Here is a 72089-nt window from a genome sequence, read left to right on the forward strand (position 1 = left end):
TACCCGCAATGATTATGTAATCTGGTCCTGGTGCCCATGCCAAATGGCACTTGGAAGAGCTGCATAGATTTGTCCGACCTCAACAAGGCTTGCCCAAAAGATTGTTTTTCTTTGCCGAAGATAGATCAGATGGTCAATGCCACCTTCAAGTACGAGCTCTTGTCCTTTATGGTAGTGTACTTAGGGTAAATATATCTTGAAATTTGTGGTGAAACAAGTTTGATTAAATTTATAAATTTTATTAATTCAATTTCAGTTTAGGGTATCAAATATGTACGCGTTTAAACTACAAGGTACCAAATATGTACAATTTCAAAATACAGGGTACCAAATGAGCAGTATTGTAAACATAGGATAAAAAATGTTACTTTGCAAAAACATAGGTTACCAAATGGTTAGTTACCTTTTTTTAAAAAAAAAAAATGGTCCAAACAAGAAAATGTTCAAAATGGTGTGAACTCTTATACAAAACATACATTATATGAATGAATTAACTTTTGAATATATACATGGCCAAAGGTTAATTTTTAAAAAATCAAAAATCAAAATGGGTAATTGGCCAAAATATAGTGTTCAAATAATCAATCTATCTATTCATATTTTTAACCACGACGTCCACAAGTTTATTTTTAAAATTAAAGGGTCCAAGCGAGTAGTCGTCTAAAATACAAGGTTCAAAATGGTGTGCACCCTTATAGGAAATAGAAATTTTATAAATATATATAATTTACTTTTTATAAGGAATTGTTAACCTATTGAATAAATACATGGTCCAAAGGATAATTTTTTAATATAATGGGTCAAAACGAGTAATCGGCCATAATAAAGTGTTCAAATAATTGATCTATCTATTCCTATTTTTAATCTTTTGACGAAACACGAGGTCTAAAAGTTAATTTTGAAAAATAAAGGGTCCAAGCAGGTAATTGGCCAAAATAATTCTTACACAAAACATAAGTGTAAATACCAAAATTCCACTTGAACGAGGCCTCCGCCTTGTGACCCTTAAAATATAGGTTTGGGATGGAGACAGCCTTGCCCACACACCAAGGGGCCTCGCAGACACCATCTCACCGACACACCCTGCGTCTTGTGTGGAGGGGCCTCGCGGACACCGTCTTGCCCACATGCCCCTGCATCTTGCACCAACGGACCTCATGGACACTGTCTTGCCCACACACCCCTGTGCCTCGTGCCCCAACTCTGTCTCGCATGTAGGAGCCTCGCGCCACAACCTCATTTTGCGCACAGGGGCCTCGCGCCACAACCTCATCCTGCACGCAGGGGCCTCACGCCGCGACTTTATGTTGCGCGCAGGAGCCTCATGCCATGGCCTCGTCTCGTGCATAGGGGCCCCGCCCCATGACTTTGTCTCACGCTGTAGTGGTCTCACCCGCACACAGTCGTCTAACGTCAAGGGTCTTATGAGGCTCTTTCCTTCTATTCTCCATGGGGTCAAAACTTCCATGAGGACCCAAATACATCACCGCCTCCGACTTAGGAACGTCGCAACCATTTTTGTTGCAGGGTCTGCGTCAAGGAAGACATCTACCGGCGCCGCCTTCGACTCAGGAATGTCGGGGATACTGAAGCTCTTTAAAAAATCAACTCAGCTATCATTATGTGTATAAGTTCCATAATAGCAAACTCAATATAAAACGAAATACTTAAAGTACTTACTTGGAGAGGAGCAGAAATGTTCGTAGACAGAAAGGGGACCTTTCTTAAAGAAAAAGTCCTGCTTCCTTGAACTCGGGTTAGAAATGGAACCCTCTATCAAGGAGACCTGAGAGTTGGCTTTTTGTAAAAGTAGAAGCCCTTAGATTATGGAGTGGGCATGAGATTGTACATGAAATGCACCTCTTGGGCTATGGGAGCACGACCGTTAAGCTTCACAAATGCCATATATAGGTAGCTTAAGGTCAACCAGCTGTTGGGTGCCAGTTGAGGCAGAGTAAGGTCAAAGTGATTCAGGACCATGATGAAGAACGGGTGTAAGGGAATGATCGTCCCTGCCTTCAAAATATGTTCGCTCATAGCGACATAGCCCTAGGGGGATTATCAGACCGAAATTTATTGGAGGGTACATACACATTGTACTCCTTACTAATGTGGTATTTCTCAGACAACTCTAGCAGCCTGTTTTTTGATAAGTGGGAAATGATGGTGGACGCAAATTAAGGACTGAATTCTAGCTTCTCTGGAACAAAATATCGTCTCATTCTCTTTGACATGTCTACAAAAACAAAGGAAAAAGGTGAGGTTAAAACAAAGCACTTTAGCCTCCATTTTCTTCTTCTTACACGGGTGGATTAAGGACAAGGGTTGAGGGGAACCAAGGGTGACCACGAGGCTACTATAGGGAGAACACGGGGCTGAGGGTTTAGGAGGGAGGTTTCCCTCCACGAACTCTAGCTCCATTTGTAGGTCAAGAAGGTTGACTCTAAGGGTTGCAATTTGATCATTAAAATCAAAGGAATCTATCTCACTCTCCACCACCCAGATTTAATGCATAAACTCGGTCATGCGTTCAAGGTGACATATACAGGCCCTCCTCAAGGTGTCATAGTTTTGGAAAAGGTTGTTTTCGGGGGACCCTGAGTCTCAGGACAAGTCTACAAAATCGACCCCCCAGAGGAATGCTAGACAACCCCTCACATGCCATAAAGCCACATCTCGTTTGTGATATGGGTGCAAGTGTATGTGGAAAGTGTAGTACAAAACACAAAGGAATAAGCTCAAAACCTCTAGACACAAGTGCTCGAAACAACCAACTACGGGGTGCAAGGGAGGGTATATGTGCAAACGGGTGCATATACATAAATTATCTCATGAGGAGCTCCGGCCGGGACAACCCTTCCCAAGTAATGCTAATTTAGACCCATTAAGCACAAGAAAGGGTGAAGCGTACCTTGAGTGGGTAAAGTCGCGCACCGTCGCAACTGCAGAAATACAAGGGGTCGAAAGTACACGCCTACAAAAAGAAGGAGAGAGATGTTTTAGTTTCCTAGCACATATACAAATATTTATATATAAAAAAAGAAAAAAAGAAAGACAAAGAGCCTTTTTGAGGGATAGACAAATATTTATATATAATATGTGATTAACATGCATATGTTTGTATTCTTTTGGGATATGCCTATCCATATCTATTTCTGTATTGAGGATTGTAATCTTTGATCAGGGCTTGACTTATTAGTGAAGGACGGAAGTAGCGTGTTGCGCGCTGGTGAAAAGGCTTAGGCCTAAACCAGCAACGTACTTTTATGTTTGTCGCCTCTAAGGTTGATGGTAAACCAAGGGGTTGGGATAGCTCTATAGTTAGTGATTTAGAGCTAAGGGCGAGGGCCCTAGGTTACTCTATGATCATGTAGCTAGGGCATAGGCCTCAGGGTTGGCTCTAAAGCCAACTGTTTAGGGCAGCGGCCCCAAGTTCGTCCAATGACCACTTGTTTGTAACTGGATGATGGTAACTGTAGGTTGATATTGCTAGCCATGTTAAATGGGTATGTGGAGGTTTATATTCTCTATTTATGCAAATGTTGAGTTTTCTTCCTAAGCCTTGGCTCGCGGGTGCTTTGTGGTGTAGGTAAGGGGAAGGGAAAGCTTGACCAGCCATGAGTTGGAGAGCTTCTATGGTGGTGTGTACATATGTGGCTACTTGACCACCATGGCCGAGAGTATCTCAGAGGAACTGGGGTTGTAGGCCTGTTTTGCCGCTTAGGCCAGATGAACATTAACTTTTGATGTATATATACCGATTTAAAAGTTTTGTTGTAATATTTTGGGATCCCATGTTTGTATGAAACATTTTAAATAAAAGTCAATGGTTCTTTTGACCAAAAATTTTAACCCTAACCCTTGACATTAACCTTTGTTACACATTTTAAACTAAATGAATTGTTTAGCAAGTCTGACACAATTTAAAGTACACAGTGTAACAGTCCTAGATTAGGAGGACGATACAACTTGGTATCAGAGCTACCAAGGTTTAAGGGTTCCTGATGATTGGCTTGGCATGTACACTTTCCACTAAAGACAAGCTCGACTCAGTGTTCGGTAACTATTATATGTTTATATGTTTAAATGCTTAAACATGATATGAATGCCTTATCTGCGTGCCTGTATAGGAAGCATGAGATAATCTGATAGGGCCTGGCCCTTGACTGCTTCATGAATGATAAAGAACATGCTTATGAGCATTGTTATCGCTTGTGGATGCGAGGGAACTGCTTATTAGCATTATTACTTGTATATAGGCCATGAAATTCTTATTAGCACTGTTAACATTGGATGGGAATGAGAGAACATGCTTATTAGCAATGTTAGACTTGTGAAAATACTTGGATATGTCTATGTGCATTGTTAATTGCTGATGGATATCAGGAAGTGCTCATTAGCACTATGAATGAATATATTGAGTGATGACATGCTTATTAGCATTGCACTTGTTTGTATTCAGTTGATCTAGAATCCTCGAAGGTCAAAGAGATAGGCTGGCCAAGAGTTACAAGCGAGTGAAGAGAATGACCAGAGCCAGGCCCCACCGCCAGCTCCAGAAAATTGGCAATAGGTGCTTGCAGACTTGTGAGCCCGATTAGAGACGCAGGAAGTGGAGATTCGCCTCTTGAGACAACAACATTTTCCAGCAGGGAACCTATAGCCCGCGGTACCAGCAGTGATACAGCCAGAGGTACCAGTTGTTATAAAGGCCCATGTAGGGGGAGATAGGTCGTAACTCCTGTACGAGTAATTCAGGAGGTAGCACCCTCCAGTCTTTCAGTGCGGCTCAAATCCACTGAAAGTTGAGCAGTGGATGACCATGATAACCACTATCCTGGATTTTATGAGGGTAGGTGGTAACGTGAGAGTGGCATGCACCACTTATATGTTTCGAGAGGATGCCCAAATATGGTGGAAGGTGGTATCCCAAACTAGAGCAATTACCGCCATGGAATGGGAAGAGTGCAAAAATCTGTTCAATGAGAAATACTACAATGATACAATTAAAGCTGCGAAGGCTGAAGAGTTTAGCAAATTACTTCAGTGTAACATGACAGTGACTGATTACTCCCTGAAGTTCAACAGGTTGGCAATGTTTGTCGGGGATCTGGTGCCCACTGATACGACCAGAGGAGAGAGATTTCTTCAGGGGCTATAGCCTATGATAGCTTAGGATGTTCGTATTACAACTGTGCCAGGAGTGACTACCTATGCACAGGTTGTGGAGAAGGCGTTTACAGCTGAGAGCGCAGAGAACAAGATCTGGCATGACAATGCAGCTAGAAGAGATTCTACGAGGCTGGGACCTCCATTCTTAGGTTTTGGTAGGGGCGGAGGGCCTAGTGATCAGAAGAGGAAGACTCCGAATACAATTTCAGCTTCAAGTCCAGATAGGAGGCCACGAGGCATTCAGATGGACCGCCAGAGTGGCGGTGAGACCTGGAGGGCATTTGCAGAGTGTGCTAGCTGCAAGAGGTGCCATATTGTGGAATGTCGAGCGAAGGCCTGTGTTTGTTTGTTGTAGTACGAGGCATTTGAAGAAATATTGTCCAAGAGCCAGGAAAGAGGAGACGAAGAAGGTGGATAGCCTAACACTAGCTCAGGTGTTCACCTTGACCCACGCAGAGGCCGAGGCTAGTCCCTCGGTAGTTACAAGACAACTTTCTAGTGCTGGAACCTTCTATACTGTTCTTATTGATTCGGGTGCTACACACTCTTTTGTTGCTAGTAGGATTATAGATGGGTTGTGTAGACCATGTGACTTTTATCCTGTGGGGTTTGGTACGATGTTGCCTGCTGGGGAGTTAGTGGTTTCCAGGAGATGGGTTAGATAACTACCAGTTACAGTGGATGGCAGGGAGTTATCAGTTGACTTGGTAGAGCTAGAGATGACTAATTTTGATATAATTCTGGGAATGGATTGTCTAGAGAAGTATGGGGCAATGATAGACTACAAGAAAAAGATGGTAACCTTTGAGTCAGAGGGTGAGGACCCATTTGTATTCATTGGCACTGTGCATGGACTCCGTGTACCTATTATATCTGTACTTAGAGCTAGAGATCTATTGCAGGGGGGATGCATAGGGTTCTTAGCTAGCATGGTGGATACCACTCAAGTCGTGCCAGTGGTACCAGTTTAGATCGATTAATCTGTGAGTTTCTGGACGTGTTTCTAGAAGATCTGCCAAGGTTACCTCCACACAAGGAGATTGAGTTTGTAATTGAATTGACACTACGGACAGAGTCAGTGTCTAGGGTACCTTACATGATGGCTCCAACTGAGCTGAGGGAACTAAAGGTTCAACTATAGAAGTTACTGGACTTGGGTTTTATCAGACCCAATTTTTTTCCATGGGGTGCACTGTCCTCTTTCTGAAGAAAAAGGACAGTTCTCTGAGGTTGTGTATCGATTACGGAGAACTAAACAAGTTGACTATCAAGAAAAAATATCCTCTACCAAGGATTGATGATTAGTTTGACAGTTGCAGGGCTGAATGGTATTCTCTAAGATCAATCTTCGATCTAGTTATCACCAGCTGATGATCATAGAGGAGGATATACCGAAGACAACTTTTCGCACCAAGTACGAGCATTATGAGTTTTTAGTGATGTCATTTGGGTTGACTAATGCCCCGACAACATTTATGGATTTGATGAATAGAGTGTTTAAAGACTACCTAGACCAGTTTGCGATCGTCTTTATTGACGATATATGAAAATACTCTCGGACAGAGATAGAGCACGAGCAGCACCTCAGATTGGTACTATAGAGGTTGAGAGAACACAGGTTGTATGTGAAGTTCAAGAAATGTGAGTTTTGGTTGCTGCAGGTGACTTTCTTAGGTCACATAGTCAGTAAGGACGGAATTAAGGTAGATTCGGTGAAGATAGAAGCGGTCAGAGATTGGCCAAGATCGAGGAATGCTTCAGAGATTAGGATTTTCTTGGGATTGGTGGGGTATCAAAGACGCTTTGTGGAAGGGTTCACCATGTTTGCATCATCACTGACAGAGATAACCTGTAAGAATCAGAAGTTTGTATAGTGAGACAAGTGCGAAGAAAACTTTCAGAAGCTTAAGAAGAGTTTGATCCCCGCTCTGGTTTTGAGCCTTCCTACAGATCGAGATAAGTTTGTAGTTTACTATGACGCTTTGAGGTAGGGTCTGGCTTGTGTACCTACCCAGACAGAGAAGGTGATTGCCTATGCATCACGTCAGTTGAAGGAATATGAGTAGAGATACCCCACATATGAATTAGAACCTACAACGGTAGTTTTTGGACTGAAGGTGTAACGACTCGAAATTTGGTAATCGGGCTTAGGGCCTCGATTAGTGTGCTAATATGCAGATTTATGTGAATGTATGATAATGATGCGTGTTTAGTTGAGTTAAATGTGCATGTGGGCGCCGTTTGGATGTTAGGGGTATTAATGTTATATATATGTGATATGTCTGTGCAGCACGATCCGAGACAGTCCTGGTGAACGGTTAGCCAGAAGGTCACAACAGGGTTGAGATTCCGACTCGGGGCGAGCCGAGGGGTAGTTCGAGTTTTAGATGTATTATGGGGTTATTGGGATATGGAGATAGATATTTGGAGATATATTTGAGGATAGAATGTCTAGGAGGGAATATTGGGAAAATTTACCATTTTGCCCTCGGGGACGTTTTGGTACCTCGAGCCTTGAGGTAACCCTATAGACTTAAGTTAAGTAAAACAAAAAGGAGGAATTATTTAGAAACTTTTGGGACCGACATATACCTTTCTTTTCAGTTAAGGATAGCTTATCATCACTCTCTCACTCCATTCTTCCTCTAAGGCATATCAAAGGGAAATTCTGGTGGAAATAGCCAAGGATTGAGGATTTTGAGCTGTTAGAATTAAGGAGTTAAGCTAGGCACTTAGGGAAATAAGTTCAGAAGCATAGCACAGCAAAGGTAAGCTCTAATTATGGGGATTATGCTTGTTATGCATGTGGGTAGAACTTGTTCTGTTTCTGGGTGTCTTAGTTGAGTTTTGGAGCAGGTTTTAATGGGGTTTTGATGTTGATATTGAGCTGGAATGTATGTGTTAATTATCTGGGTTTGTTAGATAAGCTTTGTGTGATTTAGCTTGAGGAAAATGCAGAGAAGGTCATGGAAATTCTGGGTTTTTAGGTGAGGGCTGCGACTCTAGGAGGGGCGTGCTGCGACCCGTGTGCGCGCATAGCCAAGGGAGGCCAAGGAGTTCATGCGCGCCGCGATGCTTGGTGTGCGCGCCGCAGCCCATGTGGGTGTCAGTGGGAAGCTAGCCTCTGTTTCGAGGCTAGCCACGACGCTTGAGAGTGGGGCCGCGGCTCTTCGTGCCAGTTTGTGTTTTTAACGGTGTTTAAGCTTGGGAACTCAATGGTTAAGGCTCGGGATGGATTTTATCACCCGGATTGATAGAATTCAAGGTCCCGGAGGTTAGGGTTATGGCTCGAAGTTATTTAATGAATTAGAACTTGATGGTTATGGATATTATTAATGTGTTGTGACTAGGGTTCCTACGAGGCTCAAATTAGAGGACTGTGCTCGGGACATCGGTGCTCGGAGAGCTCGGGACTCAGGTAAGAAAACACTTGTTCCCATAGAGCTTGTATGTAGGGCTGAGCCCAATGTGTTTTAATAGAACTGGTATGCAGGGCTTAGCCCAATGTGTTTGAACTGCGGGGCGTAGCCCTTTAACTGAATTTGCTAGAATTCTGTATTTGCTTGCTATGCTATGAATGCTATTATGTGAATGTTCAGCAAGTGCCAGGAACGGTGTGGGCCGAGAACGGCTAGGGCCGGGAATGGCGTTAGGCACGTTGAGTGCAAGTCCGAGTACGGTAAGGGGTCGGGAGCAGCGTTAAGCACATGGGGTACGAGTTACCAGGGTGAGTCCCTAAAAGATACCTGGGATATCCTCACGGCGTGGTCAACGAACCCAGGGCTTGGTAAATGCCTGGGACGGTTACGTCGTATGTGTTTAGCCCATTGGTGGCCTGTTTATATGCTTGATATATGTGTTGCATATGTTATCTGTTTGTGGGTTTTCTTGCTGGGCTTCGGCTCACAGATGCTCTGTGGTGCAGGTACCCTACAAGAAATCTGATCTTTACCTACCTATATTTTACCTACCAATATATATTGGTAGGGAAAGTAATGTTTTGCCTACCAATATTTATTGGTAGATAATATTAGTAGGTAAATGCTACTCCATTATATTATATTTCTGAACAGAGCTTTACCTACCAATAATATCAGTAGGTAATGATCTTTACCTACGTATATTATGGAGGGAAATTTTTTAACCATTCCCGCTCAATTTTCCCCCCGTTTTTATTTTCATTATATTATTTTATTATTATAAATGCTTATTTTGAAGCTTATGTGGAGTAAATAAGCTGACATTTACCTATCAATTTCTTACCTACATATATATATTGGTAGGTAAAAATATCTTTTGCCCACTAATATTTATTGGTAGCGAATATTGATAAGTAATTATTTGTCATTAGTATATTAATTCAGAAATGTTATTTCCTACCAATATTACCTACTAATATGGAGACTTTGCCTACATTTATTTTTGAGGGAAAAATTTTATAATTCCCGCTCAATTTTTCCTCCCATTTTTGTTTACTTTTTATTTTATATTTTTATAAATGCTTATGTGTAAGCTGATGTGTTATAATATTGATGATGTGTTAAATTTGTTGTAATATGTGTCTGCCATCTGGCCTATTAGATATTAGTTTTATTCAATTAAATAAATAAGAAAATTTTAAAATAAAAAAGAATCTGAAACATCATTTCTCTCTCCCTCTTTTCCTCTATCTTCCCCGAAGCCTCATTCTCTCTCTCACTGTGTTGCCTCTGCTAGGCCCGAATGGCCATCGTCCCATCGCCGAAGCCGTACATGCGCCAGCCCAATCGAACCGTCGACCCCCGCGAGCTCACCACCATACGCGCTGCCCAGGGTTGTCAACCAATGGTCCGAAGCCGTCCGCCTCTTGCATTTTTCGGTGAGATTCCAACTACCCAAGCCTCTTGTTTGACGATCTGTGATTAGTTAGGTAGTAATACATGTTTTCTAATGTTATTTTGGCATATGGGTTTTTAATGTTTTATCTTAAATGGTTCTCTTTCTCACTTTGTTTTCTCTCACAAAGAGAGGATCCTATGCTATTAGTCCGGTCAATTTACGGCAAGGCTACGACGGTGACGGGGGAGAGGCGTGGGTCTGGGCTCGTGGTCTTCCTCGTCTCAGATGCGGGCTCAATGGTGGGGATGGGGATCGACATGATGAGAAGAAAAGGTTTTGACTTTTTGTAGACCAATTTACACTATTTTCTCACGTTACAAAAGGTTTTTTATAATTTTGTTATGGAGATCTTATTATATAATAGTTCTCTGTGTTTTCATTTGGACATTAACTGATACTAGGTGAGTTAGTATTCTCCTGGGGTAAGGTCTCATGACTGGATTTGTTTTCTATAACTTTCTTAGTATGAAATAGAACTTAGTTGCACTATACTAGCAACATTATAAAGTAAACTTTAGTCCAAATCTCAAAGTATCTGTGCTTTATTATATTTAGTTATACACTTGTATGTTTACTTTACATTCAGGAAAAACTGGAGTAAACTGAATTGTGTTAGAACCTAGATAATAAAATCTTAAATGTATTAATGCTGAGAATGATAGAGAAAAATTATTACAATGTGAGAAAGTTGAATGGGATTCCGAGAAAGATTAAATTTAATGATATGACATGGTTTTAACTTTCTTGGTATTTAAAATTTTTATTGGGGATATTTAAAAGGATAGTTCTTGTTAGCTGTGCATTATCTTCTGCTCAATTGTTTTTGCAAATGTTTGTGAGTGTATATTGAGTTAAATATATAAAGGTTATGATTTTGTGTGGGAATATTTGTTATGCTTCTGAGTGAAGATTTCTTCATTTACAATTGATGGACAAGTGACTGGGTTTGGTCATCCAGACTGGGCGAGGACACATGACGCAGCTTCTGGAACATGCCCTGTGGTTTCTACTCTTGTTGAAGGAGGAGCCACTTGCATTGGTAAAACTGTGGTAGATGAATTAGCCTACGGGTATGTATTTTATGCTTAATATGAGGAAGCATTTGAACCTTTTTTTTTTGCCCTCTTATTGACTGAATGCAACATTTCTTATTGTTGTTCCAGCATTGATTTAAACTATTAACATACCTGTTTGTGCACAATTGAGGAAAGAAATATGATTTTTGGTTCAAAGAGATCATGTATAATCTAGTTTGTGCTTCTTTACATTTATATATTTATTTACTGATTCTCATATTCAAGCCAAAAGCTGAACAATGCTTTCTTATATTGGCAGTATAAGTGGGGAGAATAAGCATTATGGTGCCCCCACAAATCCCGCTCTGCCTGACAGAGTACCCAGTGGATCTTCTAGTGGAGCTTCTGTTGCTGTAGCTGCTAAACTTATTGATTTCTCTTTGGGTGAATTTTTTTTATCCTTCTTCTTTTACATAATCTTACTGCAGCTAATTAATTTATATGCAAGAATATACTAAACATAATTGTAAACAGAAAATATAGTTAAATAAAGAAGACTTGTAATATAAAATGACAGAAATGTATATATGGTAATGGTACTAATTTAAATTGACACAAAATTTTAGAAATTTAGTGTTTATTATTTATTTAGTGTTAGTTAATGTGTTTTTAATACAATGTAACAATAGTAGACATTCTTGGATTTTTTTAGTAACTTGTATTTGTTGGATTGTCTAACAAGCATATTCTAAGTAATTCGTAAGAATATTTTGAATGTCTTGGAATGAGTGAAGGAGTATGGCTTGTGAGAAACTGATTGTAACAATAGTAGACAGACCCTGCTTTCTCTTTTTTAAAGTTTCTCTTAATTAGTCTTAATAAAACATGGTTTAGTTTTTATTTTTTGTTTTTGTATTATAGGGAGAAGAAAGGAAAACTATTTTATTAATAATGGATCTTACAATTGAAGGAGAACAGCTAAGGCAATATGGCTAAAGCATAAATGGTTTAATTTTTATTCTAGAACACGGTTGCTTGCCAATATTTGGTTCTTTGGTCTGCTTTGTTAATGTTGACTACTCGCCCCTGTTGTTACTTTATTCCATTTTTTCTGTTTATATCCACTTGGCAATCCTACTATTGATTATTTTTTAACATTGTTGTTTAATGAATGGAAGGTATACATTTTGCTTTTGTCTTTATATTATATTCAATTTCAAGCTTGATGTTTATACTGTTTTATGAAATGAAATCATAATAAATATTTATTTCTTTTTATTTGTTTTTTAAGTTTGATCTTATCTGAACAATGATCAATTAAATTTTGCTTTGCACACCCTTATACAGACACGAGTTTAGAAATAATCACGAGGAGTGGATCAACTTGGCGAAGCCTGTTTTGGATCCTGCTATCTCATCAATTTTTCAGGAAATGCCTGATACAACTGGTATTGATGTTGAAAATTGTAAAGCAATTAGGAGCGAGATGCATTTAGCTCTCAACGCTTTATTGAAGGTAATAGTTCTTTATTGAAGAATTTTGAAATTTATTTATTTTCATTCAACTTGCAGTAAAGAAACATTTGTCTTTTTTCTATATTGAACTTGTAATTCATGAGATACTTTTATTCTTATATAAAGGTCATCGAATAACCTTAGTATATTGCTTCTAGTTTGGTGGTTTCTGCCACATTGTGTCTTTCCATATGATCATGTCAGAACAGGGCTTGCCACCTTTTACATGAATTAACAGGGCAACTGCTAATGCTTCCAATGCTTATTCTTAATTGCTCTGGCCTGGTCATATTTACTATGAGATCTTTCTGTTTGGTTACATTCGCTTTTAATAAGACGGGTCCATAGTATGGCAGAAACCTGTATGAACGCAGTCAGTTTCCTTTAGTATTTTCTTTTATCATCTTTGAATTGAACCATCTATATAATCTAATGATAGTGTATATGAAAATTACTTGTGTATACTTCGAAGTCCTTGATTATTTAAGGAGGAATTATTTTTCCCATTCTTTAAGAATGACTCGTTACTATTGTTTCTGTAGTGTTAATAGTCAGAGTCTAATAGTTTATGATGTCTGTATACCAGTTTTTTTTGTTAAAAAGTGATGTGGGATTGTCAAGAGTGGATTGAGATTTTTTATTTAGCACGTGGTTCTGTTTTCGTCAGTACTTTCTTAATTTTTCTATATTTTTGTACATATTAGAATCATGCTAACTTTGGTACTTGACATCTGTTTAGGACGAAGGAATTCTTGTGATACCAACTATTGCTGATCCTCGTCCAAAAGTAGGCGGGAAGGAGATCCTATCTGAGCAGTTCCAGAGCCGTGCATTTAGTCTACTAAGCATTGCTAGCACATCAGGCTGTAGATGACCTCTTTGTTGAAATTTCTATCTTTCTTTGACTATGATACCCAATCAGTTTATGTGTTTATTTCATTTTGGTAGGGGTAACCTTAAATGATAACTTTATGACTTATTTTAGTATTGAACATTATAAAGAATTTTAGCATTAAACATTTTATTATTGAATGGTTTTTTTCTAGTTTATTTCTAATATAGAACATTTACAAATAACTGTTATTATCTTTTACCTACACATAACCATTAAATTTTAACAAAATATAAATTGTGTAACAAACCAATAAAATAATGCTATGTGGGATAATAAAATGATACCACGTAGGATGCCACATATGATGCCACGCAGAATGCCACGTAGGATTCCATGTAGGATGCCACATATGATGCCATGCAGGATGCCACATATGATGCCATGTCATCAAACACGTAAAACTACAAAAACTATGTCAGCATACACGTAGGATGCCATGTCATCAACACACGTCATCTGATGACTCATCAATTGATTTATAACTTAGTGGGGTCCACTGATTCTTTTACCTACCAGTGTTAATAAGTCTAGGTAAAGACTCTTTCCCCACTAACTTTTACCTAACAATCTCTACCAATTCAATATTGGTAGGTAAACCATATTACCCACCATTAGGCTAGTTTTACCTACACTTACAATTGGTAGGTAACGACCCCATTTTCTTGTAGTGGTATGGGTAAAGAGAAGGCCAACCAACCATGAGTGTAGCAGGCGTGAGGCGGCGTGTACATGTTGGGCCAGCCTGGCTGCCACAGTCAGATGAATTTTGGGAGATGGTTGTAAATAAACTTAGATTTTGTCGTTTACTCGACCTGGTTCAATTTATATGTTGTAAATATTTCTAAACTATATTTTGGGATCCCATGTGTCAAAATTTTATGATTTTCTATGGAAATTATTGTTTCTAAAGTTTTTCCTCTATTTATGGCTTAATTACATAATTTGACCTAAAACCTCGATTAGCGAGTTGAAAGCACGTGTTTTTTAAACTCACTTAGTAACGACTCTAAGGAAGTAGGGCGTTACAGAAGGTATAGCGACACTACTTGTATGGTGTGAGGTGTGAGTTATACACTAACCATAAGAGTTTAAAGTACTTCTTCGCCCAGAAGGATCTGAACATGAGGTTCGGGAAGGAGGGCAAGCTGAGCCCTAGGTTTGTGCGACCGTTTGAGATCCTGGAGAGGATCGGGCAAGTGGCCTACAGGTTGGCCTTACCCCCTGCACTGTCTAGTGTGCATAATGTATTCAATATTTCAATGTTGAGGAAGTATGAGGATCTAGAATTGAAGGCAGACTTGTCCTATGAAGAAGAAACCAATTCAGATTCTAGACAGGAAGAACAGGATCTTGAGGAACAAGACTATACCTTTAGTTAAGGTATTGTCGAGGTACATCAAGGTCAAGGAGGCAACCTGGGAGATGGAAGAAGATATGAAGACTCAGTATTCCGAGTTGTTCAGGTAAAATTTTGAGGACGAAATTTCTGTAAGGAAGGGATAGTTATTCGTGCCAAAATTACCTAATAAGGTTTAGGGCCTCGATTAGGGGGTCAGGATGGCAATATATGGAATTATGTGCTGATTTTTTATATTTAATTTTAATTATGTGGTTATATGACTAGTTGTGCATGTTTAAAGGTATTAAATATGCATGTGGGCCCGTTTCTTATTAGAAAGGAAATTCTGATAATTTGGCCCGTTGCGGGCATAATTGTATATTTATGTGATATATGTGTGAGACCACATTATTATGTGAGTTGCTCAACACGAGGCGATCATAGGGAGCAAATTAGTGGGAAAGTCACAATGGGACCCAATACCTGACTCGGGGTGAGTCAAGGGGTATTTTGGGTATTAGGCTTTTAATTGTGTTATCGGGTTATGGAAATAAATAATTGATGATATATTTGAAGTTAGTGAGTGTAGGAGGGAATATTGGGGAATTTGACCATTTTGCCCTTAGGGACGATTTTGGTACCCCAAGACTCGGGTTTAGCTTAAGTCATTTAAGAATAAGAAAATAAAAGACAAAAACACTCAGAATCTCACTAACCAACCTTCACTCTCTCTTTCTCTCTAAGTTGTGTCAACTAGTCCTTGAAGATTTGAGAAGAATTTTGGCTAGAAACACAAGAATTCAAGGCTTGGGATTGGGATTTGGGAAGCTTGTGGCAACAAGAACTTTACTCAAAGCTAAGGTAACCATTCAAACATGTTGTTATAGTTAAACTTCTATAGAATGCATGGTTTCTTTGAGGTGTTCTTGAGCCCCTTAGCTCATGATTTGAAAGTGATGTTTTGATGAGTTTTAAGCCTAGATTTTGTTGGGTTTTGTTGCTAGAAAGTTGTTAGAACTATTGTGGTAATTGAATTATGATTTCAGGGTATATTTGGGTTAGTTTGGATTGAATTTAGCTGTTGAAAATGGAAGGAATTATGGGTTAAAGGGGCCAAGTCGCGGATGTGTTCTTGAGGGGTTGCGATCAGCCTTGGGATGACCTCTGTCTGGGGGCGTGCCGCGACTCTCAAGAGCAAGTCACGCCCTGTGTCCCTTGACAGAGGGAGGAGGCTTGCTCATAGGAGGGGCAAGCCGCGACCCTCAGGGCTGGCCCGCCTGGGCATTTTGGCCTTGGGAAGTTTTTTTAGAATGGGAACTTTTCCTTAAGGCTCGGGATCGAATCAACTACCTGGTTTAGTGGAACTCGAGGCCTAGGGGCTAAGACTCCGTCAGGAAGCCTTTATTCGATCGTTGTTGATTGAATCCTATTTTATGGCTGTGACTAGGTTACCGCTAGGGGCTTGTAACTGGGATCATGCTCGAGGGTTGTTCTTATCTACACTTTACTCGGACTTGCAGTAAGAAAACTGCACCCAATACGTGTTATATGTGATTAGGGCTTGGCCCAACTATTATCAATTCTCTTGACTAGGGCTTGGGCCCCGAGGACATTTATATTTAAGCTTTTGCTTCACATGTTGGTTGAAATCTGCTTAAGTACTTTATGACTGTTGTATGAATTCTGTGGTTAGGGCATGAAGCCCCGTCAAATAGGTATGATTAGCATTGTGAGAGTGATTATTCGATGGTATTATGTGATTAACATGCATATGTGTGTATCCTGTTGGGATATGCCTATCCATATCTGTTTCTATATTGAGGACTGTAATCTTGGATCAAGGCTTGACTTATTAGTGAAGGACGGCAATAGCGCGCAGCGCGCTAGTCGAAAGGCTTAGGGCTAAACCACAACGTACTATTACGTTGGTCAACTCTAAGGTTGATGGTAAACCAAGGGGTTGGGCTAGCTCTATGGCTAGTGATTCAGAGCTAAGGGCGAGGGCCACAGGTGACTATATGGTCACGTAGCTAGGGCATAGGCCCCAGGGTTGGCTCTAAAGCAAACTATTTAGGGTAGCGGAACCAAGTTGGTCCAATGACCACTTGTTTGTAACTAAATGATGGTAACTGTAAGTTGATATTGCTGGCCATGTTAGATGGGTATCTGGAAGTTTATATTCTCTATTTATGCACATGTTGAGTTTTCTTCATGAGCCTTGGCTTGCGAGTGCTTTGTGGTTCAGGTAAGGGGAAGGGAAAGCTTGACCAGCCATGAGTTGGAGAGTTTCGGTGGCAGCGTGTACATATGCGGCTACTCAACCACCACAGCTGAGAGTATCTCAGAGGAACTAGGGTTGTAGCCCTGTTTTGTCGCTTAGGCCGGCTAAATGTAACTTTTGATGTATATATACCTTTTTAAAAGTTTTGTTGTAATATTTTGGGATCCCACGTCCGTGTAAAACTTTTAAAATAAAAGTCAACGGTTCTTTTGACCAAAATTTTTAACCCTAATCCTTGTCATTAACCTTAGTTACACATTTTAAACCAAATGACTTGGTTAGCAAGTCTGACACAATTTAAAGTACACAGTGTAACAGTCTTGGATTAGGAGGATGTTACATTTTAAGTGAGGCCACGCCCCGAGATCCATCCTCGTGGCATGGATATCTCTAAGCGTGGCCACGTCCTTTGGTCTGTTTCCACAGCGGGGATGTCTCCAAGGCCACGCCCCGAGAACCATTCAAGTGGTCCTCTCGCTTTCTTCATTAACCAATCCTCCAGGCCTAGGATTTTTTCATTGGGACCTGGAGTCACTGTCAGGTGTCAATTGCTGCAGTTGTGACCCAGGGAAAGATTGTCTAACAAGTTTTGGTGAGCATCGAGTAGTGGTGTCGAGTTCATATACTCGACAATCAACTTTTCCCTGAACGCCGCCTGACATGGGCAAACGTGTAGCTGTATTCTGGCATTGTCAGATACCTTTTCCCTGTATGGTTGGTGGACAACTCTGCAAATGGGCCCCGTGCAATCCGCATGGGCCCATGGTCTTTATTAGTGCATCTTGATGTCATTGGGGTAATGTTGTATCAATATTCCATTAAGAATATTAATGACCCAAACCCCTATAAATAAGGCTGAGATATTTCTTTGTGAAAGGTTTAGAATTTTGGCTAGTCAAACATTGTAAACTCAGAGCAATATATATGTTGTCTAAGACTCCATACAAGGTTAAAACTCACTAATACCAAAAACTCGTGGATTAGAGCTCTTTTATAGCATGAACCATGTAAAACTTGTGTTATTTTATTCTATATTCTGTCAAGTTCTTAGATTAGGTTGATAACGAAAAATGCAGTCAACAATAATAATATATAATACAAAACTAGATATCTAATTATTATATTAATATAAATTTAAATATTACAAATTATTATTATGATATTAATATATAATCCTAATTTTTACTAATTATCTTAATATAAATTTAAATATTATGAAATATTATTATAATAATTTTTAATATAAGACTAGATATTTAATAATTATATTAATATAAATGTAAATATTATAAAATATCATTATAATAATATATATATATAATAAATAATTTAAATTTGATTTAAAATATTATCATATTTAAAAAATTTATCATATTATATATATATTTAAATTATAAACAATATTTTGGTTTAATTTTTTATTTAATATATTTATGCCATTCTTTAATTTATAATTAATGTTGTTTATTTATTTGAAATTTATATTACAATGATATAAATTTAATAAAAATAATTAATAAATTCTATAAATAAAACTAACTAAATGTGCATTGCATGTTGCTTGTATCTAGTATGTGTGGTAAAATTAATCTTTATAAATTTTTACTGATATAAAATATATTATTTTTGCAAATATTTATTTCTTAAAATAAAGTATTTACAAATTCATTAATAAACATATATTTATTTGTATCATATATATACATATAGGTATATGTTTTTATACCATATTATACGTTTGAATTATATGTAACTTTCGTTTATTTTCCGTTATTATATCGATGTACACAAAACAAAATAGGCTCTCAATTATTATTCCGAATTAGGTAAAACAAAGTAAAATAATACACGATTAAGTTTAACTCAACTAATTAATAAACTAGTGATCAACCATATTTAAAAAAGTAATCGACTAATTAATTACACACAGCTACCACCAAATTGTGATTAAAGCTACATACCAAACCACACTTTTTTTCATCCCCTACAAATTGAAGACACCTTTGAGATATCAATCAAGATCAGCACATAACACATATGAGCATAATTAATTACTAAAAAAAGCTTGTTCGTCATGGCCGGGAGTATTTCTTTAGGTGTGAAATGTCTTGGGTTTATTGTGGTTATGGTGATGGTTGTAGCCACACAAGTGGAAAGTGCCATAACTTGTTCGGAAATGAATAAGAGCCTTTCTTCATGCCTGAACTACCTTAAGAGCGGTGGTTCTGTCTCGACGGAGTTCTGCAACGCGGTTAAGACGATGAACATCCAGGCCAACACGTTGCCCAACCTCAAGTCCATCTGCAACTGCTTGAAATCGGCCTATTACAGCATCAAAGGTATCAACCTCAATCTTGCCGCGGGACTGCCCGCCAAATGCAACACTAAAACTTCTTACCCGATCAGTCTCTCCGTCAATTGCACCATGTATGTATAACATATTACTTTATATATCTTGGAATTAATCGCTACAAATAAGTTCTTTTATTGTCTTTGCAAAATGATTTTCAAAACAAGATTTCTAGTGTATTAGATAATGTGTCGAGTATATATTAGATATATACAAGGTCAGGTAGGCCACGGCCTACTTAAAGTCATCCAAATTTTAGACGCATCAATATTTTATGTATTATAATTATTTTTTTAGTTTAAAATTAAATATAAATACCTCTTTCTACAAAAGAAAATTCATTGAATTTTTTTAGTGTTGTTTTAGACATATATATATAAAAAAACAATTCAACATTTAGGCCCTATTTGTTGAAATTTTATAATTATTCATTTAGGAAATAAATAGAAAAATTAACTAGTATTTTAATATTATTTTGAACTAAAAAATTAATTATCTTTACTATTATCCATATATATGTATATAAATTTTATAAAAAAAAATATTTTTTTCTTTTATCAAGAAAAATTATATTTTAAAAGTATATTACTACTTCATATAAATTATTGATTTTTTTTAGTTATATATCTTTACTTTAAAAAATTTTGTCTCACGATATTCATTATAGTTATATGAGACCTAACAAAAGTATTCATGAAATTTTGAATAATTTATCGGATTACATGCATGCCTATTTTTTTTTTCATGTGTATGCAACATGCTATTTGAACTACTATGATTTTGACATCATAAATAATGTGGAATTTCTTGAAAATTGATAGGAGATTGATCCCTTATAACTACAATGTACGTATACTATCATATAAAAACTTGGGTTTAAATTTTTTTCAAGTGCCAAAAACATAAATGACATTACCACTAGGTTCATTTTTAGTGGTCCAACCACATAATTTTTCTACTATTTTTTTTATTAATTGAATATAACATTTTTTTTTATTTCCTTAATAATAATTTTAATATTTAAAAAAGAATTTTGTTTTCTTTATAAAATAGGCCTCACTTCAAAATTAATAACAACTTAGACTCTTTTTCAGGGACTACTAGTTTAGACTTTAATTCATTAAACCACTATACTTATGCGTGTAGGATATGGGTAAGGTATGCCTATTCCACGACCTTACAGTATAAAAAAAAATTATTTCTACCATACCTTACACTATAACCCTATAATTTTTTGTGGTTAGAATACATATGTTACCCTAACTGATAACCCTATCAAAATATAATTTAAAATAAAGAACAAATTTTTGAAAGAAAAAATCAATATATAATAAAATTATAAAATAAAATGAAATATAACATGCATTAAGTGTTAAGGATAGTAAATACTAATAATATAGTATATATACTTATAAAATTTATATGAAAGAATATAATATATTAGAAATGGTAAAAGCTATTATGATATATTATGTGCACTTATAAAATAAATTAAAATATAATACAATGTATTAAAAATTATAAATACCAACAGGGCATATTATATCTATATTTAGAATATGGATGTAATACATATTAATTATTAATTTTATAAGTTTATATTAAGCACATTTAATTTTCTGCATATTGATTATAATTCAAAATATATATTAATTATTTATAACGTATATTATATAACATGTATATTTTTTTTTTTTTTGTAAATCAGTTAGCTTGTATTATGCACAACAAATTACAAACACCAAACAATTACAAACACCAACCACTAACAAACAAAATCATTAATTACATTGTAAAAAACTGACCCAACCTAAATCTTTCCTTCCTATATTCTTAGGCAAACACCAGGTAAGTCTATAACAAATTTGGTATTTTATACTCTGAATGATATTCCCAACAAGCGGCACCTGTAGCTTCCAAAGAGCTGAATTCCTAGCTCTCCAAATGTAGTAAATGCATGCACTGATTGAGCTGGTGTAAACTCTTCTTCTGCAAGCATAGTGTCTACATCTTCTAATCCAATTCATCAGCCCAGTCAGATCAAAGAGATTACTACCTATCCCTAACCACAACAAGATAGGCTCCAAGCAATTTTTACTAAATTGACACTCAAAAAACAGGTGTCGATGACTTTCTGCAAAACAACCACAAATAACACACATTATATCTTGAGTGATTCCAAACCGGCACAGTCTATCTCTAGTCGGCAGCCTTTGTTTAAGCACCAACCAAGCAATAAACTTGTGCTTAGGATAACCATTCCTATCCCAGATTGAAGCATATTTCCATATGTTTTCTGAACTGGTCTGCAGCATCTTGTACACTTGAGCTATACTGTAATGAGTCCAGCTGGATTCTCCTTGAAGAAACATGACCTTTAGCTCATTCTTAATTCTAACTAGTTGCTTCCAATACCAACTACTAGAGGTAGGTGCTACATAGTCCCACCAATCATCCTGCTTTATGTAAACCGCATGAATCCACTTTAACCACAAATTGTCCTCCTTGTTGGCAATGGCCCATATATGCTTTCCTAAGGCACACTTATTCCAGAGCCCTAAATTCTTAAATCCAAGACCTCCTTTCTGCTTGGGTTTACAAATCTCTGTCCAGGAAACTCGCCCATGACCCTCCTCATTGTCACCTTTCCTCCATAAGTATTTATATAACATGTATTTATATTTAAATAATATACTAATATTTGTATTGATCTTTTGATTTATCTTATAAAAATATATTTTTTATACTTTAACCAAAATATTTAAATTTTAAGTATATTATACAAATAAATATGCATATATAATCGGGTAGGGTACGACAGGGTACACCCATACATACCCTACCCTATACCTATGTCAGTTATATATCTTCATAACCCTCACCCGATCTTAAATATTAATTTATCTGGTAATACCTTACCGAAGGGACAAGTTTCCATGTAAAATTATTATCTCTAACTACAATGCTAATACATATAATAATAAAAAAAATGAAAGCCCAAATGTTGAAAATAAATTACCAAAAAAAAACACAGAAATAATATATGTTTTTAATATATGTTCTCTTTTGTTCTATCAACTCAACTAATTAATCAATATATACAGATTATATAATTTACAAAATTAATAGAGAAGGTCATATAAATTTCAAAATGATTGATGTAATATATATTTATATATTTATTGGACTTGACATATTATATCTTTATGTATAGAATATTTTACAAATGATTGTAACTGATTTGTTATTACATACAGTTTGCAGTGAGTTTGCATTGGTGAAGCGCGTATAATCGTGATTTCAAGCATATAAATATATATTTATAGCATCATTCGAGAATAAAGCGTGTGGGTGTTTATATATCCACAAGTACACGAAACTCCATCCTATATGAGTACGTAATGGAATTATTATAAACAATCTTTATTTTTTATTATTATTATTTGTTAGTAGTCACGGTTATATATCAGTTTTAGATTATATATATAAACAGGCAGGTTTTCTTAAATTACTAGTTTTTTTAAAGTGGCATTTTGATGCATAATTTTAACTAAAATATAATTGTGATTAGTGAAATGTCTTTGGAGATTTGTGTTCTCCTCCTCCAATAAGAAATTATCACCTAAAATTGGTAACATGAGAAGCACAAATAGTGGGATTTGAGGTAGTCCTATATGAGAAAATAGTACCCTCAAAAAGGGTTATATATTAAATTCCATTATGGGTGATCATCAAATCCAATTAAGCTTTTTACACCCAACCAAGTTAATCCAATTAAAAGTTTGATATGTTGAAATCGTCGTCTAATTCAATCCAATTTAGTGTCAACATCAAATCCAATTAGTGATAGGATTTAATATATTAGGGTTGATCATCTAATAACCAATCTAATGCAGTTAAAGTTTGGATGTTAGAGATCATCATCCAATCCATTCTAATTTAGCTTCAACATGCAATCCAATCCAATCCAATTAGTATTGAATTCTTTGGTTACGTACAGTTGTACCTTAAAAATTCAATCTCAGCCTCAAATGTCAGTGATAGAGTTCGTAAGATGCAACATCTAAATCACCCTCATCATGCTTTGAGCACCACCTTTGTTAAATCGTACTTCACGTATAACCTCAAGTTCGAGGAGCACATTCAACTCATGGTAGTTCAATGACGTGCATAAGGAAGAATCCCTAAAAAGTCAGAGATTCTTTATACAAACTTTATGCTTGTGATCGTTATGTAATAAATGCCCGATATAACAACAATTACCATAGTTAGGGAATTTATGTATTCATTTATTTGGGTAGTTACCCATTCTTGTAAGTTACCTTTTATTGTACGGTTACCCAATATTGTTTACCATAATTCCCAATACATACAGAGGGAATTGACAGCACAAGGGATCGATTTTTGTATGCTAAAGTTCTGCAGACATTGTCATAAAGAATTTCTTCAAGAGATCCTAAACATAATAAGAGTGACTCGTGGAATAGGAGGATTTTAACTACTGAACCACTTAAAAACCTTATGTGTTCTTACTTACGATTTATTTCAAGTCTAATCTCTCTACTATGATTTCTTAATCCCCTGTTGACGAATAACCACGTCAACAAATTGATGCTTTCATTGAGAATAGATTAAGCTTGAAGTTTGTTAGAGAACAATTAACCCAACGTCATCATGGTGGTAACACGATCTATGTGCGATAACGAATCGAAGAGGCCTAGTTACCACGGTGAAACTATACTTTCGTACAACGACGTCATGGAAAACAGCCCCAAAACTAGGACAATACTGGGAGCTCAGCCTGACGCCCTCATAATCCAAATCCAGGGTATCTCACGACCATTGAAATGCTGAATGCCCAACTAAGAAGCCACCTCGCCCAGGATAATAGCCGAATAGATGAAATCATGGTACAGTTACCCCTTCCTACAACAGACAAAAATTTCGGAAGAATCGGTCTCATCGATCTCGATCCCATAGGCATAATCGTCCCAACGTGAGTTGTTCTATCAAAAAAACAACCCCGAGCTCTGTGGCATCTGAACGAACTCCTAGAAATAACCAGCCTGCCAATAATCGCAGGACTAAATCGATGACTCACGTCCCAAGAAATCAACCTAGTCAGGCAGGGTGAGTTGGGACAACATCAAGGAGAGCAGGACTCCTTGTAAATCCCCTAGCACCCATATCAGCAGTCCACTTGCAGAGAAATGAAGGAACATTGCCACCAGTTCGCGATATTGGAAATGGGGGAGCTAGCCTGGTGAGTCATGAAGGGAGGTGAATTTCCTCAACAATAAGGCACCCTCCATCGCTTATTCGTCATCCAACACTCCCGCGACCACAAAGAAATGGCTCACGCGAACAACAGGAGAAACCCTATACCCGAAGACGTACATGTTCTGCGATCTTGAGAACATGCAAACATTCAAGCCCCATGACCTTAGCCATGAATGGTAAGCTTTGCGGATGGCAGTTATCAGATAGAAAGCCATCGTGGGGGAAGATCGAGGAGTACTCGCATTATGCTTCTCCCAGAGGCAAGAAAGTGATCTTAGAAATTAGTTGAGCTCGGCTCAAAGTTTGCGTTCCAACCCTCAATCTTATTGTGTGACCACTTAAACGCATAGAGAGGGCAACCAATTCGCCACAACGATTTGAGTTATACTTAGACTATGGGATATCATTCCATAGTGCGTGATAATGGGAATGTCCAAACCAACCAAGATCTAACTTGGAGAGACTATAACCCAAATAACGGATTGAACATGACCTGAGCTAATTACCAGTTCCCAAATAACCTGGAAGTGAAGGATTCAACCCTTGAACAGCTGGCTCTGATGGAGGAACAAATGAAAAGACTGTTGCCCAAGAAAAATGCGGATGACTGAGATTCTAATGAGTTCGAGCCTTTTTCTCCTCACATTGTAGCAGCTCAGGCAGCCCCATATCATGTTGCTTTCAAAAGGCCAAACATAACCACATATGACAGAACTATTGATATGTCGAACCACATTGGTACCTTCAACAATTTGATGTGGGCACACAACGTTAACATCGACCTGCGATGTGTCATGTTCCCAGCCGCGCTGATAGGACCAACCAAATCATGGCTCAATAAGTTCAAAAGGCACACAGTCACTTCCTTGCAGCAACTATCGACTGAATTCAAGAGACAGTTTTGAGTTGTAAAGGAGGTCCGAGTAGAAGCCAACTCTTTGGTCAATATAGAACAACAATCGGCTGAATCCCTTAATGCATACCTCAACCGGTTCACCAACATAGTTGATCAAGCAAGAGATGTCGATGACAGCTCCAAGCTCATGGCCATGAGGTCGAGGATCACCGAAGGAGGTGAATTATGGAAGGAACTCCAAAGCAAGGGAGTAAAAACTACGGACGAATTATTGGCCCAATCTTACGAATTAATAAACCTCGAGGAGGTAGAGTCTGGAATGACCGAGACTAGCCAGATTCCCTTTTAGCCCGCTGAAGTGGCAACGACGACTGTAGGTATGGCTTAGCCCGTTGGCCATAACAACCAAGCAGAGAATAATAAGAGAAAGGGGAATGGTGAGGGAGACCAGATGAGGTCCAAGAAGAATAAATCTGGGGAGAAGTACACCACAATATTTATCATGCACACCGACCTAATTGACACACTCAAACACATCTATCTGGCTAATTCTACTCGTCTTCCTTGGAAGAAACCAGAACCCGTGAGACATGAGCAGGCAAAGAGAGATCCGACCAAGTTTTGTTATTTTGATAACGATATCGGCCACAATACTGACGTCTGTTGTCAATTTAAGGATCTGATCGAGACACTCATCTTTGCTAGAACGTTAACACAATATGCTTGAAATTGAGTAGCTCCCAATCCACCAGCTGTCTAGATTCCTCAGTCAGCTCAAGGATATTAGGAAAATCTACCCCAGCTATCCCAGCTCTAGACAACCAGATCATCCATCCTCTTGTGGAAAGAAGAGATATAGCCACCATTGCAGGAGAACCTCATCTGGCCGGCACGACCATTGGAGCTTAGTAGAGATACATTGAAGAGTTGAAAACTAACAGGGGCATGGTATTCATCTTGGAGCAGCGGTTATCAAAACAATAATGATTGGATAAACAACCAATCATTTTCATGGAAGAGGATACTAACCATGTCCAATTCCCTCATAATGATTCACTGGTGATAACCATTCAGCTCGCAAACCGGAGAATGAGAGGAATCTTAATTGATAATGGGAGCTCTGTGAACATGCTATTCAGGTTCACTCTAGAAAATATGGGACTATCATTAGCCAATCTTAGGGAGACCTCCACTACTCTCTATGGGTTCTCAAAGGAAGGAATCGTAACAATCGGTACAATCGAGCTCGTAGTAACCATAAGAGATGAAGTGCGAGCTATGCCTTATATTGGGAAGACCTGTTGGGAAAACATATATTGGATCTAAATTATTTTCATGTATATTGAACATATTAATATAAGAAAACCTAGAACATGTTTCTAAAATTGAATTCATAAAAAGATAATGATAAGAACACTTACATTATTGTGCAGTGGAATGATTGAGTTATTCTTTTATTTTCTCTAACCCTTGTATCCTTTCTGTCGCAGGGTATCACCAAGAAACTGAAACGTTCTTCAATTTTCTTCACAGCCTTCCAAAGTATCCTTAGAATCACCGAGACTAGAGTGGGCAATTCTCAACACATGAGATAGATACAGAGAGAATAAGAGAAAAGAATATTGAGGCTTAAAAAAGGACTTACGTTGTAGAGAGAATCTAAAACCGAGAGCATCAAGAATAGATCTTCTGATTTTCAGTCAGATAGTCTTTCTGTCATCTCAATAACATCTATTTTCAACTCTCAATTAGCATTCCTTTTATAGGCTCAATTAGGTTACTTATTTAATTAAAAAATCAATAAAATAATAGCCAATTATAAGCCCTAGATCAAAATAATAGCCATAGGCCCGTGAAATTTCCCTTTTAATTATAAGTCTGTTGGACTTAAAATCAAGTCATGTATTATTTTGTTGACGCCGTTTTTCGTCAAATTAGAAATGAAGAGCAATTAAACAAAATACCAGAGGAAACAAACGATAAAAGACACAATTTTTACGTGGTTCAGCAGTTAAAATCTGCCTAGTCCACGAGTCTGTGTTATTCACTTTATGGAATTCTCTCAAAGTTTTCTGGAAGTAATTTTACAGAGTTTTCCCCCAATACCAAATTCTCTCCCTTTACAAATGAATTGTTCCACTCTATTTATAGAGTGGTTTACCAAAAATCTCCCCTCAGATTTCAGGGAGTTATGATACAAACCAATTAAATAAATGCAAATAAACGCGTATGGTTATTATGTACGCGTATAAATCTCATCATATTTGGGATTTAATAATAGATTACATCTGATCCCTTAAACATAGGGATTTTATAACAATAAACATGTTCACAAACAACTTATGAGCTTGAACGCTAGACTCACACGCCTTCGAGATCGTTGACCTATCACAAGCTAGATACCTCAGTTAGCCTATGTTCTTAACAAGTAACGTTGTCGAGATCATCCTCTTCGAGCTCACAATCCTTGAGCTCGAACCTTCTGGTCTGATGGCAGGAAATGAATCAGGAGATTTATTCAAGTGTTGAACTATTGCCATTGTGGCTTCGAGCCTAGCTTATAACCTTGGAACTCCTTTGAGACCACGTCGTTTCCGAGCTCACCAATTATGATGTTGTCGCATTTACTGCTTAGTGAGACTGTCTTTGATATTTTCATTAAAGCTGATTATGACGACTTGGCTTATTTTGAGCTCGCACCTTACGAGCCTGACTTTCGAGATCAAGATTTCTATTCTCGAAATTTAGGTGTAACAATTTTTCATTGATTAATTAATTAAATAATTATTTAAATACTTTATCAAATTAATTATTTATAATTTTAACCTTGATTTAAACTTATTTATTAATTTATACACTAATTTGTCTTAATTAATAAATCTTCCCTAAAATCTCTTTTCTTTTCTAAATTACATAAGTTTGGGAAACTATCCAAAATTGGCCTAGTCAACTTTGATAATTAAATCAATTAATTGAGACTATCTAGATGATTTTATCCAAGGTACAGTGGGGACCATGTGCCTATGCAATCAAGCCCCAATAAGTTATCATAAATTTAACAAATAAATTTACTAACTTATTATTTCCTTGTGACTCCACTAAAGACTCAGAATTGCACTCTTGAATTCACAGAACGCTTTATAACAAATATAGATACGTTATTAATTATCCATTGTTACAACCATAATTTCCACTCAATCCTCTATAGACGGTCTACAATGAGATGGGATTAAAATACTGTTTTACCCCTTATTGTATTTTATCCTTAAAACACTTAGTTCCTATTAAATGATATTTCAGTAAACTAATATTAATTACTGAAATGAGAACTCTATCATTTAACACCTTGAACAAAACTAAAAGGAAACCATCATTTCACTTCTTCATTAGAAGCTATAAGATGTTCATATCTATGATTAATACTCCCACTCAATTATACTACAGAGTTCCCAAGATGTACGTATGGGCTAGTCCGTAGGGTAAGCTGGTAACGAACAACGAATACATATCTGGAGCTGGAATAGAAGGGAGACATCATAAATAACAAACAAATATATAAAAGGAACATTTATATGACCGAAGACAATTAACCTCGAACTTCAACCTAAGGAAATTGTCTCGGCATGAAAGGCTTAAATACAAGGGATTGAAATACCCCTAATATAAAAAAATGTTTAAAAATAAAAAAGAAGAGCCTCTCATCCCTGAGCTTCGGCAGCATACCTCTAGGATGACACCTCCTCTTCCCCATCATCGCCTCTAGCTCCAAACACTGTGTTAACTGTTTTGGCAGGCTCCTTCACCAACAATTCCTAGAATTTGGCAAGGTAGCGTCCCTAGAGCTCGACATCTAGTAACGAGAAGGTCCCGTCATGGGTGAAGCACTAGACTCGATAAAAAATTTGTTCTAGCAAGTCCTCCAGCTCGACTCCAGCTCCTTTCACCTTCAATTTCATCTCATTGATCTGAGCAACATCTTCTTTGTCTTTTTCTTGGAGCTTCTCGATCTGGTTTGCATCCTCCATCACCTTCAGCTTGAGTATGTCGACCTCCTTTTGAAGTTGGTCACAACTTTGGATCACCTCCAAAGCCTGTGGCTTAGCTATATTCTCGTTTTTTTAGGAGGTCTCTAGGGCCGTTTTGGCTTCCTCTAAGTCTGAACGAACACGAGCTATGGCCCAACAAATAAAAGTAAGAAAAATACTTATGGTCAAAGACATCACCGACGCAGAGTTGAGAATAATCATGGCGGGGGTAACCTCGATTTTCTCCAGTTCCATGGAGGAGATCTAATTGATATGCTCGATCACGTGGCTTGTGATCCCCTGGACCGAACCTCGCAGGGACTCCAGGTGCTTCCCCACCTCGATGTGGGAAGCAGTCATAGTAACGATAGGAGTTACAACCTAGATGACTTAGGGGATGTAGGAAGGGGCTCGAAGAGTTGGAGGAGGAGCGTCCTTGGTGGTGACCGTGGGGAACTGGAGCTGCTACTGCTGAGAAGAGGAAGTTTCCTTGGCCTTCCCTAGAGTTCCAGGTGGAACTCAAAATCTAGAAGAAAACTTCTTCCAAATTCTCTGCCTCTTGATGGCAGGGTCGGAGATGGTGAAGGCTTCCTTTAGGTACATGTCGTCTTCTGCAAAAATGGCCAGAAAAGTTGGACAAATATCCTAACCATAAAAATCACTAGTGAAAAGTATAAGAGCCCTACCCTCCAAACTAGAGGAGGAAACTAGAATGTTTAGCTCCGGATCATGGACCGGGCTAGGTACAACATCTATCTCATAGATGGTTGGGGGTGGGGTAGATTCTAATATAATTATGTTGTGGGATTTATTGGGTTCGATTTCCACATCCGAGCTGGGTTCATACTCAGCCTGCCAAAAGACTGGGGTAAAGATATGGCCTTCTAAGGTGTATCCAGGTTGGATGTTAGTATCGTACTACTCAAAAATTGTAGACCTAAAATTGAAGGTATTATATATAACTATTGTATACTTAGGGTACGTCAGGTCGTGGCGAAGGACCAGTTAGTCGACGCACTGTTGCAGCGTGACATTTAGGTCCGGGTCCAAAAGTTTCCTAGTCACGACCTTGCACGGGTAATATCAGGTTAGTACATAACTAGCAGCAACTTAGTTTATTACATTATCTTTATTACCTTGGTCGGAGGTGCCGGTTGCTACCCCAAACTCAACACTACCTTTATTATTGTTATTTTTCCTGCCTTCGACATTATTTCTTTTGTGAACCAATGGTGTGACTTCTTCTTCTTCTTCCTCGACCTTCTTGATTACAATCAATGGCCTTCTGGGAGGACCTCGAGGCTTGATAGATGAAGACTAACCTTCCTTGATCAACCAATAAGCCACCATGGTGGCATCATTCACCACTTCCCTATATTCCTTCTCTTTGTCAGTGGCATTATCCAGAGTGTTGTATTGACCCAAACAATTATGAGATTTCGTTGACCTCTTGTAAATAGCCGCACGAGAAAATGCCTCTGGAGTGAGGTCATCCCACTCGTTCTTAAGGAATAAATACTTTAGACCCGCAATATGACTATAAGTATTTGCCAGAAGCTGGAATGGGAGGAATGCACTTGCCTTCAGGTGCTCATCACTCCAGTCCCCAAAGTCATCTTCTCATAGGGTGCAACTCTGCTCGCCCTCCATCGCAGGTTGGGCATAGAATTTTGAGTCCGTCTTGATCCTGTGACGCCTCATGATTCAGTTCATTTTGGTCATAAAAAATATGCAAGATACGATCCTCTTTGCCTCAAAGAAACTATCAGGTCTCACCTTAACCTCCTTTTCCACCACCAGCCCAAATTTGGCGATAAGGGTCTTGGCGACCTACTTGTCCTTATTCTGTGAGGAGGAGCCTACGACAACTTTTTTCTTTTGGTTGCCCATGTTAAGTGTTTTTAGTTCGCCTGGTTACAAAACGACTAAGTAAAGGCGACCTAGGGATATAACCTAGTTTTTAAGAACACAAGATAGGGCGACCTAAGGTTTAAAGGATTCGCTGATCGACCTAAAGTTTCTATGGGCTGAACATTTACATAAAACCCAGATATGTGTATTCACTCATGCCCCTAATTCATGCGCCCTAATCTCGGAAAGTGCGTGTCAGATCAGTGGTTTTAAAAAGAGGTTTAATGCAAAACTACCTCAAAACTGTGTCTCTTAAGCTTCTCACATTTAGGCTTAAAACCCTTCCACTTTTCACCTAAAAATCTATACATACAATCCCGAAACCCAGAAAACTTCCTATTTTAACGCATTAATCTTAACCACTTCTAGTCGTATACGTTTTGGCACAATAAACCTATACAAAACCAAAATAAGGTAGAAAATAATGGAAAATTTTCATAAACTTGTCAAAAGCGAGTAAAAGAAATTTAAACCAAAATGCAAATATATACTTATGATGTGGTTCTTGATGGAGGTATGGAAAGGACGAAGAACTTGAAGATTGCAGAGAATCGGGATTGCCAAAGGAAACTCTAAGAACTTGAGGGTTTCTAAAGACAAAAGATAGGGAAACTTGAATGGAAAGGGGTGAAAATCATATTTTGCTGCCTTATTTATACATAAATGTTGGGGAAAGATCTGGGCCATATGATTAAAGCAATTAGAGTTCCAAGGGCTGAAATTAAATGAACAAAACTACGGTAAAAGGGTTACAAGACAACTGTCACAATACTCGAAACCCGAACAGACGCCTATAGTAAGAGGATATGTGTCCTATACTCGAGTGAGTATAAAATCCCGTATTGTGCATGTCAGAAGTGACGTCATACACGAGCAGGGACCTGGGGGAAAATGTTGTACCTTAAAAATACGAGCTCAATTATCTTGCTCAGGGTACAGCTCGCAAGCAATAAATGAAGGTTGTTCGAGTACTCCGAGGACATTTCATTAATTCTTGACTAAATAGCTCGAGGTAATGTCACTAAGTTTAGGATAGCTCGAGATCCTCTAGATCGCCTCAAATGACAGTGATAGATTTCGAGAGATGCAACATCCAGATCACCCGCATCATACTTCAAGCACCACCTGAGTCAGATCTCCCTGCACGTATAACCTCCATTTCAAGCAGCACATCCAACTCATGGCAGTTTAATGAAATGCATAAGGAAGAATCCTTGCAGACTCAAAGATTCTTTATACAAGCTTAATACTTGTAATCATTATGTAATAAATGCCCGATATAATGACAACAAGCATAATTAGGGAATTCATGTATTTGTGAAGTTACCCATTCTTGTAAGTTACATTTTATTGTACGGTTACCCAATATTGTCCACCATAATTCCATATAAATACAGAGAGAATTGACAGTAAAAGGGATCGATTTTTCGTATGCTAAATCTCTAGAAAAATTTCCATAAAAAATTTCTTCAAGAGCTCCTAAACAGGATACGAGTGACTTGCGGACTAGGTGGATTTTAACCACTGAACCACGAAAAAATATTTTTTGTTCTTACTTACGATATTTTACAAGTTTAATCTCTCTATTCGGTTTTCTTAATCCCCTGTTGGCAAAAAACTCGTCAACACATGCTATAAAGGAAAGAATATTGTATCTAAGGAGCTTTTGCGTGCATGGTTCAACATCCATGAGGTGAGTATCATGAAAATGAGAGAGGAGAAAAAGAGATGAGGAGTGAAGACCCTAGTAAAATCAAATAAAATAGATACACTTAGGTTTTTTTGTTATTACTATGTGTGGTAGGATGTAGAATAGAATATATAAAAGGCAATAAAAAATTAATAGCTTAAATATATTTATTGTTTAAATAAGAAAAAAATATTTTATATATGTTACACCCAGATTTCAAGACAAGAAATTATGACCTCGATGGCTGGACTCGTCGAGTGTGAGCTCGAGATATATAAAAACGCATGTTCATGGTACAGCTGTAAAACCCTCGAAGCAAGACGGCAACCTCGAAGACATGTAGCCTTGAGATTCTTTTTGAGCTCAAAAGAGCATAGCATCGGGATACATTCGTTATTGAGTTTCTTCGGATCGAGTAGCCCAAGCTTAAAGAGTGCAAGCTCAAAATATGACAGCCTCGACGGTATATATCTGCCCCGAGCAGGTCTTAGAGTAAGACGGCCAGATCGTAACCTGTCCGTAAACCATGAATGATGCGATGCTGATTGCTGATCTCGGAGATTTGATAAATCATCTGATGTAACACGTTCTGTACATTTAAAGATATTTATTGTTGTAACATCCCGACAATAAAGGGATATTAACAAGTCTGTTATTTGTTTTCCTGGTCTTCAGGGGACGTTTCCTTGTATATAGGAGTTACATCATTTAATATCATTATTTCAATTAATAAGAAGTAGTATCATCCCGAAGGGTGTGGGAATGAACTCGGAAAACTCTCTATAAATAGAGAGGTCATCAACACTTGTAAGGGGATGGATCTTTTTGCTATCTAGAGAGAAAACTCCAAGTTCTAATAAAATAGATTCGTGGACTAGGCAGATTTAACTGATGAACCACGTAAAACCCTTGTTGTTCCACCATACTATTCATTTGTACCATAGTTCTTATTGTTTAATTGCTCTACATTTTAAGTTGATGATAAACGGCGTCAACAGTTTGGTGCTTTCATTGAGAGCATTAAGCAATGCAAATCTGAGTCTAGTCATTCGAAAAAGCCTCCCTAATTAGCTATGGCTACAAATGATCCAAATATTCCTGAAGAAGAAGTGAACTATCCACTGCGCGTCAGGAAACAGCCAATGACGAATCTAGAACCAGAGGAGAGAAGTGAGTCCTCAGACTCTCGAGGACCTCCAGCACCACCGGCCCCCAGGGACGACGAGGACATGTAATATAATCCTGAGCGATATGTTCCCATTGTTGAACTCGAAATCGTCAGTTAAGAAAACAGTTGGCTGAGGCCAAGAAGCGTAATAAAGAATTAGCTAGATTGGTTGTGGAGGCACAGGCGGCTCAGCCTCAACCTTCGTCTGAGGCCCAGGTCCCTCCCCCACAGGACATTAATGTTCCTCCCGCAGGCCTTGTGGGTGTCCTCGCTAAAATTTTGTCACAAGAAGAACTGAGCAACCTCTGCCACTGGCAGAACAACCTGCCCCTTCAAGGCCCCGAAGAAACACCCGGGCTAGAGCTCCTGTTAACTCAGCTGCTGAGTTACCAGCAAAAACTGGGAATAACCAAGCCCCTAAAACGGCTCGGACTCAGAATGCTGGCAACGCGCAGAATGTTCTCGAGTCAGTACAGGCGAACTCGGGACCATCCATACCCCGAAATGGGTGGCAGCCACCGTCACCCATACGGAACCCTCCGTCGCCAATTAGGTATCCCTCACCGTTTCGGAGAAACACACAACCGACTCAGGATGATAGGGAAAGGCGGGCTGGACGGAAGCAGGGGAATGGAGGAACTGCTAGAGAATGGAGAGGCGCCCAACCTACGAGAAGCCAAATGTCTCAGTCTCACACTGTAGAGACGAGGCAACCTGAAAGGAGTCCATCTCAAAACAATCATGCAATGAGCCTCACCAGTGAAGACTCAGGGGACACCCGATCATTCAGTATGTATGATCAAGGACGCAGAAATACTGGGAACCAAAGGAACCATCCTGACTTGCGAGAACACCTGAATCAAAATCGGGGTAATAATAACCCCTAAAACCCAGATCTGAGAGATCGTCTAATTGGACGCAAGGATCCCATGTGAAGGCGCGAGCCTGGAATTGCGATCGACGACAGCCTATTTCAGGCGAGACCCCCTGTGGATCCGATTCAGGAGAGAATTGATCAACTAGAAAGAGCATTTAGGATCTTACAGAATGAGCGAGGCCAGAATCGGGACGTAGATTCTGATGAGGAGCCCGAACCATTCGCTCCCCACATTTCCAACACTTCGTTTCCTCAGGGGTTTCAGATTCCTCATGTTCAACCTTTTGAAGGGAAATCCGACCCGTACAGTCACTTAAGTACATTAAACACTATTATGTGGGCAAGTAATGTGGGTTACGAGCTCAGATGCATCCTGTTTCCAGCATTGCTTACAGGACCAGCAAAAAGCTGGTTCAAAAAATATAAGAGGCATTCAATCACTTCTTGGGATCAGCTGTCAAGGGATTTCAAGAAGCAATTTAGAGCCATGATCGGGATAAGGCCCGAGGCATTGACCCTGACCAACGTCCGGCAACAACCAAATGAAACGCTGAAAAGCTACCTTACAAGATTCAATCTCGAAGTCGCCCGAACACGTGATGTAGACGACAGCGGTCATTTAATGGAAGTCCCCTCTGGGAAGATATGCAGAGGAAGCCTGTGAGGTCCATAACCAAGTTTAATAGACGAGCTCAGAGGTTTGTCAATGTAGAAGAGGCGAGGTCAACGCTGAATATGACCTCTTAGCCCATAACTACAATGATAAACGTAAACTCTGACTCAACCTCGACGAACCCATCAGTCTCGAAACCCCCTCCAAAAGAACGAAGAATGAAGGAAGTAACCCCGAGGCAGAAAGGGAAAAAAGAAGAAAGGGGAAAGGTATTTCTCCGTGTACAAGGTGTACACCGAGCTCAACGAGTCTTGGGAGAATATTTACCTGGCTAATGAAAACCAGGTCCCTTTCAGACGTCTAGACCCCCTTAGAAACCAAAAATCCAAGAGAGACTCCAGTAAATACTATCGCTTTCACAGAGATATTTGACACACTACTGATGAGAGCGGGCAACTGAAGGACGAGATAAAAGGCTTGATCTCGAGAGGATACTTCAGGCAGTATGTCAGAAACCAGAACAATAATCAGGCTTCTACCAGCCAGAGGACAACTGCACTATCGCCTACCCAAAATAGTAACTCCCAAGCTAAGGAAGACGAGAGACTCCCTCCGATTGATGGAGAAGATGTTGTAACCATCTTGGGTGGGCCTCATCTCGCGGGATCAGGCAAGAGCGCCCAAAAGTGATACGTGAATGAGCTAAAAACTGGCGACGGGTCCCCTTATGAACCCAAACCCAGAGCTCCAAATTACCAAAGGGTTTAATCTCAAACTATAACCTTTACTCAGGACGATGCGTCCCATGTTCAATTTCCTCACAACGACCCAATAGTCGTCACTCTTCAGCTCGCGAACAAGAGGGTTCACCGAGTTCTTATTGATAATGGGAGCTTAGTGAACATTCTCTATAAGGCCACCATAAAAAAGATGGGACTCGCGCTTCGTGACCTAAAGGCCTGTGCAACAATGTTGTATAGTTTTTCAGGAGAAGGGATTGCCTGTATCGGGTCCATTGAACTCCCTGTGACCTTGGGAGACTTCCCAGTCTCAACAACCAAGATGATGGAATTCGTAGTAGTGGACTTGCCATCGGCCTACAACGTGTTGCTCAGGAGACCCGCCCTAGTAGGGCTGGGGGCAGTCTCGTCTGTAAGTTATTTGGCCATCAAGTTCGCGACTTCTAGAGGCATCGGGATCTTGAAGGGAGACCAGCTACCCGGAAGGGAATGCTATAGCATCTCCATTAGAGAAAACAAGCAGATGAGCGCACAAACACTTGTCATTATTCAGAATAAGGACGGGACAGTCTTCAAAATAGACGAAGAAATCGATCAAAGAATAGAGGAAAGAACTAATCTCGAACCATTGGAAGAGCTCGAAAAAATCAGGCTCGAAGAAGCAGACCCCCCGAAAACAGTAAAGGTAGGGAAAAACCTTCCCAAAGAAACGAAATAGCAATTAATTTGCTTCTTAAAAAAGAACCAAGATGTCTTCTCATGGTCCCATTCGGACATGATAGGGATAAGTCCGAATGTGATGAGCCACACATTGAATATCGACAAAAGCTTCCCTCCGAAGCAGCAAAAGCGAAGACTACTGGATGACGACAGGAAAAAGGCCCTTAAAGAGGAAGTCGACAGGTTAAAGGCAAACTGATTCATTAGGGATGCTTTTTACCCCAATTGGGTGGCCAACCAAGTGCTGGTCCCGAAGCCCAACGGGACATGGCAGACCTGTATTGATTACTCGTACCTCAATAAGGCCTGTCCTAAGGACTGCTTCCCTTTACCTCGGATCGATTAGCTATTTGATGCGACGGCAGGGCATGGACTCATGTCGTTCATGGATGCCTATTCTAGATATAACTAGATTGCCATGCATGCCCCTGACCAAGAGCATATGAGTTTTGTGATAGACAAAGGGTTGTATTGCTATAACGTCATGCCATTCGGGCTCAAGAATGCTGGAGCCACTTACCATCGACTCGTAAACATGATGTTCTCCGAACAAATAGGTAACAACATGGAAGTTTATGTTGACGATATGTTAGTTAAATCTCAACATAACAATAACCATGTTGATGACCTCGAAGAATGCTTCACTGTATTACGGAGATATAACATGAAGCTCAACCCTCAGAAGTGCTCTTTCGGAGTATCTTCAGGGAAATTCGTGGGCTACATTGTAAACGCCCGGGGAATAGAAGCAAATCCAGGCCCCAATTGATATGCCCTCACCTTGAAAGCATAAGAATGTCAAAAGTCTGACTAGCAGGATGGCGGTGCTAAGTAGATTTATCTCGAAATCTACAGACCGTTGTCTTCCATTTTTCAATCTTTTGAGGGGAGGAAAGAAATTAGAATGGACGGAGGAATGCGAGTTGGCTTTTCAAGAGCTCAAGAAACACCTCACAGAATCTCCCATCTTGTCAAAACCCATCACGGGAGAAGTTCTATACCTATACCTTGCTACAACCGAGCATGCCATAAGCACGGTACTCGTGCGAGAAGAACAAAAAGTGCAAAGGCTTGTGTATTATCTCAGTAAAAGGTTACTGGGGGTAGAATTGAGATATCCCTTGATGGAGAAGTTAGCTCTCAGCCTAATCCACTCATCTCGAAAGCTCTGACCCTATTTTCAGGTGCACCCTATCCATGAACTGACCGATCAACCACTAAGACAAGTCTTGTCCAAGCCAGAAGCCTCAGGTGGACTACTCAAATGGGCAGTTGAACTCAGAAAATTTGAGATCACTTATCATCCTAGGACGACCATAAGAGGACAGGCCTTGGCAGACTTTACGTTGAAGTTATCAACCTCAGGTGTGACCAACGATGAAGTTATAACCCCGGCCCGCGAGCTGTGGAAACTTTACGTTGATGGGTCTTCCAATAAGAATGGATCGGGGGCAGGTATAATATTGATCACCCTAGCGGGAACACAATTTCACTCTGCCCTAAGATTTGACATCGATGCTTCAAATAACGAAGCTGAATATGAGGCCTTACTGGCAGGACTCCGTATAGCCAAGGAACTCATAGCCTAAGCGATACATTGCTATAATGACTCCCAGTTGGTGGTTAATCAAATTTTAGAAGAATACCAGGCTCGTGGTACGAGAATTGCGGCATATTTAGAAAAGTCAAAATCAGCACTGGGGCATTTTGAGTGCTACACGATAGAACATGTCCCCCGAGAGCAGAACACGAATGTAGATGCCTTTGCTAGGCTTGCGACCTCTACCAAGACTGACGAGCTGAATGTCGTGCCAATCGAACATCTCGCGATTCCTAGTATTCACAAGCCCGAGCAGGACGATGTTTGCATGATCAATTCTGAGCCAACCTGGATGACTCCGATAGTTGAATACCTTGAGACCGACATTCTCACAGAAGAACGGACCAACCTTGATAACCTCAAAGAAAGTCCTTGACTTTGTAGTAAAGAACATCATATGTCGATATGGGATGCCAAGGAAGATTATGTCCGATAACGGATGTCAATTTGACAGCGATCTATTTACCAACTTTTGCGTAAAAAATGGGATAATAAAGAGCTTCTCAGCGGTGGCCCATCCCTAGGCGAATGGCCAGGTCAAAGCTGTAAACAAGTCCCTAAAGAGTTCGCTAAAGAAAAATTTGGAAGAAGCTAAAGGAAGATGGCCCGAAGAATTGCCAAAGTTCTATGGGCATATAGGACCACGACCCGTACATCAACAGGACATACCCCATTTTCTTTGGCATATGGCTGCGAGGCTATGTTAACAATCAAGGTCGAAATTCCCACAATTCGAGCCCTCGCGTATGACCAAACCTCGAACCAATCCCAGATCAAAGAAACTCTGGACCTGATCGAAGAAAGAAGAAACAAAGCTCAGCTAAAAAATGCTGCATACCAACAGCGAGCTACCCAGTACTTCAACAAAAGAGTTCAAGATAGAAAATTCGACGTAGGATATTTGGTGCTGAGGCGTGTATTCTTGGCAACACGGGATCCAGCAGCTAGCGTGCTCGGGCCAAATTGGGAAGGACCTTATCAGATAGAATCAATCATCTGACCCGGCGTACATAAGTTGGCAAGATTGAATGGAAGTTTGGTCCCACGAGCATGGAATGGCGAACACCTACGACCTTACTATCAATAGTGTAGGAAGGATGTCGCTTATAACCATGCTTGCTTGTCTATACTATTTTTCTATTTTTGGATTATTCGAATAAAGTTTGATTTCGTTTTAATATGCTGTATTTTTTGCAATCTCTCTTAATTGAATAACCTATGATCACAATCATAGGATATTATGGGGGCATTAGTGGTACATATACCATCGGCTTGAAAAAATAAAATAGTATATACGAAAAATATACAAGTGTTTGGATACAACCAAATTCGCGAACCAAGATAGTTTGGATATAACCATACTATCATAAACATACAAATTTTTGGATATAACCAAATATGCAAACTAGATGAATAATATAAGTCACTACAAGAAAAAATGCTTTTAATAACACCGAAAATGTGTTATCAAAACATACCATAACACTTTTTGATGTGTTAAGACCGACTATGTTATCGTAGGTCAGGGTACTTTACATAACACTTTGTCATTGTTATACAAATGTGTTATTATACTGTCAACGATAACACAATTTCTGTGTTATTTTAATAAATAGATAAGTGTTTATATATGTTATTTATAGTCGATTATATAACACATTTCAATACTTATAAATTTGTGTTATACTACACTTTAGTATAACACTTTTTTTGTGTTATACTACAATTTAGCATAACACTTTTTTTGTGTTATACTACAATTTAGCATAACACATTTTTTGTGTTATACTATACTTTAGTATAACACATTTTTTGTGTTAGCTTAGAGAAACATAATCTTTTTTTACTTACAGAAAACTAGGAAAACAAATATGAAAGTTGAAGCCAAATAAGGTAACATAAATAGATTTTTATTAATTACTCAAATGTAATTACAATATTTAGTCTACTAGTCTAGGCTTAAGAAATCATATTACAACATAATTTATGCCCAATTGAGATTCCTTTATCACTAAATACAAAACAAGAAATGTATACAAAAATTAATGAAATACATTCTTCCATTCTAAAGGCCTCAACTACAAATGTTGTCAAGAATTGCTCCAAAGAAATCATCTCAATATACCTGCACATTGTAAAAAAAAAAGTCTTTTTATTATTAAGAACACAAGACTTAAGCTAGTTTCCACCTGTAAGCATATAAAGTAAATCAACTTGAAAGAAATTATCTAGCTTTGAGCTATGTTTCAGCAACAGTAAAATAGAACTAGGAAGCCAATTCATTGGAGTACCTGAGCTGCATCAGCATAGCCCTTAATCTTTGCAATTACTTGCAATCCAAGTTGAAGTGCCTTCTCTCCACTCACTAGGAGTTACCTCTTAATATTCTAAGCTCGACTTTATTCTTTGCATCAATATCTCGATGGCTTTGCAGTTTCTTTGAAAGTGTTATGCTTCAAAAACAGGTCAGTAAATGCCACCCTCAAGTTCTTAACCTCTCTATCTAATTCACTTGGTGTCCTTTGCCTGCAAGATCCTAGAAAATGGAGTAGGATCCACCAAAAACTGAGATGAGTCTACAGATCAGTGCTTGAAGTATCATACAAAAATAAAACTATAAAACCCACATAGCTCTTACCATTTTCTGAAAGTTTTTTCAAGACTACAGTATGTACTCCATCTTTTAGATACCACAAATTGTCAACAGCAGCAACTAAATTACTTAAGATGTTCTTAGTCTGTTCAGAGGCTCTCTGTTGATCACCTTCCATCTGTTTAGGAAGGTAACTAAACTATACTAAATTTTTATGACTAGAATGATAGTAAATGTAGAAGCAAATATTACATCCTTATGTTAATAAAACAGATCTAATGATCCACAGCACAAAAACTAATTGTTATCTTAAAAAATAAAAACCAATTGTTATCCACAACTTAAAATACAACAAAAACAATTTAGTCTCATAAGAAAAAGCATTCACTGCCCAAAATAGAGGCAGTGATTAGTTAACTTGTGTATATTTCAAAGCATCTATTCAAACCAATCACGTCACAAGGCATCGGTCGAGTTGGATTTAGGAATAAGGATTGATTTCTCTGTATTTTAAATACCATGCCATTTCTAACTTCCTACAGCTTTAAACAAACAACACAACACCTTAATTATCAATACATATATCAATTCATTATATGTTTTGAGTTAAAGCTTTACCTCAATAAAAGCATTCACAATATTCCCCCAGCTGCAGAGCAATCAAAAACATATATGGAGTGTGTCTTCAACCAAGAATCAAGGTCACTGATTGGCAAAAGGATATACTGCAGTACCAATAACATTGGTGAGAAACCAAGCAAGACTCTAGTGATTGACCTTAAATTAAAGAGTCATAAAAGAGTTTCAAAGAAATATAAGACCTTATTGAAAACCCAAATTTCACCACTAATGTTTCAAATGCTAATTAAATAGAAATTTACAAAGGAACAATGCTGCATAAATATCCAGTTTTGACATTAGACTCCAAATATCATAAAGTAAAATTTATATAAGAGGATTAGTTAAAGCCAAAGCTTTACAACCTTAATTAACAATCAGAATACCTTCAAGACAGTCTGCTTATTAGCTTTCTGAATGTGAATATTGGCAAGGAGAAGAATTAGATGTTCCCTCTGGTTGGCAACATTGCCTTCCTGGTTAGAAAACACATTATGAAAATTCAGAGAAGCATCAAAATATGAGCAATCCAGAAGAAAGAGCACATAGTCCAACCATGGAAAACAGAAATCAGAAGTACTTGGCAAAAATGGCCTGAATGGACAAGTAAAGTCATATCTCAACCTTTTTCTAGAGATTGTCTAGTCAGAAGCTATCTCCTTCAACATCTATTTTTTTAAGAAAAAAAACCTCAGAGCCATAAATAGTTTTCCACACCATGAAATAGTCTTAGGAAGGGTACAATAATCAAATTTAGAGCACCATAACACTAGCTGCGGAAACTATTGTTAACTGGACATTTTTTTCCTTTGAAAAAGAGAGTAATGAAAAAGTATTATTTTGTCAGTTAGAAAAAACCCTTACAGTTACACTATTTATCTCCTTCACTTTACATTTTTTTAAAGAGAGTATTTATTTGGCCCTCAAACTTTAAAATGAGACGCTTGAAAGTTAAAAGGGCCAAAGTTAGAATGGTAGTGCATAAAAAATCAGGGGCAATGGAGACCCGAGTATATCCACAACAACAAAATAGCCACAGCCAACAATAGATCATAAAAACTTCTGTAATGCTTTTTTTTAATGCAAAATTAATGTCCAAAACGCAACGTGCCACCTTCACAGATCAAAACAGGAAAGGGAAACTTTTCTAGAGCAATTATCATCATATTCATCATCTATCGCATATAACGGTTACATGAAATGACTGTAAAGCCAAAGCGGTAATCATAGCTGGTTTGTAGTTATGGTGTTCAGCCAAAGATTGGTGTGTTTTGTGTAAGAAGAATTCTGAAAATGCAGATGGCTTGTTCTTCCACTGGCCGGTCTCAATCCAAGTTTGGTACAAGAATTTGAAGAATTTAAAATGGTCTGGTGTGTTCCAGCAAACTATCTAGGTGCTTTTTGTTTCAGGTGAGCAGCTCAAAGGCGAAGAAGACTCTTTGGCAGATTGTAGTAACAGCTATCTGTTGGGTTATTTGACTAGAGAAGAATAAGAAAATCTTTGAGGAAATGGAAAACAGGGTGGAGAAATTTGGGATAAATTTATAATGAGTGGTGCTCTTTGGGCCACTCAAATAAGGACTTCAAAGACTTTTGATTCACAGATTGGTTGAGAGGGAATTTTTTGTTGTAATGTTCTGTTTTGTATATCATTGTTGTGGTAGTTAAGCTACCTTTTTACCTTTTCTTAGTTTTTGTTTTTCTTGAGTTCCCTGTGGTTATTTTTTCCACTCACTTGTATTATATATTCTTTTATTAATACAAGTTGTTTTGTTTAAAAAAAAAAAGAACTATTTCAGCTAAATTTTACTTGATTGTGAGAGCACCTTTCATAAATGAAGATAAATCAAAATCCATAGCATACACTGAAGACAATATTATTTATATCTTTTCTGCTAAACTCGTATTAAAAATAAAAATCATCTTTTTAAAATCTTAACATGCATTGCCATCTGATATTAAAGTAGACTCATGAACTATATACCATTGGAAAAAACTCATAAAAGGTGCAGCTGACAAAATAAAAGTGAAAACTTACCAGGAAAACCAGCATAGATTGTTGCCATTCTGCACTATGTTGCTCTTTGTGAACCAGGTGGCAAAACAGTACCAACAACTATATCCCCAACTTCACTTGGGTCTAGATTTGTTTTCTCTATCATGGCCTAAATTGTATATTAATCACATATAAGAAAGAAAAAAAATCAATAATCCTGTGTATATAAGCCAAATCAGAACAAAATCATATGCAGTAATGGTATTACAAGCCAAAATCAATGGGTTGTTTACCTTTAAAACAACTGCAAGTAAATCATCAGCTGGAGTATCCTTATACCCTCCTCGCTTAGCTTTGGAAATGGGAGTCTGGTAAGCCCTGTTTGAGAAAATTTTCAAAGAAAAAAAAAACTACATAAAAATATTAACAAACACTTAAAACAAATCAAACGTTCATTTTGTTGAAGCAAGAAATTTACGCCACAATCACTATATCGTCTCCAAGAAATTTTACCTGATTGAACCTGCTACCACATTAAGGGTTGTCTTCATCTAAAGGAAAATTAAAATTAAACTTCATGAAAATTTAACAACTAACAGCATTTAGCTACATTAGTCTCACTGTTTAGTAAGATTTCTTATGTCTTAAAATAAGGTGTCAAAAAAGCAATTAATAAGATTCTTACTGTTGATTTTCTCCTCTAACTCCAAGTTCAAAGAGTAAATTTAAGTAGAAGATGAAAGGAAACTACAAACAAAGAATAAACATTTTTCTAAAACAGAATGGACCACAGTTCAATATAAAAGGCATCATATTGCAACTTCAGTCAATAAATCAGTTGTTAAAAAAACATTAACGAATGAAGAAAATATTGAATTCAACAAAAACATTGTCTAATCTTAAAGCATAAATGATGATTGTTAGAATGATTTAGAGGGATTGAAAACCAAATAATTAAAAAGAAACTAAGAAATACCCAATTACGTTTGATCAAAATGGAAAGTAATCAAGATATAATATAGAATTTGTAAATAATTTTGACTGAACTCACCTGACCTGACCAAGAGAAGAGATAACAATTTCAGTCTAGTCCACCACCATGAGCAGAATAGAAAAGGTCCCAATTTCTTGTGGTCTGAGCAAATCAAAACTCGAACCTGTACAATAGCCATTTTTTACTGAACTATTAAATAGAGCATTTAAGAGTACAATAAAAAGCTTACCCCATCCAAGCATCTTATCTTCCACCTTCTTAAGTTTCTTTTTCTTCTTGTTGTCAACTTTCTTGGAAATAAATGTATTCCTTGTGTTAAGAAAAAAATGAGATTACATAAAAAGCCTACTCTATTGACTTTTCTCTATTTGATCTAAATACTTTGCCAGTGTTGAGAATTACAGTGCTTCCAATTCCAAAACTATCTTCAATTGAGTAAAACAACATAACAGAAAGCTGATTCTCTAAATTTAGTAGAACCAAGACTCATTCTTCATTGTATAGAAACTTTTGTACTACATAAGAAAACAGACATCCCATGTATGTTTTGGAGTGATACTCGAAATCTATAACATAAGTTGACATGTTTTTTTTTCCTTTTGGGGGAAAGTAGAGAATAGTGCGATAGGCAATCGCACACGGTATCTTGATTCTATATATTTATTTTGAATATAAATGGTTTATAGAGTCCAGTTACCACACCATAGGGGGGACAAAATATGATGTATCGTATATAAATTAATAAAGTAAGAATTATTACGTTCGTGCTCGCCCCATTTTCCATCAGAAGGAGCTTTGTACAGCATCCTGCCTAGTGGGGTAAATTGATCAACTGGCACATCTTCAGCAGGAATACCCAGTTCATCTAACAACTTCCTCTGTGCAGCATTCCTTGCTCCTGGTGATTTAAAAAGATAATAATCAGATTTAGAAGACATAAGCTTTGAGTGGATAGCCAAATATCTACTCTGCAGAAATATATTACCAAGGGCCTCCTCAGTGATAAGCTCATATTCACGGTAGAGTGGATGGCTGCAATAGGTGTTTGTCCACACAAGGGGAAACGTTACCTTTGTTGCAGAACGTTGTTGTACAGATAAACAGACAGAATATCACATCTTGAGACTTATGTTATCGAATAGATGTGCACAACATATTCGAATTGGCCTTCAATATAACTAGCCACACACAAGACGTTTTGTGAAAAGGGAAAAAACATAGAAAACAAGAAAAGATATGTAGACATGGTCATGAGTGCATGAAATTTCAGGAATATAGAAAACTAAAATGGGAAATAGAATATGACACAATTATTCAATTTATGCCCTCCTAATAGATAGGCTAGATCTTGACTTGGTTCTTCACATGACACTTATTACTATAAATGTAAGCACCTAGGAGGGAAATTCAAACAGTCAGGTCTATTGTTTGCTCCCACAAGATCTAAGGTTCAGGTACCTAATTGGCAAATCATATAGCTTGATGTCCCTCAAATATTGTAAGCAATACCTGAAGAAGCAACTCGTATTTCGAGTTGAACAAAAACACACTGAAAGCCCTCTGTAGCAAATTTTCCTTTTCAATCTTTTCCATCAAGTGACCTACAGGATACAAAAGCATTAGCAAACCACAGAGGTCCAAATGATCCAACAGAATGAACATGATCTATATACAAAATATATGATTTGAACATGTAGTAGAATGCCCAAAACATGAATAAACAGTTCATTTCCATAACATGAAGGTATCCAAAATCAAAAGAGCATATAAGATTTAGGAAGGATAGAGAGCCTTGGAGTATGCAAAATGCAAAGTACCATAAAGACGTGACATAATACCCAAAAAGAATTGTGCAGATCAAATTTTACTTACAATTATATTTTGTATCATGACCAACAACCTGGTCATTCTCATCCACTAGAATGCATCTACAGAAAGTTCACATAAAGAAACATAATCAGCTCCAGTACAACACAAAGAAAGATATGTAGACCAATATACCAAACAGTAATGCTATTTTTGTAACAGTATACCAATATTTTAATCAAACTGATTTCTTGACTCTTCCTTTCGATAGAAAATTATACACAGGAACAATGTTAGAACAAACAAGTAAAAAGCCAAGGATTTCTGAGATGTGAGATTAGCTTATGGGACACAGTAACAATAAAAATGAGATAGTAATTATCATAATATTGTACAAATTAAAGGCACCAAAATCACATTTTTCGTGAGTCAAATTTTGTGATCAATATATGCAAGGATAGTGAAATAAAGAATTTGATCACTTGATTGTAGAGTGCAGAACAATAAAAATAACAGATCTCATAAATTACTATAAAGTAAAAAACAGTTTAGAATCACAAAAGAATACAAGATTTTGATCCCTAGTAGAAAAAGTTTTTGGTCACAACAAACAAAGTATTAATGATGCAATAAGAATATTACTAACTATCCCTAATGAAAATAGAACATAGAAATTTCAAGGTAAAACCAAATCAATTAACAGCAAAACCCACATACAAATATCCAAAATAAAACAGAAGCTACAACAAAAGAGCTCCATACCGTTTCCTTCAAGGTCTCTAGGGGTTCACTCCATTTGAAGCCAAAACATGAGGAAAAGTGGCATAAGAGGGAAGTCGAGTGGACTTCACTCCTTCAATTTGACTGCACAGAGCAAGATACGAGAACCATTTAAACAAAAAGAAATAAATAAATTACTTTACAATAATAAAAAAAAAATTCACAAACCAAGAATTGAACAGCCATGGCACCCCGTCGCACCACCATCTCCAGCCCACGCCACCCAGTCGACGTCGACTATAAAACAGAACGAGAGAGAGAGAGATCTTTACCTGCACCAACGAGTCTCCGGGTCCATGTCGTCGAGCCTCCAGCAGTCTCGCTGAGCCTCTGTCAGCCCCGTCCACCTCCACCGTGGTTGAAGCCTCGTATATTCCCTCGTCGTCATAGTTGAGGGAGCAGGAGAGAGAGAGAGAAGGAGAGGGATCGGGGAAGAGTGAGTGAGGAGACCGGCTTAGAGGCAAGGTTTTTAGATTAGAGGAAAAAAAACGAGAGCTGTGGGTTTAGGTCTAGAGAATAGAATGGGAAGAGGGAAAAGGAAAGTATAACACTACATTTCATTTTAGTTTGCCACTTAACAATTTCATAGGCCGCCTTTTTTTTTTTAACTTTCATTATTATTTACCGCTTTTATTTTTTCATTAGATATTATAATACTTTTTAATAAACTTATATTTATGTGTTATGGAAGGGGGTATTTGGTGTAGTGAGTGTACGGATTACAAACCAAGCACGACCTTAAAAGGTTTTGAACAAACTAGCTAAAACTAATCGACGGTAAGTTGGAGCATAAACCCACTTCGCATTTAAGTCGAGATCGCGGCTGGAGTATCTTGAAAAATGATAGTTTCAATCTCATAACCTCGGGGAGCTACCCAAGGATGAGAAAAAGTAACTAAGAAAGTAATATATAACAAAACTGTTTGCATTACACACCATATAAGTACTTTCAGGTGCATGGTAAAAGTAATCGTCGACCTTGATAAAATAACTAGATCGGAAGCGGATATTTTGAGCAAGTTGTGCATGAATGCATTGAACCTCGAGCTTAAATCCAAACTATGTTTGTATGAATAAATAGGCATATGTGGCAGTTTAATATAAAATGTGCAAAATATTTCAACCCAAGAAATGTAAAGCAAATGTATTAAAATAAAGTAAAAAAATGGTATCTAAAAAGGCAGCTCTTTCACGAGCTATAAAATTTTCTTGGCCCCGGGGGCATAAAAAATAAAAATCAATCATAAAAAACTGTTACAAGAAATTCAGAGGGACGCAGCCCCGAGGAAAGATTTAAGAAGAAGGAGCATCTTCCTTGGCCTTCTCAGCATCGGCATCACCCTTGGCTCCCTCTGCCTCATCTCGAGTATTCTCCTCCTCATCAAGCCGAGGTTGCCATTTAGCCACGAACTTTTCTTCAAGATGGCCTAAGAAGCTGGTGTCGAGGTCGACATTGTTGGCCCAGATTCTGTACATGGCCATGTCGACTACCCAGTCCTTCTTCTCCTTAAACTCTTCAAGAAGACGAGCCTTTTCACCCTCCATGATCTCGAAAGTGGCAGCCTTCTCTTCTTCAAGCTTGGTATTGATCTCCTTGGCCCGAGCATTCTCCTTCTCAAGCTCCGTGAGCCGGGCGTTCAACTTTTCAAGCTCAGATGACTTGGCCTTTAGCTCCTCAGCTCCTGCCTCCACCTTTGCCATTGTGTCCTTAAGCTCGTCACTCAGTTTGAGTTGGAGATCCTTTGCCTTCTGAGCAAAAGACATACTCGTGTGGACCTCGTTGTTCAACTTGTAATTAAGTTGAGCAAAGACAGCAAGAGTCTGGCATACGAAGAAATCAAATCAGCATATGAACCAAGTATAAATACAACCAGAAGCAAGAGAAGAAAGGTTACTACAGCAGTAAGCTCAATGCTCTTCTCATAAAGAGTGTTGCAATCTCGAGCATTATTCAAGAACTGCCAGTGAGAGGCGTCAAAGCTACCAAAACTCTGGCCCACCCGAGATAGAACGTCCGAGCCTAGCGTAGCTCCGTGGGGTCCAGCTGCGTTATCGATCACATACTCATCGACGTGAGTAAAAACCGAAAGCAACTGTGTTCTTGAGGCTGAGGGTTTCTTCGAAGGTGGGCCAAGTGTGGAATGGACCTAGATTACAGGAGGAGCAGGAGGTAAGGTCGAAGAGGACATCACAACCTGAGCAGATGGACTCAAAATAGGGCTCGGAGCAACCGGTGCTGGGGGAGGAGGCGTCTTCTCAGTCCTCTTAAGGACCTTAGCAGGCCGATCTGTTTTCTGCGACCCCCTCGAGCGTTTACTCCTTTGAGCTCCTCCGCTGGCTAGTACATTGTCAAGGTCGGAGTCCATCTCACCTGCACATTCACATCACATTATGAGATAGCCCAAAACAAAACAAGCCGACATGATGCAGACAGACAAGGACTGAAAATACAAGTGGAGAGAAACTTAACTGAAACTCTCCCCCGAGCTTGTGCTCGGCGACCATGAAATTCCCATATCTTTAAAAGAGGCGGAGGGAGTGCCTTCCCTATAGGTGTCAGTCAACCTCGAAAGGTCCCTAAATTCATTAGTCCCATATTGAACGGCTACTCCATCCCATACTTCGTTCAGGCTATACATGGTGTCATATTTCCCAAGCCAACTGTCAAACCTATGTACCCTTTCATCTACCCAAGACCATACATAGAAATGGTTTCTATCATCCTCACACAATATTAATCTATCAGGTTTATGTTTTAGTAGTGAGGGAGACCACAAATCCGAGCTAAGGATGACTGTACCTCTCTCATCCGAGCCCGAGCTCGAGGCCTCATCGTTCGCCTCATTTCCCAATTGTGGACTCCTGCAATGCTGAGCTGGAGATGGAGTCCTCGCATTTCTCCTCGGAGGAAGGTTGCCGGTTGGGAGAGGCACGAGCTCCCACTGGTCGTACTTCTTATTGGACCAGTTAGATGTAGATTGATCCTCCCCCAAGAGGTCGCATGCCCGTAGCTTGTCTTCATGTAGGAGATAAAAAATGGACCTCCTGGCATAGGGGAGTTGAAGCACAGCCTCTCTATGATCTTTCCTATCCTTGGTGGGAGTAGGGCGGTGGTAGTTGGCTGGAAGAAAACACATTTCAACTAAATACGAGCTTAAGCAAAATTCGAGCATAAAAAAGAAAGAAGTTGAGATACTTACGAATTTGTCTAAGCGAGTAATATCTAGATGGAGCGAGGCCACCTGTCCAGACGAAGGCTTTCTTGATGTCTGGTGGATGATTGGTTAAATCCCTGAAGATCTTTGGCTCCTTGGGATAGCTCGAAAGGTAATAGAAGCTGTCCCCTCCCCGAGCTCGGGAGGGATTGCTTTTCAAGCAAAAGAGATACAAAATCTCTTCTGGTGAAGGTCATGCCCACTTTAGCTCATGGTAGAGCGACCTTAGGGATGACGAAACCCTGTATGAGTTGGTGTTGAGTTGGAAGGGAGCGAGCCCAATGAAGTCAGTGAAGTCCTTGAAAAAGGATTTCAAGGGCAGCACTGCCCCTGCTTTCATGTGTTTCTGGCTCCAAGTCGCGTATCTCAGCTTGCTGTCAGGATTTCCATCTACTGGAGTGCGACAACTTCGCTCGTTGGAGGTCAGAGCTCGACACCTCAGCGAGCCCGACAATCAGGTGCTGTGAAAGGCCAGGATGTCAGTTATCTGACCAAGCGATGTGACCAAGCTCCAATAGTGCTTGTCCTCGAAGAATTCTCTCCTCGGCTGTGAGGTGGAAGGTTCCCCCATTAGTGAAAATTGAAGATCTCTCAGCTTGAAGGTGATGGTCACTTTGAGCTTAGGGTCGAGAGGAATCAGCCTAGGCTCGGTGTACGAATCGGGATAAAAGATGACCCTTAGTTTTCTCCTTTTCCCTTCTTCGTCCTCGTCTATCTGACGTCGGAATTGGTCTCGAATGTCCTCTTGCTCACGCCTCAGTTCGTGCTCCCAAATCAGGTGCTGGTTCCGAGTAAAAGGAGACTCCGGGCTCGGAGCTACGGGTGAATTAGGAATCGTGAGCTTTGACCCCCTCCACTTACCTGATTTCTGCGGCATCTAACAAGAAAGTGAAAGGGTGAGGGCCAAGCAAGCAGGAAATAATGAGATAAGTAGAATTCCTAAGCTTGAATGATCGAGGCTACGAGGCAAGCTCGATCCAAAGGATGAGGCCAATAACAGAGCGTGTAGTCCACTGAAAGAAAAGAAGGTGGACATATTATTGGAAATCCCGATATATCAGGGAAAAAAGGTGGCGGTTATTCAAAAATTGATATTTTTGGGAATCGTGCATTCTTTTAAAAAAAAAAAAACCCTGATTTTGTACCCAGTATCTTGGTGTGCAAGATATGTCCTCCGAAAGTTGAAAACTAAGAAAAAGAGCCATATTTGGGTCTCTTTGCGCATGAACTGGGTTTGGAGCCAATAATGTCAAAACCTAAACCTAATATTTATCAGCTGAAACGTTCTAGTGCCTTAAACTAATGAATGGACCAACAAAATCCTAGTGCCCAAGGTGCAATAGAAACATAAATACACATAATATATATAATGCTAAGAAGCCATGAACAGAGAGCTTACACAATGTGATTGGCAAAAGCAGAGAAATGGACAATTGTAGAAGCGGCTGCAAGTACGATCTCACGGAATCAAAGTCCAATGTCACTTTGTCTACTCGGCTTGGAGAACATGCAAGAAATGGGCAAGGAGATTTCTGGTTTTTCTTTCTTCCTTTTTTCTCTCTGAAATGAACGTGAAAGTAAAAGAAGAAGAGGACTGGAGTCCAATTTATAAACCCGTGGGAATGCAAAAGGCTGGATTAATCTGGGCCATTGGCCATATTTTGTATCAAACCCGACGGTCAGGGACAAATTATTCGATGGGACCATAAAGGATGGCAGGCGGATAGACGTGGGCAGGTTTCCAAGGTACTCAAGTACTTTGAGTGGTTAATACCCAGCTAACGCGTGTCCACACTCGTGTATGTTTGATGGTACGGTTCCCAATGGAAGTAGTTCAAAAGTTTCCTTCTCATAAAATTCGAACTAATACTTTTGAGGGGGCAAACTATTACACCCAGATTTCGAGACAAGAAATTATGACCTCGAAGGCTGGACTCATCGAGTGTGAGCTCGAGATATATAAAAATGCATGTTCATGGTACAGCTGTAAAACCCTCGAAGCAAGATGGCAACCTAGAAGACATGTAGCCTCGAGATTCTTTCTGAGCTCGAAAGAGCATAGCATCGGGATACATCCATTATCGAGTGTCTTCGGATCGAGTAGCCCGAGCTTAAAGAGTGCAAGATCGAAATGTGACAGCCTCGACGGTATTTATCTGCCCCGAGCAGGTCTTGGAGTAAGACGGCCAGTTCGTAACCTGTCCATAAACCTAGACTGATGCGATGCTGATTGCTGATCTTGGAGATTTGATGAATCATCTGATGTAATGCGTTCTGTACATTTAAAGATATTTATTGTTGTAACGTCCCGACATTAAAGGGATATTAACAAGTTTGTTATCCGTTTTCCTGGTCTTCAGGGGACGTTTCCTTGTATATAGGAGTTACAACATTTAATATATCATTATTTCAATTAATAAGCAGGAGTATCTTCCTGAAAGATGTGGGAATGAACTCTGAAAACTCTCTATAAATAGAAAGGTCATGAACACTTGTAAGGGGACGGATCTTTTTGCTATCTAGAGGGAAAACTCCAAGTTCTAATAAAATAGACTCGTGGACTAGGCAGATTTAACTGCTGAACCACGTAAAATCCTTGTTGTTCCACCATACTATTCATTTGCACCATAGTTCTTATTGTTTAATTGCTCTACATTTTAAGTTGACGAAAAACGGCATCAACAATATATACTAGGTAAAAGTAACGTGCAATGCATGTTTACTTACTTTTATTTAGAAAATGTATTAATTTATTTTTATTATGTTTTTTTAATTATTATATATATTTTAAATAAATAAACAATGTCAAATATTATTAAAAAAATGACATAAACATAAATTTAAAAAAATTAAACATAAACATTAACTACAACAAATAGCTTTATAAATAACATAAGATATATACACTATTAAAAGAACGCACAATAAATAAATAAAATAGGCACTTATTTTGTGGGGTGCAATTCGTTTTCCCACCAATATCTTTTTGGGTCACTTGTAATCTTACCACAAGATACTTATCAAAACAAAAGAACCTTAAACAAAACTATACTGCCACCCTCTCTCTTCTCTCACGATTCACTCTCGGTCTCTCAGTCTCAGATTTCGTTGACTCTCTCCAAACTCCAATTATGGTGTTTCTCCTCTACCCTCTGTGTTTTTCTCCTACACCAACAATGTTGTTCTCCTCCACCCACAGTCAGAGACGTCTACTCCATCCCCAAGATGTCGCTCTCCACCTTTTCGGCCACACCACCACATCACAAGTACAAACACTCTCTCGTCTGTCTTACTCTGTTCATGGTGGCCTGCAAACTTTGATTGGTAGTATATATAAATATATATATATACACCATGATAGAACTATTATGAGTTGTTTGTTTTCATTAAATTAAATCAAAACCCGTTCTCTCTCTTAGGCGTGGGGGTGTGGATGCACCGATTTGGGTAGTTAGCAGAGGAGTGGCCTTCCAAGGGGTTCGTGGGTGTGATGGTTGGGCATCAACATGGCTGTGGGTGCGTCTGGGATAATGGTTAAAATTAATTATTTTTTAATCATATTTTAAATTAAAAGTTAATTTATTATTTGAACATTCTGTTAAAAAATAAAAAGTCTTAAGTAATTAGACCTAATTGCTACTAATTGATTAACACAAGAAGTTGATTGCTTGAAAAAAAAAACTTAGAGACTAAAGTAACAATCCATATATAATTTAGGGGACAATAATGCTAAAAAATCCTTTTTAAAAATTAGGTATGTTAGTAACTAGGATCTTTTTTTTTTTTTTTAAAGAAAGACCTAGTATTGTTCAATATATCCGCCAATAGTAATATGCTTAATATAATATAATTCTAGTTGTTATTAAAGAAAATAATTAAACATGTATATTGTGTACAATAAAAAGAATGTAACCAAGAAGAGATGAAATTAGAATTAAAGAATTATAAAATAATATGTTAGAAATACTGTTTTTGTATCATATCTAGTCTATTGTATTACATTTTGTTCTGAAAACAATTACCTCCCTTCATCTGGAGTTAAAAAATCAATACAACAATTATCTCTCAAAATAAAACGGTTTATGAGCAGCAGCTAAACCCCTTTGTTTCTATTTCCAACAAATTAAACCACACCTAAGATCACCGCCAAGATCAACATTAAGTCAAACCAATCTAATTAGCACTACAAAATATATTCTTCTTTCTCAACAGGCCGGGCTCGTCGAGAATTTGAGCGCCGAGATTGTTTCTATGTTAAATGTTGACGGTTTTGGCCCGCCTAAATAGTTGAACAAGTTTTAAACAATTAGCATTTCAATTATACTCGAAATCCAATATAATCAAGCTACCATATTTCTTTGATTATTCCATAAACGGACATGTCTCCATAAATATGTCTGTTATCTATAGAATTGACAAACATCATTATTTGTGCAACAATGGACACACCACTATTCTGATTAACTTGAATGTCTTCTCGAGACTTAGTGTTGAAACGTCGCCCGTTAACCACATACCCCTCGTAATTGATTGGCATGTTTGTCGGCCCTCTAGAGATCCATTTCAATTCATCTGATATTGTTCTCAATCTGAGCTCTTGTTCAACATTTTTTTTAACCAATGGCCGAAGGTTTTATGATGCTAATCTTGTATCCACTTCTCCATCCTTGATGTGTTTACACTTTTATGGTGTTCAAGATGTTCACTGTAGAGAATGGTAAAGTAATTGTTAGGTTCAATTATTAATTAGAAGACTAGCTACTAGAATCATTGTAGTGATATATTAACGGGGTGTTTGGTATGGGGTAAAGTAAAGGTGGCAATGAGAATTAAATCCCTTCCTATGTTTGGTTAAAATTTTAAGGGGGTAAAGTTAATAATATGTGTGGGCCCCACATGTATTTTAAGCGTAAAGTGAACCCTTTTGTACACAAGAGTTTAATATTACCTCCATTCTAAGTCTCTCTACACTTTCCAAGACAACTCAACTACTCAAAACAAACACCCCCTAAGTACTTACTTAATGTAAGGTTGCATCACCGATGTGTTCTCCAACACATTTATGTGTGCCATATTGATTTATTCGTTACTCGTGAATGTAGGAATTCCAACACCAATTCCTTTACTAGATTCATTATTTTGATCGTGTAGTGGTTTTGGGATACCAATTGCCTCAATATTACTAATATATTCAAAGCAAAACTCAACAGGTTCTTCTGCGATGTAACATTCAACTATACATCCTTGTTGTTTACTATGATTCCGAACATATCCCTTCAATATTTTCATGTATCTCTCAAATCCATACATCCACCTCATATACACTAGCCCACCTAACTCAACTTGCCTAACTAAATGCACAGTTAAGTGAAACATCCCATTTCAAAAAGATGGAGGGAAAATTTTCTCGAGAAAACACAATGTAAACTCAATTTCCTTTTGTAATGGCTTTCAAGATGATGCATAAATAGTTTTGGCACAAATTGCATTAAAGAACAGACAAAGCCTAGTGATTGTAGAATTAACATGAGTTTGAGAAACTCCCCTAATAGCAATAGGGAGTAATTGTTGCATTAAAGAATGACAGTCATGTGACTTAAGCCCAATAAGCCATAAATTTTTCATTGAAACCAAATTGTGGATGTCTGATGAATAACCATATGGGACTTTTACATTGGCCAAAGTCTCACAATCTTGAAATTTTTCTTCCCTTGAGAGATTGAAACAAGTGGTTGGTAATAACTTTCTCCTTTCCCCGACTTGACCACGAGGACCTAAATCGGTGCTAATTCCCATTTGTAATAGATCTTGTCGAGTTGCAAAACCATCATTTGTCTTCCTTGGAATATTAAGCAAAGTTTCAATTATGCTTTCGCAAACATTCTTCTCAATGGGAATGACATCAAGATTGTGTCGCAATAAGTTATGTTTCCAATACTCCAACTCAAAAAAAATTGATCTCTTCTTCCAACAAGGATCTTCTTCAACCATATTCTTATTTTTCGTAGGAATTCTTTTTTACTTTTACAACTTTTGTTATATTTTTCCATTTCCCCCTCCCTTTTCCCTTTTGTTTCCCTTTTTCTTTATCTTTTGTAATTAGGACAACATTCCCGAACTGATTCATTAATTGACTTACTCTGTCAAACACTTCCACACTAGTCATAGGATTAGGAGCAAGTTTATCTTCTATATGTTACCATCAAATTCATCTTCATACATACGGAATGGATGGTTAGGATGTAGAAATCATCTATGACCCATGTACACGACTTTCTTACTGTGAGTCAATCTAATACAATGTGTGTTACCTGAACAAATATGACATGCTTTATATCCCTTAACACAATGGACAGAAAAATTACCATATGCCGGAAAATCATTGATCGTCCACAGTAAAATTACTCGCAAAGTGAAAGTTTCATCCTTTCTTGCATCATAGCATTCAATTCCATCACATAAAAGTTTTAAATCATCAACCGGTGGTGCCAAATACACGTTAATGTCATTTCCAGGTTGTTTAGGCCCAAAGATTAATAATGACAACATAACAAATTTGTGCTTCATGCATAACTAAGGAGGAAAATTATAAATGACAAGATTGATTTGCTAACAACTATAATTACTAGTCAATGTACTATGCGGATTGATACCATCTGCGGAAAGACCTAGACAAAGATTTCTAGGGTCTGAAACTATTTTTGTCATCAATGTTCTTCGAGGCTGGGTGATATCCTCTAATAACTCCTAAGCGGTCGCAGTAGTAATCGAGCTATGTCGTATCCACAGAGAGGTAAAATACAAGTAAAAAGAAAGATTAGTAAACTAGAAATAATAAACTTTGAAATAATATAACTTTAAAAAGAATATAAACATTAAATAAACAAGATCGGGGAATTAGAATCAGAAAGAAAATATGGAAGGCATAACTTTCATTCATGCAAACATATATATATATATTTTAATAAAATTGATTCATTCTACTCAACTATAATTCTACACCATTAATTATAGTTGGAAAATATATCTAATAAAGCTCACCTTAAAATATGTTCTTTAATTAAATTATACTAACTTCTAATTTTATAAACCTATCATATTATATACCTTAGAGCAACAAAATACCAATGGCAGAATGCAGTAAAAAGCATATAATATAACAAATATAATAAATTAAATTAAGGGTCTAAATTACATAAGAAGAGCATGACTAGACTTATGTAAAAGACACTAATAAATTTAGAATAAAAATTAGAAGAAAATAAATTTAATTGTAACAAATATATAGAAATGAAGAACAAAATAAAGAATCAATATATTCAAAATATAATGTGAAACATGAACTTCACTCTAGCCTTTTCACAAGAGAATTTAGCCTAAAATAGGCATTGTTTTCACTCACAAAAATGTAAAAGAAAAATAGGAAAAATAAGTATTTTTCTCTCCAACAATACTCTCTACTCTTCCTTCCACAATCTGATGATATTTTACTCCATTTGATACTCTATTTATAGTGTAAATAGGACTCAAAAATGTGTAGAACCGTGTACAAAATAGTGGGAAAATGGCTGCAAAACAGGTGCAAAGTGGGGAAAATGTTGTTGAGCTGTGGGGGACAAGGAGGCCACGTGGTGGAAACAGATTGGCTCGGCAGCTGGCATGTTGCTGCATGGGGGACAGCCGCCAGGCAGTGGGACAGGTGGCGTCTCCGGGTTGGCTTGGCTGTGGGGCGTGGCAGACTGTGGCAGGTCGTGTCAGGTGCGTCAGGTGGGCAGTGGCGTCAGGTGGCTCAGCTGGAGGAGGCGGCGTGGCTCGGCTCAGCTTCGTCAGGCGGCTGGTGGGACGCGTGTCGCATGCTGGTGGAACGGCTCGACTGGCGTGGCTTGGCTAGCCGAATGGCGGGCTGCCAAGTGGCAGCGTGACACTTGCTGAAAGCTTGGGCCTGGGTGATTTGGGCTTTATTTTGGGCCTATTTCTCCAAAAATACCACTTTATTATCATTTTTTTTCAAATATTTCTTTATTTCTTCTTTCTTTTTGTTTGTGTCAAAAATACATTTTATTTCCTGAAAATTAAACACAAATTAAATCAAAATTAATATTTTCAAATATAAAATATATGATAATAAATCTATGAAAATATTAATTAAAACTTAATTAATTTTACACTTTAATATTAATAAAATGATATTTTTGAGCACTAATCACTGGGGAATCCACAGGGTGACGCAATTTTCAATCCTTGATTCTCTCATCTTCATGCCATACTAAACTCTTTGAATGTTCAGGATTGCGAAATAAACGCTTGAACCTAGGAATTGGTGGAATATATCATAATATCTTTGCAGAAATCCCGGTCTTCATCTCTTTTTCATTATCATTCAACTTCCATCTAGAACAATTACACACAGGGCAATTACTAGCCTTGACAAACACATTCCTAAACAAAATGAAATCATTTGGGCATGCATGTATCTTTCTGTACTTCATGCCCAATGATGGCAATGTCTTCTTTGCTTCATAATTACTACTAGGGATATTGTTATCTTTTGGAAATATCTCTCTCATGTAAGAAAGTAATTGAGAAAACCCATTGTCACTCCATCCATTTTGAGCTTTTAAATTATACATCTTGAAATTTCGTTTTTTATGATTACCAACTTAATTATTCAAATTAAATAATTAATTGTTGAACTGTTACAGAAATGTTTAAACAGACACAGAGACTGTTTGAACAGAAACCAGATATGTTTAAACAGTTTGTGACCATAAGATAAAAACGAATATAAGGTAAAGAACACACGAAATTTTACGTGGTATCAGCAATCTTTGCAGATTGCTACTAGTCCACAAGGCCATGCCCAGAGAATGAAATTTATTAGAATAATATCTAAACGATTACAAAACCAAATTGACTTATACAAATAAAGACTCCCTCTTGAATTTGTCGCAACTATTGTAATCTAAACTCCAAATCAAATTTCTGAAGTGCTAAGATCTTGAACTCCCTTCAAATCATAACACTTGCACTTTTCATCCCGAAAAGTGACTCATGAACAAGACTTCTCCAGAAGCTTGATGAACAATGTCCAAGTGTATTCAACCTGCACAATTAACACAAAAAAAACAATACAGAAGTACACTTTAATAAACCACTAAGAACTTGCTGGACTCAAGTTCTTCACATAACAAAAAGTCTCTCTAAAACTTGAAAATATTTGGAAAATATTACACAAAGAGAGATGATCAAAAACCAACGACCTAAGGATGATTATATACTTTTTAGAATCCCTTTAGGTCGTGGAAAACAAATCAGAAACCAATCAGCCAATAAATGAAAAATCTTCCCAAACAGGAAAGTCAGAATCTGTTCAAACAGACTGGCAATCCGTTCAAACAGATTCATTGAACATGGACAGTTTTTAAACCCAGTTTCCTTAAATAAATAAGGAAACAATATATACATGATCTCTGCAAGCTGTTCACGATTTCTGGACAAAATAAATCAGATCAAAAAAATAAAATAAATACCAAGAATTTCCAATTCAAGAAAATATATTCTTTTATAGGAAATTATATATTTATTTTATTAACATATATATAGTAATCTGATTATAGAAAGACACATTACAACAAAACAGGAAACTACCCATTTCAAAAATTCTCCTTTATTTAATTTTGTCAATATTGTCAAATATGCCAATAAAGGATTTTACAATCTCCCCCTTTGGGAATTTGATAGACAAAATTAATTCAAAAAAAAAAACCTGCAACACAAAAGTTAGTGACAAGTAAAGAGAAAGAACTCCCCCTGCAAATATGCACTAACTTATAACAAATATTTAAAGAAACTAGACTTAACTCCCCCTCAAAATAAGAAGGTCCAGAGTGAAACAAAATCAACAAACAAGGAACAAGGCAGGTTTTTTGGAAGTATCTACTATACTCTCCCCCTTTGTGTCTTTCAAAGAATCCAAAGAACCATAAAACATAAAACAAAAGAGAGTATCAATGTTCAATAGACAAAAACTAAAGAAAACTATACGACTGGATCTTTGGATAGAGATTGAACAACCTCCAACACAGAACATTGCAGTCCTTCAATTCACATCACTCTAGCATCCAAAGAATCAACAGAGGCTCGAGCAGCAGCTATTTCTGTTGCAACAAGTCCTGAATCTGTGGCAACAGAGGAGGACACATGAGGAATGTCATCCGAGGCAAACTTCAGAGATTGGGGCTTGACTTTCTTGGTTGATGGAGCATCAGTGGCTTCAGTAGGAGGAGCAGAGGCCTTGTAGGAAGCAGCAGTAGTGGGAGCCACCAAGTCTTCTTGATCACGTTGGAGATCTTTTTTCTACATACTCAACACTTTATAAATAACTTGAGGAAAAGGAAGATTCAAGTTTTTCCTATTACCTTTTCGAAATCCAATGATTTGATCATGGATGACCATAGCCACGTTTATACCAATACTGGTCCATACCAATACTGGTCCCCACCTTGTACAAAAACGAGGCCATGCCAAATGAGATAGTTGTGGTGTGAGAAGTGGGTTTCCAATTCGTTGTGGCAAACTATGGAGGACAGCATAAGTGTAGGTGAGATTAGAGACCGAGATGACTGTATTAGATGGCCATACCATTTTTTGCCCTACTAATTCAGTGATAACCACATCCTTGTCAAGAAAGGCAACATCATCAACAACGTCGACATCAAGAGGAAGATGCAAAGCATGGGCAATGTCTTGAGGGGAAAAAGAGAACCAATGGCCCCTAACAAACACTTTATTATACAGAGGAGATTTAGGTTCAATAATTTCATTAGTAAGATTGGCATAGAATTCCTTGACTATTCTATCCACAAAACCAGTAAACTTAACCAAAGAACCTATCCATTTTCGATCTTGAAGCATTGTTAGCACACCAAAAGGCCGATGATCACTCAAGAAATAATTTCTTTCAATGATAAATTTCCTTTGAGCATATAGAACCATATCACGAGCAATTTCATTATAGCAAAAAGTTGAAGAATAAGGTTTGAAATTTACACCTGAACGTTTTGGAGAAGGTGTAGGATCAGAAATAGGTCTCTTCCCTTTAGCCTTGGATGACAAAGGTGATGCAATTGGCTCTAAGTCAGATTCGGCTTCTTGTTCAGAGGGGACAATGTCTTCTTGTTCTGGCTCATCAGACTCAGCCTCTGATTCTGCATTGTCAGGAACCGTTTCATCAGATAAGGTGGTATCACCGATTACTTCAGATTCAGACTTGCCTTCCTCAGGGTCAGATTCGGAGGAAGACAGTGAAGGGGGATGAGCCTTCAATCGTTTCTTGGCAGCAGTCAAGGGGGAAGAAGACGTGTCCAATCCCAATTTCCTTTTGGGAGCCACAAAATTTTTCCTGGACTGGCTCGGATTTAAGGGCAATTTGAGTAACCCAGCAGCAGATGCTTTGGAAGAAGATGAAACAGATTTTGATTTTGCCTTAGCCGCCAGAGACGAATCAATCGGAAGAGGAGATGGATCCTTGGCTCAAGAGGGCACCACCACTTCAGATGGTGGTGCAACATTGACAATGTCAGCTATGATATCAGGAAACACCATGGGGTCTTCATTAGAGAGGGAGAACACCTTCTTGCGCGCCTTGGATTTGTAAGTTTTCCCAACAGATGTGGCAGGTGCTGGAACAGATGGAGGCACCGTTGACACAGATGGAGGAGGCGATGGAGATGGCACCTTTCGGGATTGAGAAACAGGGATTTTCTTAGAGGAAGCTCCGCGAGTTTTCACCATTTTCTTCTCTGTAAAAAGAAAACACTTACAGAAAAATGTGAGAAGAAAAAAAATTAGAAGAAGAAGAGTTAATTTAGAGAGATCGTGGGTGAGAAGAAATAAGGTAATGGCAGTCTTTCAAGGACAAAACTTACCCAATTTGGACACCCACGACAATAAGAGGTTTCCTTTTTTAAAAAAAATTGTTTTAATTGAAAAAATTAAAAAGGAAACAAACCTTAAGACACACGATCTACATAAAACTTACCCTTATTTTATTTTATTTTATAAAGGAAAATAGAATATTTATAAAATCCCAATCCAAAAACGGTAACCAGCAAAAAAATAACCCCACATGATCTTCCTATTGACCTTTTCCCTCTTTTTTTTTTAAAAAAAAAACAATTCTAAACAAGGTACAAAACAATAAAGATACAAATCATGGTATTCCAAATTAAGAAATAAGAAAAAATAAATTCCTTTGAGACAAAGAATATATTAAATCACACAAAATAAATGCATAATTTCACTTAATTACCACAAAGATTCAGTCCACCATGAATTTCCTTAAAAAAAAATTATTTTTTATATTTTATATATATATAAATGCACACAAAAAATAAAACTCAACCAAAAATTTCGGCTTTGATCAATGTGAATCATCCTGGTAAGAATAAAATCAAGCAACTGAAAATAAGTGTTAGTGTATACCAAGGATAAGAACACTTGTGAAAATAAAAAATTAGAAAGAATATTCGAGAGAAATAAACCACAATTCAGTCACAAGAACATATTCTTAAGTGAATCAATCAACATGAATGACTCTTACACACATTTTTTTTATTTTTTATAAACTGTGTACAATTTTTCTTGCATAGTTTCAAGCATTAGTGTGTGACAGTGTCTGCAAGGGAACATTGCCCAACGACAAATAAGTCTTTTTCGAAATTATAAATAAATGTAACCCATGAAGACGCTGTCACACTACACCAGTGGTAGCCCTTTTCTATGGTAGCGTATCCTCTTCATAAATCTGAATTACAAAGTTCCAACTTACTCAAAAGACGGCTTTCACACACTGATGTAGGTAGCTCTATTCTTGCACAGGAGCTTGAAACAATGCTACACAAAAGGAAGCTCAATCATTAAACATTGATTAATTTACTCGAATATGCCTTGGAGGAATTGACTAAATTTCTCTCAAGAATATACAACCAAAGGCTCATAAACACAAGTCAGATTATCCAGGTTGACACACAACAAAATTTTCAAATTGATTGACAATTTTCTTAACCTTAAATAACACACATTTGATCAAGAGGACAACACAATAACAAGGAAATTTAAAGAGAACAAATCCCCAAAGATTTTCGAAGGAAATCAAAGCGAACTGAATCAAGAGCTTTAGTAAAAATATCAGCAATCTGTTTATGTGTTTCAATATATTCCAAGACAAGAACTTTATTTTCAACTAATTCTCTTATGAAATGATGATGAATATCAATATGTTTAGTATGGGAATGTTGCACAGGATTTTTTGAAAAATTAATTGCACTTGTATTATCACAAAAAATAGTTAAAATGTCAAGATCAAACCCATAATCCAACATCATTTGCTTCATCCACAAAAGTTGTGCACAACAACGTCCTGCTGCAATATATTCGGCCTCAGCTGTTGAGAGAGAAATAGAATTCTATTTCTTGCTGTGCCAAGAGACTAGATTATTTCCCAAGAAGAAACATCCTCCACTAGTGCTTTTTCTGTCATCAGTGTTACCTACCCAATCAGCATCACTAAAACACACTAGATTAGGGTTAGTTTCTTTTGAATACCAAATACCATAATCAGCAGTCCCATGAACATATCGAATGATTCTTTTGACAGCTTCAACATGAGACTCCATGGGATTTCCTTGGTACCTGGCACACACACAAACACTATAACTTAAATCAGGTCGACTAGCAGTGAGATAAAGAAGACTACCAATCATGCTCCTATACAGTGTAGGATAAACTTTGACACCATTTTCATCTTTGGATAGCTTCACAGTCGTTCCCATTGGTGTTTTGGCAATCTTTGAACTTTGAAGTCCAAATTTTTTGACCAAGTTCTTAGCATATTTTCTTTGAGAAACAAATGTGCCTTCATCAAATTGCTTGACTTGCAAACCTAAGAAATAAGTCAATTCTCCCAACATGCTCATTTCAAATTCCTCTTTCATTTGTTTCACAAATACCTGCACCTCATTGTCAGAAGTAGATCCAAACACAATATCATCAACATAAATCTGAGCAATGATTATGTTAGATTTAATATTTTTGATAAATAAAGTTTTATCTACTCCAGCCCTTTTTTGTCCATAAGAAACAAGAAATTGAGTGAGTCTCTCATACCAAGCCCGAGGGGCTTGCTTCAAACCATAAAGAGCTTTCTCCAACTTGTAAACATGATCAGGTGCATGGGGATCTTCAAACCCTTTGGGTTGTTCAACATATACCTCTTCATTCAAGATCCCATTGAGAAATGCGGATTTGACATCCATTTGGAACAACCTGAAACCAATCAAGCAAGCAATAGACAATAATAATCTAATTGATTCAAGTCTTGCAACAGGTGCAAATGTTTCATCAAAGTCTATTCCTTCCACTTGTGTGTACCCTTGTGCCACTAATCTTGCTTTATTTCACACAATTGTACCAAATTCATCAGATTTATTCTTGAAAATCCATTTTGTGCCAATAATATTGGTATGCAACGGTCTTGGCACAAGGATCCACACTTTGTTTCTAAAAAATTGTTCCAATTCCTCTTGCATAGCTTTAATCCAATTTTCATCAGTTAAAGCTTCTTTCACATTTTTAGGCTCAATTAGAGATAAGAAACAAACAAATTTAACAACATTACTAAACCTTCTTCGTGTTACCATACTGTCTTTTGGATTTCCAAGTATTAAATTGGCTGGATGATTTAACTTAACTCTGGTTGATGGCTCCCTTTGGACTTCATCCAAAATAATATCTGGAAATTTCTTTTCTGTCTGTTCAGAATCAGTTTCATCGGATTCGCGATCTGTTGGAACAGATGGACCAGACGTTGCAATGGTAGTATCACTGACACAAGCTTCTTCGTGTTTTTCAGTAGGTTCATCAATAAACCTTTCAATTTCTTCCTCAGTAGAAAACTCAGAAAAATCCCTGGTATCATCAATAACAACGTTAGCCGACTCCATTATAGTTTGGGTTCTCATGTTATACACACGATAAGCCCTACTGTTAGTGGAGTATCCAATAAAAACACCTTCATCACTCTTAGCATCAAATTTACCAAGATTTTCTCTATCTCTCAAAATGTAACAAACACATCCAAAAACATGAAAGTAAGCCACACTTGGTTTCTTACCTTTCCAAATTTCATAAGATGTTTTAGATGTACCTGGACGGAGAAAAACACGATTTGTGATATAGCAATCAGTGTTAATTTCTTCTGCCCATAACCGTTTGGTCAATTTTTTGCTATTTAACATCACTCTAGCCATTTCTTGAAGAGTGCGGTTTTTCCTTTCTACAACTCCATTCTGTTGTGGAGTTTTGGGAGCTGAAAACTCATGAGAGATACCTGCAGACTTACAAAAATTATCATAGACAGAATTCTCAAATTCTTTACCATGATCACTTCTTATACAAACAATTTTTCCAATGTTGCAATCTTTTTCAACTTTTAATTTAAAACAAAGAGTTTTACAGGCATCAAAAGTGTCAGATTTTTCTTTCAAGAAATCCACCCAAGTATATCTAGAAAAATCATCCACAGACAAAAATATACCTTTTCCCATTTAAACTCTCAATTTGAATTGGACCTATAAGATCCATGTGAAGCAATTCTAAAACTTTCGAAGTGTTTATGTTAGAAACACTTTTATGTGTGATTTTTAATTGCTTACCAAGTTGACAACTCTTGCATTTACCATTAGATTCTTTACCTAGCTTAGGTAAACCACGAACACTCCCTGTATGTGACAATTTTTTTCAAAGTTTTAAAATTTATGTGACAAAGTTTAGCATGCCACACGTCAGTGTTATTACTTACAACAGATTGACACATAATAGATGGCAGAAGAGTGTAACTATTGTCATTAGATCTATAACCTTCAAGAACATTCTCACCATTCTTGTTTAAAACAAAACAATTCTCTTTATCAAAGTTAACAGTATAACCTTGATCACAAATTTGACTTATGCTTAGAAGATTAGCTTTATGTCCTTCCACAAGTAGCACTCTTTTGATTCTAGGCAACCCATCAAAGTTAAGAGTACCCATTCCAAGAACATTACCTTCAATTCCATTGCCAAAAATAACAGACCCACAATGCATAGGTTTTATGTCTGTAAAAATAGACTTGTCACCTGTCATATGTCTTGAACAACCACTGTCAAAATACCAAAAATATGAAGAAGCAGATCTATCATATTCACTAGTAAAACCAGCAAAACAATTATTCTTTTTTATCCATATTTTCTTTGATTGAACATTTTCCTTTTTTGCTCTTTTGAAATTATCAAAATAATTGAATTTTTCAAAATTTTCATTTTTGGAAAAATTCATAAGAGTAAAACACTTAGGACGAATATGACCCTTCCTACCACAAAAATGACAGATTGGAATGAATTTTTCCAATTTTCCATTGAATTTTCCTGCTGACTGTGTCCATTCTGTAGGAACAATCCAAGAACTGGATGCAACAGATTTCAGTGTAGATGACACAGGAATGGCAGGCGATAGCATCCCAGCTGAGATAAAGACAGTTTTCTTTGATTTTTTAGAACTTGAAGCACCAGGTCCCACAAGAATTCTTTGTCCTGCATTCTGAATTTTGTCAAAACAGTAGAACCAGGGTTAAGCATTCTAATATTTTTCTCAAGAGTATCCAAATCTTTAGACAACTTATTAATTTCAACATTTTTTGAAATTATTTCTTTTTCAAAATTTTCATTTAAGTCAGTTGTTGTTTGATTTCAAAGGATAAATCTTTATTTTTGCTTACCAATGACCGATTCTCATAACACACTTTCACTAATGAACCATACATCTTTTTGTAAGATTCACTCAAAGATTCATCATTTAATTCAGATTCATCACTATCAGTATTTTCTTCATCTTTTGAAACATTATTTAAGCAAACAATTTCCTCATTTTCATATTTAAAAATAGGCAAAATAGAAGTGAGAGTGACATTACCTTCCTCATCTTCACTACTTTCAGAGTCATTATCACTCTAAGTAGCAATCATACCTTTTTTGTTCTTTTTCAAGGTGTTTGCAAATTCAGACTGGATGTGACCAAATCCCTCACATTCCTTGCACTCAATACCCTTTTTATTAGTTTGAAAAGGTTTAAGAGAAGAAGGATTACCTTTTGTCATCTTGCCATTGAATTTCTTGTTTCCTATCTTATTCATATATTTTTTAAAATTCTTTGCAAGCATTGCCATTTCATTATCACCATCTTCATCATCTGACACTTCTTTTTCAGTGCTCTTGAAGGCTATGGTTTTCTCTTTTTCTTTGGAAGTACTTGGCTTGTCTTTTTGACGAATCTTTTGATTTAACTCAAAGGTATGAAGTGACCCCATCAATTCTTCTACCTTCATAGTACTTAAGTTTTTTGCCTCTTCCATAGCAATGAGCTTAACATTGAACCTGTTAGGAAGAACTCGAACGATTTTTTTAACAAGAACATAATCATCAAGTTTCTCACCAAGTGCAAAATACTCATTAGAAATATCAGATAATCTCTCATGAAATTCAGATAGTGTTTCAGAATCAGACATTCTAAGGTCATCAAACCTAGTTTGTAACATAATAAATCTAGACCTTTTAACATCTACAATTCCTTCAAACTGAGTTTGAAGAATTGTCCAAGCATCTTTAGCCAAGACACATGTGGAAACAAGTTTTATAAAACTTTCTCCAACACCATTAAATATGGCGTGAAGAGCTTTATTATTATAACTGGATAATTTTTCTTCTTCTGTATCCCAAATAAGTTCAGATTTTACAATTGTGCTTCCATCTTAACCTTTTTCAGTAGGAGGTGAGCATCCAGACAAAATTGCTCTCCATGCTTTCTCATCTTGAGCTTTTATGAAAGCTCTCATCCTAACTTTCGAATATGGATAGTTTTAGTCATTAAGCAATGGAGGTCGAGACACCGAACTACCTTCTGCAAAGAAAGAAATTTCACACAAAACAAATCAAACAGAAAATAACCACAAGATCTCACTAAGAGTTTAGTGAACCGCTCTGATACCAATTGAAATTCCTTTTTTTATGATTACCAACTTAATTATTCAAATTAAATAATTAATTGTTGAACTGTTACAGAAATGTTTAAACAGACACAGAGATTGTTTGAATAGAAACCAGATATGTTTAAACAGTTTGTGACCAGAAGATAAAAACGAACATAAGGTAAAGAACACACGAAATTTTACGTGGTATCAGCAATCTTTGCAGATTGCTACTAGTCCATGGGGCCACGCCCAAAGAATGAAATTTCTTAGAAGAATATCTAAACGATTACAAAACCAAATTGACTTATACAAATAAAGACCCCCTCTTGAATTTTTCACAACTGTTGTAATCTAAACTCCTAATCAAATTTCTGAAGTGCTAAGATCTTGAACTCCCTTCAAATCATAACACTTGCACTTTTCCTCCCGAAATGTGACTCAAGAACAAGACTTCTCCCAAAGCTTGATGAACAATGTCCAAGTGTGTTCAACCTGCACAATTAACACAAAGAAAACAATACAGAAGTACACTTTAATAAACCACTAAGAACTTGCTGGACTCAAGTTCTTCACATAACAAAAAGTCTCTCTAAAACTTAAAAATATTTAGAAAATAATACAGAAAGAGAGATGATAAAATACCAACGACCTAAGGATGATTATATACTTTTTAGAATCCCTTTAGGTCGTGGAAAACAAATCAGAAACCAATCAACCAATAAATGAAAAATCTTCCGAAACAGGAAAGTCAGATTCTGTTCAAATAGACTGGCAATCCGTTCAAACAGATTCATTGAACCTGTACGGTTTTTAAACCCAGTTTCCTTAAATAAATAAGGAAACAATATATACATGATCTTTGCAAGCTGTACACGATTTTTGGACAAAATAAATCAGATAAAAAAAATAAAATAAATACCAATAATTTCCAATTCAAGAAAAGATATTCTTTTATAGGAAATTATATATTTATTTTATTAACACATATATAGTAATCTGATTATAGAAAGACACATTACAACAAAACAGAAAACTACCCATTTCGAAAATTCTCCTTTAATTAATTTTTTCAATATTGTCAAATATGCCAATAAAGGATTTTACACATCTTAACCAAAAATGACATTTTGGTAACCTTAGATCCATGGTAAATGAGTTTTTCTTATTCTTCAATATTTTTACAAATTCATCCAGATGATTCTCAAAATTCTCTTCCACATTAGATCCTATATCGATATGTAAATTCTCAATCCACACATGCTCGTTGTGAGCTCTCTTGGGAAACGTTGGCCGACACATAGTCTCACCATGCCATATCCATTTTTGGTAAGATTAATCTATTCCATTTATCTATTAATGTCCTTTTACATCTACATATTTTAATATTTTTAAATTTCCACACTTCATAAAAGGGCAAGATATCATATTAGGGTCCTCTCCATTCTCTATAGCAAACTTCATGAAATATTCAACTCTCTCTTCGTCTTCTTTGTACAATCTATTTTTTTTTCATCCAATCTCTACCCATCTCTAACTAAAATCACCTAATACATTCAAATACTATTATACGTAAGCATATGGTCATACTAACCCAATGATTAAACATATATCTCAATTTTAATAATAAGGAATTTAAAATCATCTATAGGATTAAAAAAATTGAGCAGAATTTCCCCTATTTCTACATACCATCCATAATTTTACATATCACAAAACAATCATACAATACCACACAACAAAATTCATCATTATTTCTCCAGAGCATACAAGTCTCAGATTCTAATTCTTCTCTAATTATCATTAATATTTCTCATAATATATCAATATGTCATAAATTTTTAAACATATATCTCAATTTTAGTAACAAGAAATTGAAAATCATCTATAGGGTTAAAAAAATTGAGCAGAGTTTCTCCTCTTTCTACATACTATCCATAATTTTACAAATCACGACAAAACAATCAAACAATACCATACAACAAAATTCATCCTTATTTCTCCACAACACACAAGTCATAGAACATATTCTTCTCTAATAATACATAATTTTTTTAATAATATATATATATATCATAAATTTTATGGTAACATACATTTCAAAGTGTTAAGTCCTTGCAAATCCACCTACAATGTTAATAATATTATGTGAAGATATTAACAATTAAAAAAATTTAATTTCTAAAATCATATCTCATTAAACTAATAAACTAAGAAAATATAATTATACAAACTTTCAAAATGAAAATTATGTCAAAATAACCAATTTAACATATATATTTCTACAACAAGACTTTATTTAACACAATATACAACTTAACATATTTAATAAATTGAAATAATAAATTATAATATTAATTTTTGGCCAAAATTAAACTTTATATATATATATGAAAATGACAAAATTCATCTAAACTAATTTACAATAATTTAGTTATAACTACTAACATTACCAATATATTTAACTACATAATATACAAAAAAAAAACACAATCTAAATAAATAATAATATTATATCCGGCCAAATATATAAAAATAAATAAATTAAGCCTTACCTAAAATAGCTCCAAATCAATTGCTCAAGGTCATTTAGTCTTCAATGAAGATAACCCACCCTATTTTCAACCTAAAACAACCATAAAAAATATACATTTATCATTTTTCTTAAACTTTTAAAATATGAAAATCAGGAAAAAATACTTACCAATACCAAGCACCCAAAGTTCCTCTTGATATAAGATGACTATAGAGATGAAAAAGATAAAAAAAACCTTCAATTTTAACAAAAAAAACTAAAACGTAGTGGTTGTTTTCAATGGTGTCGCATGGAGAAGAAGAAGAAAGAAATAAAAAGGGAAAAAATGGTGATTGGTGGCTGCTTCTCATGCATTTGGCTTTTTTGCCCTAATTTGGGCCCTATCTCGACGAGCACGTCGGGTACCGGCGAGATAGGGTACTCAGTACCCCATGGGCCCGCTTAGATAGGGCCCAATTCTGGGCCAAATTTCAATTTTAAAAAAAAAAAATATATACATACCAATCTCCGCGTACACACACGCGCCCGCTAAGATTGGTATGTCAGATTAGGCCTATTTTTTTTTT

The 72089-nt window shown here is 37.2% G+C and overlaps 2 protein-coding genes and 1 long non-coding RNA gene across 3 annotated transcripts; 1 reads left to right on the forward strand and 2 right to left on the reverse strand.

The window, feature by feature from the left end:
* The first annotated feature begins 18883 nt into the window (after positions 1–18883).
* LOC133800610 (non-specific lipid-transfer protein 1-like) lies at positions 18884–22954 on the forward strand. The gene is made up of 2 exons (XM_062238610.1): positions 18884–19523; positions 22704–22954. Exons 1-2 carry the CDS (start codon positions 19171–19173, stop codon positions 22711–22713), a joined length of 363 nt encoding a protein of 120 aa, XP_062094594.1. The 5' UTR covers positions 18884–19170; the 3' UTR covers positions 22714–22954.
* Positions 22955–40820: 17866 nt separating this feature from the next.
* On the reverse strand, positions 40821–43951 carry LOC133800611 (uncharacterized). The gene is made up of 2 exons (XR_009876546.1): positions 41565–43951; positions 40821–41462 (listed from the first exon to the last, which is right to left on the reverse strand). It is a non-coding gene; the product is annotated as an uncharacterized LOC133800611 (long non-coding RNA).
* A 1268-nt stretch (positions 43952–45219) lies between these two features.
* LOC133800181 (isopentenyl-diphosphate delta-isomerase IDI1-like) lies at positions 45220–46065 on the reverse strand. The gene is made up of 4 exons (XM_062238138.1): positions 45888–46065; positions 45509–45591; positions 45357–45417; positions 45220–45290 (listed from the first exon to the last, which is right to left on the reverse strand). Exons 1-4 carry the CDS (start codon positions 46063–46065, stop codon positions 45220–45222), a joined length of 393 nt encoding a protein of 130 aa, XP_062094122.1.
* Positions 46066–72089: the final 26024 nt, after the last annotated feature.

This window comes from Humulus lupulus, chromosome 9, assembly GCF_963169125.1.
Source record: "Humulus lupulus chromosome 9, drHumLupu1.1, whole genome shotgun sequence".
NCBI classification, from domain to species: Eukaryota; Viridiplantae; Streptophyta; class Magnoliopsida; order Rosales; family Cannabaceae; genus Humulus; species Humulus lupulus.

Coding starts and splice junctions, on each gene's coding strand:
- LOC133800610 (XM_062238610.1), top strand. CDS start 19,171: ATGGCCGGGAGTATTTCTTTAGGTGTGAAATGTCTTGGGTTTATTGTG.
- LOC133800181 (XM_062238138.1), bottom strand. CDS start 46,065: ATGTCTTCTAAATCTGATTATTATCTTTTTAAATCACCAGGAGCAAGG. Junction 45,592..45,887: donor AAAATGGGGCGAGCACGAAC/GTAATAATTCTT, acceptor TACTAAATTTAG/AGAATCAGCTTTCTGTTATG. Junction 45,291..45,356: donor AGATAAGATGCTTGGATGGG/GTAAGCTTTTTA, acceptor GCTATTGTACAG/GTTCGAGTTTTGATTTGCTC.